A 55,892-nucleotide genomic window follows, 5' to 3' on the forward strand; every position below is an offset into this window, starting at 1 on the left:
AGATGTTCTCAATTTTATTTTTATCTTGATTTCTGTACTTATTATATGTTTTTGTTGTTAGCCGCCCTGAGTCCTTCGGGAGATAGGGCGGGATATAAATCCCATCAATAAATAAATAAATAAATATACATATACATATATATATATATACATATACATATACATATGTATATATATAGGCCCCAAACATGGGACAAATCTTTATTTCCTGTTTCAGCCTAACCGAAGGCCATCGACAGGCAGTAGTCACACCAGTGACAGCTCATATTTGTGTAAATTTTTGGATTGCTAACATACACACACACACACACATATACTGCTCAAAAAAATAAAGGGAACACAAAATAAGACATCCTACTATTAAATACAGTACATTGTGTTGTTTAAGTGTTCCCTTTATTTTTTTGAGCAATATATATATATATATATATATATATATATATATATATATATATATATATATATATATATATATACATATATATATATATATATATATATATATATATATATATATATATTCACACACACACACACACACACACACACACACACACGAGAAAATGCACAGGCAACTAAACAAGAGCAAATGTACACAACAGAAGAGATCAGCAATCTGTCTACAAACATCACGTCTATTCCCAAGGAGGCCAGTTAACCTTTAGGTATCCTCTGGAGTCCAGATTCCCAGAAGTATTTTGGGATAAGCAGTATAGGCGTTCCATGCATTGGCACCTAGCCAATATTTCCTGCCTTTGAATTTCAAAACAGGTTTCTCGATAACTTTGGGACAAAAAGCTTTTGAACAAATCAAAGAGAGCCAGGAAAGCACAAGGGGGGGGGGAGTGAATTCAAAACCAGAGAGTTGGGGTTGCCATAATATTTTCCTCCATCCATAAACTGAAACTCTGCCCATTTGTTTGTTTATTCTGCACCAGCCAAAGAGAGTTCATCAGAAGCAGCCGGCATCTCATTATACAGCAACAAATCCACTTCCTTATGACAGGCTGTTGCGTCTAAACCGCCTAATCAAAATCTATCTCTTTGCAGCCGGTTTCCAGAGTGGATCGCCCTGTCTGAGAAAATCCAATAAAGAAGCTTGGGGAATGCTGTCACATTTTGACCAAAGTCCAAACTGTGACAAGTGTGTGGAGGGCTTTTTCATGCAGCATGCAGTCGAGTGCAAATGAAGCCGTGTTAAATATCTCATCCCTAAAGCTGCATGCACCTATAATGTTGTGCTGAAGAGAAATTCCTCTGCTTATACTTATACCTTATTTATTTGGCCAAGTGTAGTTAAATGCACAAGGAATTGGTCTCAGGAGCACTCGGTGTACTTGCAAAACAACAGAATGTAATCATAATGATTAATAATAATAATAATAAAGTGCACAGCCAATAAAAGGGAGAAGTAAAAATAATAAAAGGGACAGTCACACCCCATGAGCTAACATACATACACATTAGACAAAAAAAACTTAGCAATCATTGTATTGCGACATCTGTGAAAATCAGGCGTTCAGCAGAGTAATGGCATAAGAGAAGAAACCATTTATGTGTTTAGTTGACCAGACATACAGTGCCCTTATAGCACCATCCGGAGAGAAGGAGTTGAAACGGGCTGAATTCAAATACAGTGCCAGTCCGAAAAATACAGTCAAAGAATTAAGACTAGCCAGAAATACTGAAATAGATCAGACGCGTGTTTGTGTGTAGGATAGGCTGGGCTGGGCCTGCAAACTCAAGAAATGAGAATGGAGTTTGTACAAATGAAATAAGGAAACCAGGTGAGTTGGAATCAGGCCAAGTAGAAGACAAAGCCACACGAGAATTTGAGACTTTACTTCTGGGAAGGCAGGACAAGGGGATAAGGGGCAGTGGTGGGATTCAAATAGGCGAACAACCGGTTCTCTGTATATGGATGCCACTTCCGGAAGTCCATCCTGGGCCTGGGCAACAAAAACATTAGCTCCCGGTTCTGCCAAAGTGGTGCAAACCGGCTGTATCCCACCACCGGATAAGTGCCTAGGAAAAAAGAGGAAGAGGAAGATCGGGATCCCAAAATGAGATGTGGTAGAATGCAGCAAAGCTGGGCAACTTGTCAGCTTCTTGATCCCAAACCAGCCTCCTGGACTGACCTCCAGCAGTTTTGGCCTTGCCCATTGAAACACAGAAAGGTATGCCCTGAACGTAATACATGGCCGTACTCAGCGTGTGGTCCTCAATGGAACTGCATCTACATGGAAGGAAGTGTGTAGTGGGGTGCCCCAGGGCTCTGTTCTGGGCCCAGTGCTCTTCAATATCTTCATTAACGATTTGGATGAGGGGATAGATGGGGAACTCATCAAATTTGCAGACGACACCAAGCTGTCAGGAATAGCCAATACTCCAGAAGATAGGCTTAAGATACAGGAGGATCTAGACAGACTCAAACCCTGGGCGCTATCTAACAAAATGAAATTCAATTGTGAAAAAAGTAAGGTTCTACATTTAGGCAGGAAAATCAAATGCATAGGTATAGTATAGGTGGTACCTTGCTCAATAGTAGTAACTGTGAGAGGGATCTCGGAGTCTTAGTAGACAATCACTTCAATATGAGCCAGCCGTGTGCTGCAGCTGCCAAAAAAGCCAACACGGTGCTAGGCTGCATTAACAGAGGGATAGAATCAAGATCAAGTGAAGTACTAATACCACTTTACAATGCTTTGGTAAGGCCACACCTGCAATACTGCATCCAGTTTTGGTCACCACGATGTAAAAAAGATGTCGAGACTCTAGAAAGGGTACAGAGAAGAGCAACAAAGATGATTAGGGGGCTGGAGGCTAAAACATATAAGGAACGGCTGCTGGAATTGGGTATGTCTAGTTTAATGAAGAGAAGGACTAGGGTTGACGTGATAGCAGTGTTCCAATATCTCAGGGGCTGCCCCAAAGAAGAGGGAGCCAAGCTATTCTCCAAAGCACCTGAAAGCAGGACAAGAAGCAACGGATGGAAACTAGTCAAGGAGAGAAGCAACCTAGAACTAAAGAGAAACTTCCTGACAGTTAGTTAGAACATGGGTGTTACTCCTTCTTTGGTGCCTGACTGGAGAAAGCTATGCTGTGGGGGAAACACTGTGAAGCATGCAGAGAGAGACACGTCACAATTCTCCTTTCCAAATATAGCCACGAACTGAGTCTAAAGACAGCTGGGTGCCCTGGAGCCAGCTAAGCACTGGGGGAAATTTGCAATAAGTTTCAAGCCTGCCTGCAACAGTTGGACTAAGTAAATAAAAAAAAAAAAGTAGAGCCACTTTGATTTAGTGGTTAAGGCATCGGGCTACAAAGCAGGAAGCTCTGAATTCCAATCCTGCCTTAGGCATGGAAGCCGGCTGGGTGACAAATGAAGCTGCTGCTTATTAAAAAAAATTCAAAAGAGATTGTAATCGTGGAGGAAAAATGGAAAAGACACCAAACACCGGGGAGGGGGAGGGGAGGGCGGGGGAAGCTCCTATAACTAAAGATTGCATCTCTGAAACTTCTTTTCATTGTTCTTTGCTCTGCTGAGTGCTGCAATAGCTGGCTAGGGAATTCTGACTGTTGAAATCCCAGAGGTCTTAAAGTTGTCAAGTTGAGGAGTAATGATTTAGAGACTTTGGATGGGTTCCTTGTCCCAAATTTGTAATTTTCAAGGTAAATGAAAGGGGGGAACGTTCATCAGGTTCATGGCAGGAATGCAAATTTATCTAACGCTGCACGTTTCATTTAATACCTTCCCAAAAGCTTAAACTTCACCTGAAATGTGCCCTTTCCAAACTTTTGCAATGCAGCTCATACTTCGTATTTCCCCTGCGTTTGGTCTCTTCCATTTGTTCCCCCCTCCGATGCTTACAGTCTCCTTTCTAAGCAGCAACCCTGTTTGATCTGCAAACAGGCATTTTGGGGGTTGGGCCAAGAAAATTCAGCTGGCTCCTGTAGATCAAACAACAGTCCAGTGAGCCATTCTGCTGCCTTTTCAAAATAGCAACCCTATGACTGGGCGGGCAGGATGGGGAGGTCAAAATGAAACCTCTTCATTGGGAGACAAAAGATGGTAGCTTTGCAAAAAAAAAAAGATCCCAGCCAATAAAGGGACTGGAGCATTGCATCTCCTCTCACAATCACACCCACCCTGTGCTGACAGAAAACCAAGATCTCCTGATTATCCAAAAAGCCAAGCTAATGATTAACCAGAAGAAATCTGCCTGCAGATTTCTCCTTTCAATATTGATTTTCCCAACTAATTGCTTTTCATTCTCAAGCGGTATATGAAGAACGGCTGCAAGAATTGGGTATGGATAGTCTGGAGAAAAGAAGGACTAGGGGTGACATGATATAGCAGTGTTCCAATATTTGAGGCCTTCCTGCAGAGACAAAGAGAGTCAACCTATTTTTCAAAGCACCAGAAGGCAAGACAAGAAACAATGGATGGAAACTAATCAAGGAGAGAAGCAACCTGGAATTAAGGAGAAACTTCCTAACAGAACAATTTACCAGTGGAACAGAAGTTGCCTTTGGAAGTTTGGGGTGCTTCATCACTGGAGTATTTTAAGAAAAGACCGGACAACCACTTGTCTGAAATGATATAGGATCTCCTGCTTGAGCATGGGGTTGGACTAGATCCATGGTGGCGAATCTATGGCACGCATGGCACAGGTGGCACGCAGAGCCCTCTCTGTGGGCACGCGTGCCGTCGCCCCAGTCCTAGGCCTTCAGCTGGGTTTTATAAAACCTTTTCGCTTTAGGCCTCTGCCACCGTGTGCAAAAAAAAAAGGTTTAATCAATCGATCAATTTCAACTTCTCACGGGAAAAAAAAGATCTCGCAAAGTTGGAATTGATTGATTGAACTTTTTAGTCCCACCCAGTCTGCCGTTACCACCGCAGCCACGCCCACCCAATGGGCCACACCCACTCAATGGGCCACGCCCACCGAGCACCCGACAATGCACAAGTTGGGTTTTGGGTTGCAGTTTGGGCACTCGGTCTCTAAAAGGTTCACCATCGCTGGACTAGATAGATGATCTCCAAGTCCCTTCCAGCCGTATTCTGATTGATCAGATCTGCAATGGAAGAAAAAGCAATTCCTCTCCAATCAAATTATTTTGATAAAAAGGCATAAGCTAGCATGAATGGCAGCTCACCTTATCAGATGCAAGAGGGATGCGGGATTTAAACCCGGATGAAGCAGAAGGAAAGCTTAGCCTTTGAATAACACGAATTCTTCTGAAAGAAAAAGCGCTCCCAGTTTTTAAACTCTTTCCCCTGCCATGTCTTTTGAGCTTAAGTGCAATTCATTTCCTCAACTGAAGCAGGCAGTTATCTCGAGTGGGCCAGATCTGGCCAGTTTGAAGGGTGAAGGGCAAGCAGCTAAAGAAAAAGGAACACTTTCAAAGAGATAACATGTCAGTTCTGAACAAATGCCACAAATTAGCCACACATTCAGCATGGTGCAAAAACAGTCCTCTGTTGAGCGTCTATTTCTTATACTGTAGGGCAGGGGTCTTCAAACTTGGCCCTTTTATGACTTGTGGACTTCAACTCCCAGAATTCCTCAGCCAGCTTTGCTGGCTGAGGAATTCTGGGAGTTGAAGTCCACAAGTCATAAAAGGGCCAAGTTTGAAGACCCCTGCTGTAGGGTTTCTTTCAGTAGGGTTTTTAAAATTGGCAATTCTGACACAGGGTGCTCTGAGGTGACTTGTTTCTCTGCAGATGTTTCATTAATAAATGAGGTAACACCCTCGGTGCTCATTAATAAATAATGTCAGGTAATGAAAGGTCTGCAAGAAAACAGCATCAGGACTCCACGGTTGAACCCTGAGCTATTGGTATTCCCTTCTGTTTAATACGTGCATATTTTTAAAAGATTCCTTTGAATCAGTGTTTGAGTCCTGGCAGTTGCCTGGATGAATCCCTGCGCTTTTCTTGGCAAATCTTTCGGATATGGTTTTACCATTGCCTTCTTGCTAGGGCTGAAAGAGAAGGGCTGGCCCAACCAGCTTTGTGCTTAGGGTGGGACTAGAGTTTGCAGTCTCCTGCTTTCCGGCCTGATGCCTTAACCCCTACATCATCTGTCTCTTTAATATATCTGTATGTTCAGGAAGTTGCACATTTCCTGTCAAGTGTAAGAAGTCAGGAAACCGAGATAAGAGTTCAAAAACATTACAAGTTTATTTCGTGGACTCTCGTTTAAATATGAGCCAGCAGTGTGCTGCAGCTGCCCAAAAAGCCAACACAGTGCTAGGCTGCATTGAGAGAGGGATAGAATCAAGAACATGTGAAGTGTTAAAACCATTTTATAATGCCTTGGTAAGGCCGCACTTGGAATACTGCATCTAGGTTTGGTTGCCGCAACGTAAAAATGATGTTGAGACTCTAGAAAGAGTACAAAGAAGAGCAACAAAGATGATTAGGGGATTGGAGATTAAAATATATAAAGAACAGTTGCTGGAATTGGGTATGTCTAGTTTAACGAAGAGAAGGGCGAGGGGTGACAGGTGAGCAGCCTTCCAATATCTCAGGGGCTGCCACAAAGAAGAGGGGGTCAAGCTATTCTCCAAAGCACACAAAGGCAGGACAAGAAGCAACGAATGGAAACTCATCAAGGAGAGAAGCAAGCTAGAACTAAGGAGAAATTTCCTGATAGTTAGAACAATTAATCAGTGGAATAACTTGCCTCCGGAAGCTGTGAATGCTCCAACACTGGAAGTTTTTAAAAAGAGATTGGACAACCATTTGTCTGAAATGGCATAGGGTCTCCTGCCTGAGCAGGAGGTTGGACTAGAAGACCTCCAAGGTCCCTTCCAACTCTGTTATTCTGTTACTATTAACTATACACAAGAATCCAAGCTACTAAGAGTCAAGGCTACTTGGCATCAGAGAAGAGTCAACGGACTTCATGGGGGCGGCTGGATTTAGATCTCTTACAGCAGAGCTCCTCAACTTTTTGGGCACCAGGGATCAGTTACTTGGAGAGAGGTTTTTCCGCGGACTGGAGGGTATATGATTTTGTGTGCTGCCTGCATTCTGCAGATGGGGCTTTTCTTGTTTGCGCGGACCAGTTGCTGGCATACCGCAGCCCAGTACTGATCCACGGACCAGGGTTTGGGGACCCCTGTCTTACAGGACCTAAGCAATGATGCAAGTAGGCAAGGCATAATTTGTTCTCCTGTTTTCCAGATGGTGGGCAGAATGAGGTCTGAGGCCCTTCTTTTAAAGCTAGGATAAATTCAGATTAGAGCATATGCTCCACTTTTCATGTCTTTCCTTCCCTCAAAATGGCAGAAACGCCCATTTATGGCAACCACAACTCCTGGAAACCAGTATAACGAAATTCAAGAAAGAAGAGATTGCCACCCTTGGATTTTACAGAAGCCATTCTATAAAGGGACTGGCAAACTTTAACCTCAGCTACTCATCTTAGTGTTCTGTACCAGCCTGCTACCGGCCCTGCAGAAAAGGCAGGGACAACCCCTTTTACAAGAAGGCAAGAGGCTGGAACTAAGCCTGCCAAATTTATGGACACAAAAGCAAACAGAGCAAAAACAAGACACGAACCATGAAACAGGAGCTATTCAAACGGTTGCCTTCAGCAAACCAGCCCTCCCACGCATTCCCCTTTTAAACAGTTCAGGGTGTGGCTTCTCTCTGCCTCCTTCCGAGGTGCCCCATTGCCTTCCTCTGTTTACTCCTGATTGACTGCCTCCTGCGTCGGGCGTCCTTGAACAGGGCCAGCTGTGGGTCATCTTCATCCACACTGTCAGGCTCACACAGCTGGGTCTGCGTTGTAACCAGGTGAGAGGGGCCTGGCTGAGGGCTCTCATCAGCAAGCTCTCCAACCCCCTCAGCAACCTCTCCAACACCCCCCTCCTCCTGCTCTGAATCATCCGACCCAACTGCCGAACCCACAGGCTGACCCTGAATCACAACACTTAGTCCTATGATAAATCTGTGAAATTCCAGCTTCCCCCCCCCCCCCGCACCACACTTTGTCTCTTGGGAAGGGGTGTACCTTTCAAGTGATCTGCTGGAATTCTTCTCTTTCATTTCTGAACTTCCTGGGGACCTGGGACAGGAGTGAGGATGGGCACTTTTGTCACCATCCACCTCTCTTCTTTACAATCGGAAGTGTGAAGGAAAACCGCAAGCTAATGTTGGAGGGACATGCTACGTTTTGAGTAAGGGATCCTCGCGTGCAGATTGGCAAGGTGATCCTTCAGAATCCTCCCTCCCTTCCTTTACATGGCTTTTCCTTCTCAAAGAGAATCTGTAGAACTTCTCATCTGGGCTTGTGTACAGGCAGCTTCTATTGTCAAGCAAAGGGATAAATTCTACTACAAAGAGTCACTCCAGGCAACAGTTTCTATGGCAACCTGGAACTTGTCCTGCATCACCCAAAAGCAGGGGGGAAAGACCAAAGAGGAGGTCTCAAAAGGGACCAGATCTGTCGCTAAATGTATTAACAATACATTGACAGTGGGTCTCAGGAGCACATCACCCCAGAGGCTTAAAGAGTCTGCGATGAAAAAGGCAGAGGCAGAAACCGGATCTGGGCTAGTAGGACTAGGTCAAAGCCCACCAACCATGCTTCTCAAGATGGTCCATGCCTTGCCGTTCTTTTTGGTATCCGTGTGTGTGTTGTGCCTGTTTCAATAACACTTCACTGATCTCCCAAGTTAATTTTGCTGAACATCAGAGCAGCTGCGAATTTCATTTTATTCCACTATGAAACTTTTTAAAAAATCATGATTAACAAACACTCTCCCTCTCCCTCTCCCTCTCCCTCTCCCTCTCTCTCTCTCTCTCTCTCTCTCTCTCTCTCTCTCTCTCTCTCTCTCTCTCTCTCTCTCCCTTAATCCAGCAAGTTGAAGTCTCTGTAAAATATTAAATGGGGGGGGGAGAGGAAGCAGTGTTACCACTTGTATCCTTCTCATTTTTTATTTTATTTTTATATATCGTTTTTATATTTTACCATTGTATTGCACACCATCCAGCGTCCCTCTCTGAGGGAAAACGGACAGTTCAAAAATGTCAAAAAAATAAAAAATAAAACAAGAGTGCTTCAGTGGAGCTACCAGCTTGGCTTACAAAAATCCAGATGGCCACTAGATAGCAGCCAAGCAATACAGAAAACTGGCTGATTTTTTTTTTTTTTTTTTTTTGCTGCCAAGATTTGGTAATCTCTATACTCTCCAGTTGAAATATAACACATCCTGAGGGTCTAATGTTGCTGGCTTCGGATTGCATTTCAATTGGAAACGAGAGTGCAGCGTTTGTGGGATTTTCCCCAAAGTTTATTACTCCTGGAGGGGATTCCAATCGGGTACTTTTGGCAAACCAAACTGTGCTAACTTCCTAGCACTTTCCTTTGGAAGAAAGTCAGCCGCTAAGCCTGACGCAAACCCAGCCTGTAGGCCTAAATAAGGGTTGCAAACAGAAAGAGGCCACCGGTTTTACTAATCATCTTAAGAGCATCTTAAATTTATGGATAGACTTGAGTTCAGCCAAGTTGAATAAAATCTATGTAGGTTCTTGATGCCTGATTGAAGGAAAGGCACCCGGGTCTCTGGCATGAAAACAAGATCCTTTGCAATTCTCACAATCTTTTTGCCAGTGGGTCATAGCGCTCTGGTTTGGAAATTAAAGACAGCTCCTGCCTGCCACCCCTTAATCTCTTAACTTTTAAAAGAGACACTATCAATCTTGGGCAATGCACATTTAAGAGTAGCTAGCGTCTGTTTGCCTTTGCAAAAAAGATGCATTCCAGCTTGTTTTTCCTGTTCCTGAACAAAATGCTGCTGATTTCCCCCATTTTTTTCTGAATAATTCTGAAACAGAGATGCGGAGCTGCCTTTAGCAAGATGCCTTGAGCCAGCCCTGACTAGAACACCAGGAAATTTATTTCCACCTGGATTTTTTTTTAATTTAATATAGATTTCAAAAACTGGGCTAGACAACCTAACCAAAGACTAGCAAGGATTTGGCAGCAGTGATAATGTCTCTTGTCTTAAGCAGCAATCCTCTTCCAGTATTTTTTTTGTTTTTATAGCATCTTTATTGTTTGTTGTAATAATGAATTGAGTGTGCATCTCCTCCTGTTCCCCCAATATCAATGTAAAGGAAGAGAGGTCTCTTCCAGACAGACCTAATCAAGAGTTCTTTTTTTATTATTATTAAAAAGTTTTATAAAAATTACAACATAATCCCCAAAACCAACCCACCCACCCCAAAAAAAAACCCTCTCCCTCCCCCACTTCCCAAAGCTGAATACAGGGTTACAAATATAATAATCATAATCTAACTAACATTAACCAACTATATAAATAACCAAGTTCATAATGCACTTTAACTCCCCTTTAACGTAAATACAAACAAAATAAAAGTGAACATAATAATAATAAAAACATACATTAATATCCAAGTTATTAAACAATACTAAATACTAAAAATAATAACAATACCATATAATTAAAACTAATAAAAATTCCGCTTTAATAAACTATTAATAATAATAACAATCTAAAATTTACTCATAAGCTAAATGGAACTTTTTGGTCCCATATTTATTCTGAATATAATCTATCCATCTTCTCCAGACCGAAATGTATCTTTCTTGTGAATGATCCTTCAGATAAGCAGAAATCTTAGCCATTTCTGCTAAATTTGACACTTTAAACGTCCATTCTTCTATAGTAGGCAAGCTATTCTTCTTCCAGTATTGCCCTGCCAATAACCTTGCAGCTGTTATCAAGTTCAACATCAAGTTAGTTTCTTTAATATCACAATCTATAATACCTAATCAAGAGTTCTTGTTTGGATCACAGTTCCAGCTCGGCCAGCCACATGCTGCCTCCCTTATCACTATAACGACTTACGACTATAATTCTGGGCTCAGTTAGGATTGTAAATTGAGGACTGCCCTGTATCTGGGTTTTGCAACTGAATAAAAAGTGTAAGCAAGACATTCACACAGGGATAATGCACACTTTGCAGAACACAAAGGATGTTTCAATTCCATCCAAGGGAAATTCTCACAGGAAATTCCTATGAGATTTGGGTTTATTATGAATTAATCTAGTTCTTCCACTGGTTATTTGAACCCAGGTAATTTATTCAAATCAGAAGGTCAGGTTATTTATCTTTTCTCTCCTTTTTTTTTTAAAAAAACCAAGGTAAGGATTCATTTCACTGGAAGCCAAGCCTGAATTTCACACTCTTTTCCCCAAGACGCACAGTTATTTCAGAATACTTAGGGAGATGAGCATGCTTTTCTGCCAGCCATGTTCTCTCAGGAATTAATCTAGCCTACGAACAAAATGATTTTTTCAGTAAGGCCCGCTTGTCCTACTGATCACCCAATACTGTTTCCTCAACCCATTTAAAACCGATGACAGATCTGATTGCTGCATCCTCCAGAACTTCAAACTACAATCTTACAATCTGTTAGGAAATGAGACATCTCTCTCTCTCTCTCTCTCTCTCTCTCTCTCTCTCTCTCTCTCTCTCTCTCTCTCTCTCTCTCTCTCTCTCTCTCTCTCTCTCTTTGATTATGCTGAACTGGCACTTTTTCAAAATGACAATTTTACAGGCTTGAATTTACTGAAGGCTTAAGGAAGCGGAGGCAGTATTCAATCCAGATTAGAATGAGGATAGCAGCAAATTAACCAACAGGACTGAGAATTTGGAGGCTGAGAAACTGTGGAAAGCACGCTGTATTTATTTTTCTGTCACCTTTTTAGCCCAGAGAAAATATTTGTATTAGGTTTTAAATCAGACGAGAAGTTCTGGCTTGAAGGTAAACCCGGCCTAGGAATATTATCTTGCAGAGCCTTTCTCAATATGTTGTTCTAAAGCTGTTGAGTAAAGGCTATGGTCATTTGGGATGTAGGCAAAACCAATGTAAAGCTCATTTGGAACATACCAGAAAGATCTTGAAGAAAAACCAAAAATGCAGATATCAAGAGAACATGCTTTCTGTTTCAGGACATACCTGCACCGTGCTTGAAGATGCTCCTATCCTGAGCTCAAGCTTTAGCCTGACTTAAGCCACTTTCTGATACTCTGATACTATTTTATTTTATATTTGACATTTCTAAACCACCCATCTTCCGCAAAGAGGGATTAGTTCCCATGTATGTGGCCCTACAGAGCACATCTATGCAACTGTTAATGCTCTTTCCTTTCCTACCTTCCTCCCCACCTGAACGGTAAATATGGTGTATTGTGGCAGAAGGCACAAGGTATCCCTTCCAACACGTTTGAAGGAACAGAGACCTGTAATAAAAGGCTGCAAATTGCAAAAAAAAAACCCGTAGAATTTAGTCACACTCAACCACACAACAGAAAAGACTAGCCTTGTTTTGCAAGATTTATTTAAACAGAAGCTGTCTGTTTTTCTTCAGGGATAAGAAGGTGAAAAATAAACATCAGAGGTGGCCGGTTTTAGAGCGTGTTTAAAATAAGTTGACCCAAGTAAGTTTTGGTAAAGCATATTCAAAGTCTGCTTAACCTTGCTTTTCCTCCCTCATTCTATTAGGGTGAGGGGTGACATGATAGCAGTGTTCCAATCTCTCAGGGGCTGCCCCAAAGAAGAGGGAGTCAAGCTATTCTCCAAAGCACCCAAAGGCAGGACAAGAAGCAACGGATGGAAAGTAACCAAAGAGAGAAGCAACCTAGAACTAAGGAGAAACTTCCTGACAATTAGAACAATTAACCAGCGGAACAACCTGCCTCCAGAAGCTGTGAATGCTCCAACACTGGAGGTTTTTAAGAAGAGACTGGACAGCCATTTCCATGAAATGGCATAGGGTTTCCTGCCTGAGCAGGGGGTTGGACTAGATGACCTCCAAGGTCCCTTCCAACTTTATATTATATTATATTATTATTATTATTATTATTATTATTATTATTATTATTATTATTATTATTATTATTATTATCTTCAAATTTTAAGTTGCAGTAGAAACTCTGTGAGGTAGGGGGAAAAATGCATATACTGTACCACCATATACTATTAACAGTAATGTCCTTTTGGAGACTGTAAGAAATCATCTCATTTTGAAGACTTCCTATTTTACTTTTTTCTTTAAGAAAGAATCCTCTCCCTGCCTCTTTAAACCTACAAATGAAAATATCTGTGATGACCACTGTTAAATAGTGGGCTCTTAGGTGCAGGAATGAATACACAAGGCTGAGTACAAGATAACTCATACTTTATTCTTGCTAGAACTGTACTGAAGCATGGGCTGCAACCAGCCGCAATATATAGTCTAGCCCCTAGGCGGCAGCCAATAAGTTTGAACCCACTCTTGCTGCCTGGGGCTAGCCAATTGCAGGACAGGAGACAGCTAGTCTGGGTTGCTGGAGAGCCGTTAGCTGCTCCAGCAACCCAAGTATCACCACAAGCCCAGTACATAACAACCACTTCATGTGATTGCTCCATTTTTGAGGTGTTACACTACCTTTATTATCCTTACAGTTGTCACTCAAATGTATATCCCATCTGTTGTGTGCTTCTCTCCCTGTCAGTTATGTTATTTTTATATAGTTGTGTTCTATTTTCACGTGGTTTTTACTTTTTGCAGGGTGTTTTAATTAACTGCATGCCAATTGCATGTTTGCCCAGAAAACCATTATTGGATGGGGTAAAAATGTCATGTGCTGGTGTAAATCACAGCTCCCACATGTTTAGAAGAATATGTTGGTTTGGCTAGAGAGCAGGCAAAATCCTAAAAAAAGTTATATGCTCTATGATTGGATTCAGGAGAATTGTCATTACAAGGTAAAAAGGTAAAGGTAAAGGTTCCCCCGCACATGCGTGCTAGTCGTTACCGACTCTAGGGGCCGGTGCTCATCTCCGTTTCAAAGCCGAAGAGCCAGCGCTTGTCCGAGGACATCTCCGTGGTCATGTGGCCGGCATGACTAGACGCCAAAGGCGCACGGAACGCTATTACCTTCCCACCGTAGTGGTCCCTATTTTTCTACTTGCATTTTTACGTGCTTTCAAACTGCTAGGTTGGCAGAAGCTGGGACGAGTAACAGGCGCTCACTCTGTTACGCGGCACTCGGGATTCGACCCGCCAAACTGCTGACCTTCCGATCGACAAGCTCAGCATCCTAACCCACTGAGCCACCGCGTCCATTCATTACAAGGTAAGGGATGGTATTTTCAGCGCAAAAGTTAAGCTATGTTTGACTTTTTTTAAAAAAAAAAAAGCTTTAATATGTTTGCTATTATTACAATCGACATTGCTAATTGGAGCATTCTTAATTTTGAGAAGGTCTCTGTATATCTTCCCCATCTTGATCTGACCGTGGCATTCTAGTTTGTTTGCACAGACAGAACAACAGTTGCCAAGACGATCAAAGCGAAACCTGGGCTGTTTACGGAGCAATCTGTTCCAATCTGTTCTCTGTCATCCTCACCCGTCCTGTTTTTCAAGTCAAATCAGTTCTCAGCCAGGTCTGAATCCCAGAAGAATCACTATAGAAACCCCCAAATCCCACTCTGGGCCACCTTTAAGTGTGAAAATGGGTTCTGTCACCCTGTGCTTTCCACTAGAATGAGGACGTGCTGTGTAACGCGGAAAGACAAGACTTCAACTGCAAGCTTGCTACAGTAAGCACAAAGATTTTCCAACCATTAAGGGTGAGAAAGCAGGATTCCAGAGTTTCTTTGACCAATGAAATTATCTGTGAAGTGAGTAGAAGCTCAAAGGGTTTGCATAGGACTCTTTTTTAACCCTAACAAGCTCAGGGATAGCTATTTAACATTCTCTCCTCCATGATTTTCCCCATCGTCACAGTCCTCTGAGATAAAGTGGGCTGGAATAGGATGATTGGCCCACACCATGAACTTCCATGGCTGAGGGTAGCCTTGAAGTGAGGTTTTTTCAAAAGGCAACTGGACTTTCTTTTTCCTTGAAGACATTTAACTCCTCATCCAAGAAGCTTCTTCACTTCTGACTTTCAACATTCTCTCTGTGGATTTGACAACAGAGCAGAGTTTCCCAACCTTGGCAACTTGAAGACAGATGGATTTCGGGTGTCAGAATTCAAGAAGCCTCTTGGATGAGAAGTGAAACATCTTCAAGGAAAAACAAAGTCTTTTGAAAAAGCATCTTTGGGACAGCCATGACCTGGATGACTGAGAATCTCCATAAATTCTTAAACTGAAGTCTTTCTGATTCCCATCCACATATCCAGAGTAGCTAAAATAGGGAGGAAAAGTTTATAGAAGGGGTAAGGTTTAGCACTCTCAAAATCACGAAAGTGCTGAGAACATAGTAAGGATACTGTAAAAATGTTTATTTTGATTTACAGATGTACAAGTTAATTAGATTGATAGGGAAGGCATACTGCAGCAAAGACATCTCAATGGTGTTACTTGCAGTGACACCCACTGAACTCATTCTGAGCAGAGCAAAATGAAAACTCTGTTGACTGTAAAGTCAAGGGGGCCAAACAAAACAAAAGGGGAGCTATTTTGGGAATAAATTTGCAGGCAGGGAAAGCGGAAGCCACTATCTCATTTATTCTCCCATTCTAATTGTGTTCTCACCGTTGCTTTCTATAAATGAAGAAAGACTTGTTTGGATTTTGCTAGCAAATCATCTTTAGAATCTGTGACAAATAATTTAATTTCTCATCTGTTCCTGGGAACAGCTCCTAGCATCGTATTGATTGGATGGTTAAAAAAAATGATTTATTTCTACAAATTCATTTCCCATGGCACTAGCAATAGCATTTGGACTTATATACCACTTCACAGTGCTTTATAGCCCCCTCTAAGTGGTTTACAGAATCAGCCTATTGCCCCCCTCCAACAATCTGGATCCTCATTTTACCGACCTCGGAAGGATGGAAGGCTGAGTCAACCTTGAGCAGGTCAGGATCGAACTGCCAGCAGTTGGCAGAATTGGCCTGCAATACTGCATTCTAACCACTGTGCTCCCACGCCACCACCATAATCATTATCCACTTCCCACATCCGTTCATAAGTTTCACCTTGCACAAAGTAATTGCTCCTTTTTGCATTTGAATCTTCCCAGGTGACCAGAGAGAAGCCTTCAATATTCAAGTACCTCTCAGCAGAACGTCAGAGATAGAATCTTTGTGTAGCCCATCAACTTGATGTTTGGCCTTGAATAAAGTTGGATGCTCGTGCTGCCTTATTGCTACATCTCACAGGATTGCTGGGAAGTAGTTAAAAGCTTTCCAAAATCTGGTAGGCCATCATCCAAGTGGTAGACCAGCAATAATGCCTTGTGGGGCCACACCCGAAGAGAAAATCCAGAAGAAGGTGTAATATTGGGTTGGAAAGTCTCCAGAAAAGGAGGAAAAAAAATGAAGGAGTCCAATAAGGGAGCTTTCTTTCACTTCCTTCTAAAAAAAATGCTGGCTGTCCTTTTTCTTTATCGTGGCATTGCTAAAGCACCTGAAAGCAGGACAAGCAGTGGATGGAATTAATCAAGGAGAGAACCAATCTAGAAAGGAAAAATTCATGACAGTGAGAACAATTCATCAGTGGATTGCCTTGCCTTCAGAAGTTGTGGGTGCTCCATTACTGCAGGTTTTTAAGAAGAGATTGGGCAGCCCTTTGTCTGAAATGGTACTGGTCACCTGTTTGAGCAGAGGGTTGGACTAGAAGACCTCCAAGGTCCCTCCCAACTCTGTTATTCTGAAAGCCAACATCGCATCTGCGTTTTATAATGTTACAGTTGTGCAACGTGACTTACCGTACCTTTCGTGACTTATTTATAGCCTTGCAGGAAAAGAGAGTGAACTAAGTCGACAGAAAAAGGTTATTTTGCTCTGCAAAACTATAACTGGATGCACAGCTGAGGGAAGAGTCGAGATCCGGTTCCGTGCAACATTATATCTGCTGGAAAATATTGATTGGCTTCCTTGTAAGGCAACTTAGAACATGACAGGGCTGCCATTAGTGCTGTTTTAATTGATAAATGACGAGACTCGTGGCTGAGGAAAAAGAGATGAATTAGTTGTTCTGTCTTTTGTAATAGAGAAGATAATATCTCCAAATCTGCCTTGGGGGAGCCACCAGCCAGAATACAAAATTGCTAAAAAGAAAATGACGTGATGAAGGAAAGCATATTCCTGGCAAAACCCCAGAATATCATATAGGAAGCCTGCATTAAGTTCATATGTGTTTTGGCAGAAAGCTTCTGACTTTTAAAACCAGGGCTTTTTTTGTCATAGAACGCTCAGAACGGAGTTCCGGCACCTTTTCTGGATGGAACCTTGTAGGGTAGGCAAGGAGGGTTGTATGACATGTGTGAGTTCCGGCACCTTTTTCTTTTACAAAAAAAGCACTGTTTAAAACCATTTTGTTTCATTGAGGAGTTTCATGAGTAACTTCATGATTGGTACAATGGCACTCAAATTAGACACCCAAAAGTGATAAAACAGTCAAATTTAAAATCAAAGTTTATTTATTTATTTATTTATTTGATTTGATTTGTATACCGCCCTTCTCCCTAAGGACTCAGGGCGGTGAACCCGATTGGTACGGGTCCAGATAGTCAGTTTCCTCCAGAACCGAAGGGAGCTGATGCGCCACCACACTCTCAACAACCTTAGCAAGAAAGCGAAGGTTGGAGACCGGACGAAAGTTGTTTAATATAGTTGGGTCCAAGGTAGGTTTCTTGAGGAGGGGTCTCACCACCGCTTCTTTCAAGACGGAGGGGAAACAACCCTCACTCAGGGAGGCGGATATCACCGCCTGGAGCCAGATTCGTGTTCCCTCTCGAGCTGAATAAACCAGCCAAGAAGGGCACATTACCGTTAACTTTGTTCTGGTGACTATACCACGGACGGATCTAAATGGATGCCTACTGTATTCTGTGATCACTGGGCATGTGGAGAAATCTACCAGATCTAAAATCTGAAATCTTGTGAATAATCATTCAATTTTCTACCTCTACCTCTTTCCTCTATGAAGATGAGTTGAAAAGGGAGACAGGCAATGCCTAAGGAAATCTATCAAGAAATGGGAATATCCAGTGAGTAGAATTTCAGTATTTGCTTAGCTTATTGCCAATCCTCATGTTGAGAAAAACAGACTCCTTGTGCAAAACAAGCCAGCAATGAAAATGTGATAAAGGTTTGATAAAGGCTCAGTTTTTCTCAGATCTTTTGAAAAGTATTCAGGGTTGGGTTTTTTTCCTAAGAATATGTCTGCCACCTGCTGTTCAGTTAAGTCTTATATTAACAACTTTCAAATAATAAAAGTTCAATTGCCAGATGAATGCCTTTGTTAGTAAACCAAACCAGTTTGGGCTGAGTAAATTCTGTAAATGATTTATGCAGTGTTGCAACCTTAATTCTAACAGACTCCAGAGTTTTGCTTTCTCCCAAATCAGCAAGTGTTTAGTAAGCCCAGGGCTTTTTTTTCTCATAGAACGCCCAGAATGGAGTTCCAGCACCTTTTTTGGATGAAACCTTATAGGGTAGGCAAGGCAGGTTGTATAACATGTGTGAGTTCTGGCACCTTTTTCTTTTACAAAAAAAGCACTGAGTAAGCCTAACATCCTTTATCTTACTCCCGGATTTTTCTTCTTAAAAGTAAAGTTCTTTTCACTACAGGATAATCAGTTTGTGATCCAAACCCATAAATATCCCCCAAATTCTCTCTTGGAGCTCCTTATGATTATTGCCACCGTACATGGATGGCATGGTTTCCTTCCATTTTGAGGCACAAATGCACAAAATGGGTAGCGTAAACCTTTGGACAGGTTTAAAGTAGCTTTAAAAATTTAGCAACCCTTTTCAAACTCTGGAAACAAAATCCAAAATCCCATTAATGGTTATGGGTGTCATTACCCAGTCTTCAGGCTTCTTTTGTGGTTGAAGAAGTTACTTCCAAAGAGTTGGCCAGCTTACTAGGAAGAAAAAGTTGTCTGACAATGGCAGCGTTTGAACCCGGGACAGTAAAATTGCCCAGTGTTTCGGTCTTCCTGATAGGAAACTGTTTCCAAACTGTTTCCAAGTAGGAAGGAACTCTTAATGTTTATGGATTTCCACCTTAAGGGTTACGCTTCTCACTGCCCTGCTAAAAGAAGAAACATGGAGCAGGACTAACAACCAAAACTTAAAATGTCCAAACTGTAAGGGAGATAAAAATAGGTGAGACGGGATTTTGATGTATAGAAAAAGGAAGAGGATCTTGACAGAGATATGCAGGATCTGTGGCCTATACCAAATTCCCTGATTCAGTAGCGTATAAGAAGGAAGAACAGGGGCGTGGTGGCTCAGTGGTTAAAGAACCTGAGCTTGTCAGCTGGGAAGCTGACAGTCCGGATTCAAAACCAAGCACAGTGTGACAGGATGAGCTCTGATGACTTGCCCCAGCTCCTGCCCACATAGCCAGTTTGAAAGCATGCAAATGCGAGTAGATAAATAGGTACCACTTCTGTGGGAAGATAGCAGGGTTCCATGTGCTGTTATCATGTGCTGTTATTCATGTGTTAGCCACATGACTACAAAAGTGTCTTCGAAGTGGCTCCCACGGCTAAGAAACAGAGATGGGCACACACACACACACACACCCCAGAGTCAGACACAACTAGACAACTTTACCTTTATAAGAAGGAAGAGGCAGTGCAGCACAATTAGATTTGTAAGATTCTGTTATTATAGTCAACTTCCATAAAAATACCTTTAGCCTTCCTGTAGAGTTGATTTCCTAATCTGATCTACCTATTGAGGCTGTCACCTTGGCATTTTGACCCCCGTGCTATAGATGGTCCTGTCCAAATTGCTCATAGAGGAGATCCTTTTTGAATATTTAGGACTCATCACTTCGAGTGTTAATGCTGACACCTTGAGCTAGTTTATAAGCTCACTGACATCTACTCCCATCAATAAGCAGGAAGATTTTGGATGACCATTTATGAGAACCCTTGACCAGATGAAGACCAGTCTTTAAAAAAAATGACTGTGGCCGGTTCATTTTGGTGACCACTTTGGTGGAACTGCCTGCGCTTATTCTAACTCAATAATAAGAATCTATGTGTTTCTAGCACCAGAATGATAATTACCTTTGTAATTATACAGTTGTGGCACATCTCTGAACTTCAGTCACTCAGTATTGACACAAACAGGGCACAGCATGGATTGCAATCAATCCCACCAATTTATTGAGTCAATTTGAAGGAGGCCAAGTTTCTTTCCTCCAATTTTAATGTGTTAGGTTTCGCAGGGCTGGGTGGGAAATGGGCAGCAGACTGGCTGATACAGAGGGAAAGAAGTGGTCAGTTTCTGAGGACTGTAGAGTAGGACCTTACAATTGCAAGTGTTTTGTAACAAAATAAAGAGTCTTGTGGCATACTAAAGACTGCTACATAATATATTAGAATGGAATAGTCAAAGGACTTAGCTGCTGAGAAGAGGAGGAAGGGGAAGAGGAGGAGGAGGAGAAGGAGGAGGAGGGGGGGAGGAGGAGGAGGAAGAAGAAGAAGAAGAAGAAGAAGAAGAAGAAGAAGAAGAAGAAGAAGAAGAAGAAGAAGAAGAAGAAGAAGAAGAAATAGTAGTAGTAGTTTGGAATTTTTTTAGAGCTATTTTCCCCAGACTTAATCACCTCAGTGGGCATCCAACTCTTCTGCAGCTTTCTTGTATGGCCCACTGAGCTGTCATGGACGAGTGCCAGCCTTTGGCCAGAAATATCAGTGTGTGGATGCCATGACAAGCTCCCACAGCCTCTTCCACAGCCTTCCCTGCGTCTTGTTTAGCAGATGTCACCTTGCCAACGCTGTGAAAAAGCGGGACATTAGGACCCAGAGGCAGCTGAGCCGAAGAGGCATCTCCCTCTCTGCTTTGTGTCATCCTCTGGGTTTCTGCAGCCTTCCGCTCCCCGTCTCCTTCCATGGTGACTGACCATCCCTTGCCTAGCCGAGGGATCACAGCCCGGGGGAAGCCGCAGCATCCTGATCCGAATGGCCTCCCCCCGAACTGTCACCATCGTGGCCCTCTCGGTGGCCCTGGGCCTCTTCTTCGTCTTTATGGGGACCATCAAACTGACCCCCAGGCTCAGCAAGGATGCCCACAATGAGATGGTGAGTAAATACAGTTGTGGTGGGGGAGACATCTTCCCAGCTGGCAGCAATGTTACGGTAGGAGCTTTTGACGACGGGTTGGAGAGGTGCAAAAAAGGGGACCGAATACCACCCAGCCCTTCTCGCGCTGTTCTCTTCCTTTGCTCAGGAATCTCTCCCACCTTCCGTTTGCAAGATTCCTCTGGCATTCCCTTCTTCCTAAGGCAGTTCCCCCCCCCCCCCGCCATCCAATGAGGAGGGAGACAAAACTGGTAGGCTGTAGAAGAGGCAACCATGCAGGAGCATAGAAAGACATTCTAGAGCAGAAAGGACCATCTCCTTATTTCCAGGAGGAAGCGAGGGAGAGAGTATATCTTAAAGGTTTGGGTGTCGGAAAGGAATGAGATAGCACGAGGCTACTGAGGGTTCATCTTTGACAGGTACAGAAGAGAACGTCTTCCACACCCAAGGGTTTGCTTATTAGGGCGAGGGGAAGGTGGCCCCCAGAAATCTAGAAGAAACCCAGCGTTGTTGTGACAGAGACACACAAATAGTCCCATTATTTGGCTTCCGTGTCGTGATAACCTGTTACAGGCACCCACATGGCTCAGCTCTGCCTGCAGCCCAACGAACAACAACGTAATGTCCTCCTTCAAAGAAGCTTCTAGAAGATGACAAATCAGGGTCTTCCATCAGCCTGGACTATGGAGCTGAAAGGAGAGAGGCAATCCTTTTCTCTCAAAAAGCAAGTCTATTTCCAGCTGTTTCTATTTTCTGTTGTCCTTAAGGAACCTGGTGGTGAGATCCAGCTGTGTGGCAATGCAGACAGCCAAACCATGAAGGGGTTTCTTTTTTGTCTCTTCCAGGAGGTCACTCATAACGCAGTAATGCTCACTCGTATATTCCATTATCGAAATGACCAGACTTGTAATTTCTGGAGATAAACAGTAGTGGAACTTTCTAGTATGTCTCTTCTCTTCTCTTCTCTTCTCTTCTCTTCTCTTCTCTTCTCTTCTCTTCTCTTCTCTTCTCTTCTCTTCTCTTCTCTTCTCTTCTCCTCTCCTCTCCTCTCCTCTCCTCTCCTCTCTTCTCTTCTCCTCTCTCCTCTTCTCTCCTCTCCTCTTCTCTCTTCCCTTCCCTTCCCTTCCCTTCCCTTCCCTTCCCATCCTTGTCTTGCTACTATCCTAAATATCACATGAATGACTCTGTGTCGAGGCATTTGAAGGGCTTTGAGAAGCAAAAAAGTAAAATGAAATCTTAGAGATATAGGATATAATGTCAAGCTGCTTATAAACTTCAGGTGTTCCTTGGGGTTTTGTTTTGTTTTTTCTTCCTTATCCCGATAAGTGTTCTCTTTATTTGTATTTCCAAGAGGCTTGATACCACTGGCCAACTGAACTGCTTTTCCTTTTTCATTAGTTACATTTGCACTGGCGTTGTAACAAATATTCATTTCGCTAACTGACATGCTCATCCGGTTCCCACATTGTGTTAATATAGTGTGGTTTGGTTTTGAGTTATGGGACACAATCTCTCTGTGATCTGCAAAATACGACTGAGGGCGTAGTATGATGTAAGGATTCAGCTGTGGCTAGCTCACAAACGATGGGCTTAACACAAGGTATAAATCCAGTCATTGGGGCCGACAGAACAATGGAACACACTTCTCACGATGAATGAATGCCTCTTGTTTGTGATTTAGTATATTGTCTGAACTCAGCGACTGTGGTTTGAAAGGCACAGATTACGCTTTGACTTACTGCATGAACCGGTTGTGTGTTACAGTACTCATTGAACCATAGTTAAGCATATCATAGCTTAACATGTTGTATATGAAGAAGAGCAGTATGGCACACTGTTTTTCAGTGCATTGCTATGAAATGATGTCCAGCATTGCAGGTTTTCAGATGAGATTTATTTGCTCTGCTTTCTTACTTTCCACTTCCTTATCTAAAAAAAAAAGAGTTTTACAGCTTTAGGAAATCTGGATTGCTTTCCCGTATTTGTAGCTGTGCATCATTTTTTTAACGGTTACCAGAGTTCCTCTAATGCAGTTACTTTATCCACACATGCATTCAAATACATTCTGTTGATTTGCCCACCCAATCCAATTTATTTTCCCAGGAGTCATTTGATGAGTTGTGTCTGTTTTTATACAATTCCATTCTTTAAACTGCACATTGTTTGGTCAGGGATTGTAACAGCAGGGGGTCTGTTCTCAACTTTATGTTATGTTGTATTCCACACTGGTAACCTCTCAGAATATATGACATTATTGCTGTAGTGGCTTCATCAGGTGGCACCCACTAGCTTTGTCTGATTTTGGAAGCCATGCTGGATGGGAAACTCCCAGGGAAGTTTGGGTAAAAAGCTGGAGTGGGAAGTCAGCAGAAAAAAAACAAAATCCTGAGTAAAGGCAAAGATGAATCATCTTCATGCAGTTCTCAGGAAAACTGCCTGTCAATGAAGTCAAGAGCTCAGCTAGATTGAAAAGAGATTTTTCTTTCAAATAAGTTATATTGATAGTAGCACAATTCTCCAACCTTTTGGGTTGCCTGGGCTGCATTGAGTGAAGAGGAATCATTTGGGCTGCATGTAAAATATAGTTAACAAACTTAATTTTATTTTTTTTGTATTTTTGTTATCATGTGGGGCCACATTACTAGTGGTCCAAGGCCACATGCAGCCATGGGCTGTGGGTTGGACACACCCAATCTTTATGCTCCCCATAAATATTCAAAGTCGTTTTCAATAGCTCACGTATTTGACAAGGATTGCTCATGAGCCATCTCTAGGAGCTGAAGAAATTATTTTATGGTTAACTCATCCTTCCTTCAGTCCATCCTTCCTTCAGTCCATCCATCCATCCATCCATCCCAAGATTGTCTACTGACTACACCAATGCAAGAGTTCAGTAGGAAGTTCTCCGTCTGGAGAAGTTAGAATCTAAGACCTTCTCCATCTAAATTAGGTATTCTACCACTGAGCTCTGGTCCTCTTTTCCAACCTCATCATACAAAATACCCACCAAAGAAGATCACTTTGTCCATTACGGTCCATTTCCTCCCTTTGTGGGATAAGATTGATGTTTCCTGTTTGACTGGATCTCAGCTGATCCAAACTGTGCTCCATTGGCTTCCCAAGGGTGAAATAAACAAATAACTTGGGTCCAGACCAGTCACGAATGCTCTGCTCGTGTCCTTTTGCTTACAGAAGCGTGCCTACAAGACCTATGTGAGGGCGCTGCCCATGCTGAAGAGGATGGGGGTCAGCTCCATCATCCTCCGCAAGAGCATTGGAGCCCTGGAGGTGGCCTGCGGGATCGTCATGACCCTAGTCCCAGGCCGCCCCAAAGATGTGGCCAACTTTGTGCTGCTGCTGCTTGTGTTGGCCGTGCTTTTCTTTCATCAACTCGTGGGTGACCCACTCAAGCGCTATGCCCACGCCTTGGTCTTTGGGATCCTGCTCACCTGCCGCCTGCTGATTGCACGCCAGCCTGAGGACCAGCCTCCGGAGAAGAGGACCCTGACAGTGAATGGGGAAGAGCAGCAGTTGCTGGCAGATGCAACCCCAGAGAAGGGCAAAATCAAAGTATCCTAGTGGGCGCCTCTGTACGGGACCTATGGACCCTCTTTGCAGCTCTCTGTGCAGAATGCCTACAACAGAGCAACCTGTTTCTTTTTGTCCTTGATTGATTGGTTGGTTTTGGGAAGGGTTCCATGGTGGCACATGGGGAAATCCTTTCAAGTAGCCGGTTAAATTTCAAGCTGGCTTATGCACTCGGAACCTCTTAAGAGCTGCCCTCTGCTATAGCCCTCCACCTCCTGCACACCAGTGTGTCATCCTCATATATTGGATCTAAGCAAGAAATAAGTGTCTCTTTGTATCGAGTGTGTAAGTGTCCATGTATATCTGTGTATCTGTGTGTGTGCGGAAAGGGGTGGACAGCTGAATTGCTTTGCCTGAATTGCCTCTGTACCAAAATGCAGTCCTTCAGGGGCAAAAAGCCTGGGAAGAAAAAAAAAATTCCCCACGCCGTCTTTACTCAGTCACTCTCCTGGTTCACCTGCGCCAAACAATGCATGCATCCACCCTTTCTCAGCAGATCATAAAGGATCTTGCAGAGACAGTAATAAATCCATCAGGCCTCTTCTCTCCCAAGTCTGTCTGTGTGGTTGCTGACACAGGATCAGGGACTGTTCATTGTCTGTCCCTGTGTAAATCTACTTCTTTGGCCATTGCAAGAATCACAGTGTAAGGCAACGTTTCTCAAACACGGCGGCTTTAAGATGGGTGGACTTCAACTCCCCAGCAGGACCAGCTGGGGGATTCTGGGAATTGAAGTCTTCATATCTTAAAGCCTCCAAGATTAAGCAACATTGCTCTCAGGTGATGCTAAGAGTGCAATCAATTTTCTATTCTGCATAGGTCTCTCTCTTAAGATCTCTGTTATTGAGAGGTTTTTTTTTATTGTTCAGCTTGGGATGAACACGAAAGGCAAAGCTCGACTATCAAAAGAAATACATTTTTTAAAAGCTATATATAAATAAATAAATAAATATATGTATGTATATATATATATATGTTGCTTTATTCATATTGTCTGGTTCGCATTCCCCAGCCCTTACCCAATTTATAAAAATAAACTTTTTGAAATTTGGAGGAAACTTGCTTTTTAAATCATGGGACGTTGGAATTCTTTACGTATATGTTTCCGCCACTTCACGTATGGCTACAATGGCTTTTTTCCTGACATGCCTTGGTTTTTGGAATGACAAGATGCTGACTCAAGAGCCCCAATAGGTAGTTGTTCTGAATTGTACTTGAACATATTCAAATGTGTTGAAATGAGATCTGAGAAGTGGTCACAATAAACCCTAAAGGCAATGTTTCAAAATGAAAAACAGCAGAGGCCAGGGATAGGCAACCTTGGCTCTTTTATGACTCGTGGACTTCAACTCCCAAAATTCCTGAGCCAGCCATGCTGAGGAGAAAGGGAGAGGTTTCCAAGCTGAGCCATGCTGGCTCAGGAATTCTGGGAGTTGAAGTCCACGAGTCATGAAGGGGCCATAGTTCCCCCATTATGGCTCAGGAATTCTGGGAGTTGAAGTCTACGAGTCATGAAGGGGCCATAGTTCCCCCATGCTGGCTCAGGAATTCTGGGAGTTGCAGTCCACGAGTCATAAAAGAGCCAAGGTTGCCTACCCCTGGCATAGTCAAAGGTGTCTGGGAGAACATGACGTATCCATCAAGATAGGGATGATGTACGGCACAACATTTGCAACGTGCTCATGACATCATGAAGCACATGGATGCCTGTGACCATAGAGACATGTAAAAATATGAGACTAGATTGCCTGTTATCCCCATCAATGAGTCCTGGCAAATATTCCTTCCAAGAAATCACCGTTAAAATGACTACATGATTGGTCAAGTTGTCATGCATCAGAGGTGTAAGATTCTATACAAGCAGCAGGCATTTTTCTACATTGACTGAAATATATTCTGCGGATGATCGGTGAAACAGGGCCACCACCTCTTTCCATGATTGCATAGAGAAAATACTGATGTACGTTCACATGAAGATTAAGAGGGAAAAGGTAGGTCTGAATTTTTCCATGCCATCTTACCCCATAGAACATTGGCCAATATCTCAAGAGATTCTAACTCTATCTGCAGATGCCAAGGATTAAATAAAATCAAGTACTGTCTTTCTGGGTCATTTGAAACTTCGGTTAGAATCTCAGAGGTTCTCAATCATGACGATTATAATCAGTTTTCTGTGGTGAGTTCAGCTGATCTGGGATATCAAAGGTTTGGCAATACCACAGCCTTTCTGAAATACAGCGAAAAGTATTTGGCAAAAAGTTGCAATGGCTTTTACATGCTGTATGCAATTCACAAAGTTTTTGAGCAATGCTGAACAAGACTGCTGTCCAATGTACTGAAAAGTTTGCACTTGTGTGCAAATATGCCATTCGCTATACTTTGAATCTAAAAGCAATTGAAATGCATATTTTCACTATTAACTCAAATTCAGCCTAAAGTACTGGGTATAAAATATAGAACAGAATTTCATTCGCTGAGTACTACCCACTTTTTACCAAATATTTGGCTATTTGAAAAACAAAGTAATACAATTTTAAACATTCAGTGTATAAAATATTTTCTGCAAATTGAAAAAAAGGACATCTTAATGTACTTTTGTAGAAAGAACTCATGCATTGAAATCCTGTCTACATTTTCTGATACATAAACCTCACTGGATCTAATAGGGTTTGTTTCTACACTTATGCTTTACTCCTTCAGTGTCCAAAAACTTGCTTTTTGAGCATAACCAAAGATTTGCAGTTTAGATCAAATTTGAACTTGGGATTAGAAAATTAAATTAAATCAAATTGGTCTTTAGGAAATTCTCTGTGGATTTTTGTAAGAAAGCTTGGTAATCATGCTTATATATTATGAAATCTGAATATAGGTAGGTTTTCTGTTACTAATGAAGGAGAATATACGTGTCCTAGACCTAGGATAATGTTGCAGGATTCAATCTGGTTCAGTCACTGGAACCAGATGTTTTCTCTTCCAACTTTTTGGACTCGTACTGGAGCCCACCTTCAGGGAATTGCTCTCTAGCAGATCTATAGACAGGTTTTCTGTCTCTGATCGGAGAGATAAGACTGCTTAGAAAACAGTTTTATTTGGCCTCAGGCTGTCCAGCTATTTTGAACCAAAAGTCTCTTACTCCCCCAATAACCTGGTTGTGTTGGCTGAACAGTAGGAGGAGCTCCATCATATTGGAGAGTATCAAGTGTTTGTTGGTGATGAAGATCTGTTGATTGCAATGCCCCTAATCTCAATCCGTATGCCAGACATTAATACATATCTGTGGAGCATCTGTTTGGGAAAAGCTGCTTATAAAAAGTGTTCCTTCCAACCTGATTTTTCACCTTTTATTCCCCTTTTGCCCCAGAGCTTCTAAAATCTAGCTTTTTTTGAAGGAGAAAAGAAAGAATGAAAAAGCAGGTGTTCTGCATTGCCATCGCAATACGTCCACAGATAATGCCAGTCCAGTACAAACAGTCGGAAAAGTTGAAAAGGTTTCAAACTTTCTCTCTTACTGTAACAAACATAATGGTGACTCTTAGTCATGAAATAAAAAATATATCTATGGGGGGGGGGAAATGACAGGTCTAGATGAAATAAGAACAAGGCATCACACTGACAATAAAGGTGAATATTGGCGTATCGTGATTTTCCAACTTGTAACGTGGCTGGGAAATCTGCAGATTGTCCGAGAGGCTAAACAAAGGGAAAACTATGCTTTTTGAAAGGTGATTCTGCAGAAAATTGGTGAGAATAACTTAACAGTACCAAATGCTATTTTAAATTTTTTTTAGAACAGATGAATAACACCAGGCTGCTCACTGAAGCACTAATAATATTTAATTTCATTGAGTTACACAATCACAATAAAGATATTCTATTCTATTCTAATAAGACCTTGAAACAGGTAGTCCTCAATTTACAACAACTGAGCCCCAAATTTCCATTGCTAAGCAAGATAGTTGTTAAGTGAGTTTTGCCCCATTTTACAACCTTCCTTGCCACGGCTCTTAAGTGAATCACTGCTTCCCCATTGACTTTGCTTGTCAGAAGGTCGCAAAGGGGACCACATGAACCCAGGACAATGCAACCGTCATAAATATGAGTCAGTTGCCAAGCGGCTGAATTTTGATCATGTGACCCTAGGGATGCTGCAGTGGTTGTAAGTATGAAAAAACTAACAAAAATCTCTTTTTTCAGTGAATTGGTAACCTCGAACGGTCATTAAAGAAATGATTTCAAGTCGAGATGTACCTATTCTTGAGAAAAATCAAAAATAAGGTTACTTAGAAGCCACCACTGCCGAAACTCGCAGAAGAATGCAAAGCGGCAGTTACTGCTGACCCACAACCGTAGCAAAAGGACGCCCATCAGGTCATTGAGAGCCAAAAGCGACAACAAAAACCAATTTGCAATTGTTATCCGGCTTAGCAAACACTCCAATGGCGCGCGTGCGCACTTTCTTTTCAGGTTCCGCCCGGCTTTGCGCTCCGAAGACTCGGATGACGTCATCCTCCTAAGCCAGCGTCTGGAATTTAGTCAAGGCGAGCGAAAGCGCGCCTGCGCCTGCTCACGGCGAATCGGCGACGCTCGGGGCGACTGTGGCAGCCGTCTCTAACCAATGGGAAACGGCCTTTGGCAGGCGGCCCCGCCTTTTCTGGCGCCCGGAGGACGAGGTGCGCCTGCGCGTGGGGCGGGGAAAAAAGAAAATTTGAACGGGCGGCGGTTAAAGAGAAAATTGGTCGCGGCGGTTTGTTTTGACAGCGAAGCGGCCCAGGTAGGCCCTGAGGCGGCTCGCGCCGGGGGCGGATGTCGGAGGGCGGTCGGAGCTGGTCGAGGGAGGGCCCGAGGCCCTGTGGGCAGAAGGAGGAAGCGGGGGGGGGGGGGGGGAAAGGCGATCTTCAAACGGCGGGACGACTGGCTGGAAGGGCCGGAGGAAGAGGCGCCCTGAGGGCTGCTTCTGCACCCGGCACCCCGCCACACGCTCCGCCCGGGCTTGTCTGAAGCGACGTGTCTTCTGCCAGGTGGGTTCCCTGCCTTCCGACGACACCCGGGGCCTCACGTACCCTCCTGCGCCCGGGTAACGCTAGCCCAGGGGTCTTCAAACTTGGCCCTTTCATGGCTTGTGGACTTCAACTCCCAGAGTTCCTCAGCCAGCGTGCACTGAGAGGAATGAAGCTCTGAGGGGAATGAAGTAGGTTTGTCGTGTGTGTGTGTGTGTGTGTTTGTGTAGATCAGGGGTCTTCAAACTTGGCCCTTTGATGACTTGTGGACTTCAACTCCCAGAGTTCCTCAGCCAGGCACACTGGCTGAGGAATTCTGGGAGTTGAAGTCCACAAGTCATAAAAAGGGCCAAGTTTGAAGACCCCTGCGCTAGCCCGACACCCTGCCCTGGGGCAGCTACAAGGCCTTTGGGGCTGGGCTCGACACCAGAGTCGACAATGGGCTCGACTGGTTGCGGCGGGGGGGGGGGGGTTGTCCTTTAAACTCGGCCACCCCGGCGTCTTAAATGAAAACTAATATGAGGAAGGTGCCTGGAGGGCAGCCCAGCCGCCCTTTCTCTCTTCCCGGCCCCTTCTCACCTGCCTCACCTTTGCCAAGGTAAAAGGGCCTCTCCCAACCCGGTGCCTTCTAGGCCTAGGCCGCTTTATAACTCGTGGACTTCAACTGAGCCAGCCACGCTGAGGAGAAAGGGAGAGGTTTCCCAGCCTAGCCAGGCTGGCTCAAGGAATTCTGGGAGTTGAAGTCCACGAGTCATCAAAGAGCCAAGGTGGCCTACCCCTGGCCTAGGCCTAGGCCGCTTTATAACTCGTGGACTTCAACTCCCAGAATTCCTGAGCCAGCCATGCTGAGGGGAAAGGGAGAGGTTTCCAAGCTGAGCCAGGCTGGCTCAAGGAATTCTGGGAGTTGAAGTCCACCAGTCATCAAAGAGCCCAGGTTGCCTACCCCTGCTCTAGGCAGTGTGTGTAGGACAACTCCCATCATCCAATCCCCGCCTGGCATGTTAAGCTCCCCGATTAGCATTTTAAACGAGGCGATCAATAGCCTGGCATCCAGGTCTTGTCCTGTCCCATGAGGTTCAGAAAGGCTTGTTTTTGCCGTTCATCAAAGCCTGCCCCCCCCTTCCCGGTTTCTTCTTTGGATTGCCTTTTCAGCCGCTTAAACAATGAGCTGCCTCTGTTCTGGAAATCCTTGAATGCCTGTGCAAGGATGTGGAACAACCTGCCTCCAGAAACTGTGAATGCTCCCAACACTGGAAGTTTTTTAAGAAGAGGTCGGACAACCGTTTGTCTAACGTGGTATAGGGTTTTCTGCCTGAGCAGGGGGTTGGACTAGATCAGGGCTTTTCAACCTTTTCACCCATTGTACCACTTTTAGGATATGGCAACATCTGAGTACCACCAGTCGCCTAGCTCCAGCCATCTCTCGCTTAGGCTTGTGTGGTGCTGCCACCAGTTCAGCTCATTCCCCTCCCCCACTACCACTTTTCTGGGATGGTCGGGTACCACCTGCCAGGTGCCAATGTACCACAGGTGGTACCCGTACCACTGGTTGAAAAGCCCTGGACTAGATGACCTCCAAGGTCTCTTCCGACTCTGTCCTGTTGTTCTTAAAAATGCAAACCCGTCTGGGAAAGGGAGAGATGTATTGCCGCTGACGTGGTGGAGAGTATTGAATTAAAATAAAACAAAAAAAATGTGTGGGCCCAGAATTGACCTTCATTAGTTGCTGGGTAGAAAAGTAGATACATTGCAGATTTTGTTTATATTCCTTTCCCTTTGAAGATCAGTCAGAGGCAAGCAGGGAAAAGCAGTAACCTTCCTGTAAAGATGAAAGGAGCTGGGACTCAGCATTAGCAGGAGGAAATTAAAAAGTCCCTGGTGGGATCATTTTTATTTATTTATTTTTATTTATATTATATTTCCCTACCAATAATAGTGCCCATCTTCTAGCTAATAAAATCTGCCTTTGGGTATATTCAGCTGTGTTTGTCAATGCACTTGTAGTTGTTAATGCTGTCATATTTAATATATAGATCATTTGTGTCTGTACCTATAAAAATAATTGATCCTCTTTAATAAGTGCTTCTTGCTCTGCCTCTATGACTTTGGTGATTTGTAATTGCAGATAGGCAAAAAAGCCACTTTTCCAGTACAAAGTTACTTCTCTTCCAAAATTAGGGAATAGTTTTTGAGCTCTATACAAACTCAGGCACCCTAGTTTCTAGGCAATCTGCAGTGCTAACCAGGAGGAAGGGAAAGAATTTTGTACCCCAACACACAGAAGAGACTGGACTAGGGGAATTTTATGTATATAGTATGTTCTCATTACAGCAGTCTTCTCCAGTTTGGTGGTTTAGTTGCATTTGTATTAAGTGATCATTGGTTTTAATCTTTTTTGTAATACTCTAAACTGCTCAGAGACTCTGAAAAATGGAGTTGTATATAAATTGTATGAAGAGAAGATATATTGTAACTAGAGTTACCATAATACCCCTCCTGGGAATAAGGGTAATTGTAGGAAGCTGCACTACTAAGACTGATATTAAAATAGAATTGTTTATAAATATGGACCGTTTATTTTATAACAGTAGTACCAGTATTAATATATAAACATAGCTTCAGACTGTCTACAAAGAAAAAAACATTTATCTCCAGTTTTGTTTGTTTTTAGTTTGCTTAGGAATGCATTCCCATAGTTTAGTTTTATCATACCATTTTTGTGAGTTTATAGTCTACTTAAGATGGCTTTCTGTCTTTTCCAGGTAGTTCTTTCAGTGTGGATGCCCCAGTTTAACATGGTTGGACACAGCGTTATTTCTGGCAAATGAAAATAATCGTTCCTATGTGCATTTCTATGTTTGGAATTGAAAAGGATGAAGAGAGGAGTAGTTGCTAAAAAGCAAAAGGAGAATTTACCAGTTACTTCTAGTAAACAAACTGATATATCCACATGGATAGCAAATGCCAACCAAAGTACCCAGGAACATAAAGACCATAAAATATCTTCTAATGAAGAGACAGACCCCACCCATGATCCTCTTGAAGAAGCACTGATCTTCTTGAGAAAAAGTAAGAATAAAAGCAGGGCTTGGTGTTTAATGCCCTAAAACAAAGAAAACGTCTAAACCAGATCTGCCAGGTGTCTCTGGATCAAACAAGGCTACTATTAATTTGATAGTGTACCTGAGTTTCATTTCTGCCTTTCGGCAGTGCATTATTTTCATCAGAACACAATTCTACTGTACATCTTAACAGTTGATCAATTTTAATTAATTTTAAATTGGATGCTTTATTCAAATACTGTAAAATGATATATCTATCTTGGATTAGCACTATGATGTTTGTGTCTAGATTGTGGCTGTCTTCAAATACTTGGTTTAGCAGCACATAAGAATGTAAATACACCTTACTTTATAATATATGTATTTATACTCTATTAGAATAGATGGGTAGCGTAAGTTTTAATGTTCATTCAATAAAGGCCTCCTTCAATAGTTGAAATCACTGTGAGATGTTCTTTATTTATCATATTGGTCATAGTATATATATTAACACTTTTCCAGGTAAACAACAAATATCTTTTCACAAGTGATAAATTTTCTAATGAAGGTTCATTTTGTAGGAAATATTTAGGTGTTTTTTTTAATTGGTATTGAGTTAAACTTCCAGTCAATTGTGACCTTTTCTATATGTGTTATTTTTCTCTTCTAAATTGCCCAGAGTCAGTAAAGACTTGGGTGGGCTTAAATGAATAAATATTTTTGGAGGGTGAAACTTGATGGTGAAATAAGCAAGTGAGCAGATTCTCCTGTGAGATGCTTGCTACTCATGAGAATTACACTTACTTTCATGTTTTGATATATTTTTTCCTAGTTAAAGATCGTACTACCCTGAAGAATGAAGCTTTGCAGAAACACTTATTAAGAGTGGAAAAGATTGCCCAAGAAAGAGGCTTGACTCCAGAAGAAATTGATGCCTTGCTGAATATAGCACTCAGTGGCAAGTTTGGTAAATACACGCACACACATCTTTCTCCTTGTGTTTCTTGGGCGTTTCAGTACTTAACCCTTATAAAAAAATTAATCTCTTCCAGCTGAAGTGATAAACATTCGACTGTTGAAGAGCCTGATTCCCATTTCAGTAATAACAGAAGATTCAATTGTTTCAGCTGTTTCATTACTTTGTGTTGGCAAATGTTCTCGCAATACTCAGGTAACTTGGGAAGCATGTACTGATATCTTGGATCTTAATAATATTTTGATTAGTGTATTCTGTTGATGTCTACAGTTCTTTTCTATCTTTCTGCTTTGAACCCTTAATTACTTATACTATGAACCATATTTGTATAAACTGACCAATACCTGTTTTCTTCCCATTAGGTTCTTTTCTTAAAATGGTTAATTGCAATGTATGATTTCATTGATCATAAAGAAAAGGTTAATGCCCTCTATGGGTTCTTCTTCAACTTCTTACAGGATGAAAAAATGGTAAGACAGAAATTAATATGTGTGGGATGGTTTTATTTATTTTTTTTCCAAAAAAAAAAGATTTCCTGGATATTGTGTAATAGGGATGAGCAGCGTTTCAGATTCAAAAATGCTTCAAAGGAAGAATGCCACACAATCTGCAGCTCTTTAAAAGATACTGTAGCTTTAAGGAGTTTTAGATTGTTGTTGTGCCTCTTTTAAATATGCATTCATACATTGCAGAAGTCTTGCAGGCATTTTTTTTTCATGCATAGGAATTTACATAGGAAAAATCCTGTTTCCGTTCATCGGTCTTACATGAAGTGGACTTTAAACAAAAAAGAACTGTATATTTCTCACTTACAGAGTCAGTTTGCTACCAAATACCACAGAAATATGGCACAAAGTAGGGGATCTGAATTTCAAGGAAAAAGGACCATTTCTTTTCCTAGAGCAGTTGTTTTTCTTAAGTACCACTGCACAGCTATATATACTGTACAGTGCTAGTAGCCCAGTCATGGGGTTTAGCGCTTGCTGCAATGCTGAAGCTGATGTTTTTAAGGTACCGAAAGTCAAATTGTCCAATATAATGCCACTAATGTACCCTAAGTTTTGAAAGAAATGCTAACTAGCCTTATGTTGTTTTGGAGAAGTGTAAAGCATAGATTGTGCCCAATTATGCATTTCTTTGATATTTTGTTTCTGTAGTGCCCCTTCGTCTGCCATGTGCTGTATTTGCTGACCAGAAGAGAAAATGGTGAGATGATCATTGGAATCAGAATATGTAATGTGCTTTCAAAAGAAAGTATTTTTTCTTATTTTCTTCTTTAAAGGCTTTCAGATAATATAGATATTTTTTTATTTTTCATTGCTAGTCTATTCTGTTGACTTGAATTACCTGCAGAAGGGTTTTTCGTTGTTTTTAGAAGAAACGGTGTTCAAATCTTTTGTGCTCTAAATTGCACAGAGAATAAAGAAGGTAGTAAATTTTGCTTGTATATGCTATTCTAGCCCGTCTAGTATGTTCATCTCTTAGAATAAAAGTTCCTTTTCCTTTTTACATCTAGCTTCATGAAGGCAAGATTATAAATTCTTAAAACATCAAATAATTAGACAATGTTTATCTTTCTAGTAAAACCTTTCCGCGTCCGACGACTCTTGGATCTAAGAACCAAGATGGTGAGTTATTTGAAGTTAATGTCATGTGAAGTACAATTTCTAAAATTTAAATCTCACATTTGTGACAGGATAGCTTTTGTACATTGTAAAAGCTAATCAATATCCAGTATTTATTTATTTATTTCCACTTTTTATCCCAGTTCTCATTTTTTAAAGTTGATTTTCAAATATATATACCAATACCAAACATACACATATATATTTAAAAATCTATTTCAAACTATTGATATGTTAAAGTCACTGACATCCATTGTCTATCATTACATGACTAGCAAGTTACATTTTAAGAAATGTAATATAACAATAGAGGGACGCGGTGGCTCAGTGGGTTAGGACGCTGAGCTTGTCGATCAGAAGATCGACAGTTTGGCGGGTCGAATCCCAAGTGCCGCGTAGCAGAGTGAGCGCCTGTTACTCGTCCCAGCTTCTGCCAACCTAGCAGTTCAAAAGCACGTAAAAAATGCAAGTAGAAAAATAGGGACCACTACGGTGGGAAGGTAACAGCGTTCCGTGCGCCATTGTTGTCTAGTCATGCCGGCCACATGACCACGGAGACGTCCTCGGACAAGTGCTGGCTCTTCGGCTTTGAAACGGAGATGAGCACCGGCCCCTAGAGTTGGAAATGACTAGCATGCATGTGCGGGCGAACCTTTAGCTTTACTAATATAACAATATAAACGGATCTAATGTTCTAATTGCTGATTAAGAGCTTGCTTGAGAAGTAATGCGATCTTTGTTCTGCAAGCAACAATGTCCTGTATGTTTAATCCATAAAGGAGAGGGTGCACACCAGGGTTTATATCAGTAGAGACTACTTTATTAGATTCTACTTCTCTTCACCACTACTCTTACAGATCAGGTTTTAGAATAATCCTCAACTTCCTACATTTGTAGGTTATAATAAGAGGGCTTTAGTTTCATTCTTTCCCAGCACTTAACTTTGGACTTTGTTTTTGTTCCTGTTTTTACTCAGGGATCAGAAGCTCCATTGCAGGCTCTTCTCGTAACGTATAAAAGCTTTGCTCCAAGCATGGTGTCTTCAGATTTGCTCCAAAGCAAAAAGGTGAGGAAAATGATGACTGAATTGGAGGCTATTCTTTGCTTTCTCTGTGAGAGGACCACCCCGTGTTCCTAAGTTCTTTATAATTGCAAGAAGGAACATTTGGTGCATGTGTGTGTGTAGTTGTAACCTGTAGGCCAGAGAACAGGAGTGAGCAAACTTTGAAAGAGAAGATGAAGATTATTCCTGTACGATCCTTTCTGAAATAATCTCATGTCTTTATACAAGGGGTCTTCAAACTTGGCCCTTTTATGTCTTGTGAACTTCAACTTCCAGAATTCTTCAGCCAAGCACGCTGGCTGAGGAATTCTGGGAGTTGAAGTCCACAAGACATAAAAGGGCCAAGTTTGAAGAGCCCTGCTTTATACCAAAGTGTTGGTAAATTGAGTACCATTAAAATTGTGTGTGTGTGTGTGTGTGTGTGTAAATGACTTCAATGAAAATAGTAATCATTGAATGGTGTTGAATGGTCTTTTGCCGAGCAAACTCTTTGTTTTACCAATCTAAACATTTTGAAAAGGAAAGCTTGTGTGTGTTTTTAATTCCATGTGTGAATACACACGCATAGACATATACATAGATACATGCTGTTTAACATGCTCTTTAATATTGGATAAAGGTGACTTTCACTTTTCACCTCTTCCCAGGTGCGATTTAAGAATACAGAAAACCTGTGGAAAAATGCAATTAGTAACATAAAGCAACGGATCTGTGGGCTTTCGCCAACATCTCAGCCAGTTTTAACATTTCAGCCCCCAAAGAAAGTAAGTTACTTTAGATTGTTTAAATGCAGTTCCTAGTTTGTGATTGCATGTCCATTTTTCATTGACGTTTTTGGTTGTATTGACAATGTCATCTAGGCTATTCCTTAGATTGTTTATAATTCACGATCAATTTATTGTTTGCCAACAACGTTCCATTACAATAGTAACTGATTTCTTAATCTTTTTTTCTCATTCTCCTTTTAACCTCTACATAGATATGGGAGGGTGTGTGTGTGTTCATATTGTTTAATTGTCCTGATTTCTTCTAATTTGACTAATTCAATTGAGTATGCAAAGGGTCTGAACGTTTCTCTCCTTTGATTTGGTTCTACCTTGAATTTCCATGTTGAATATACCTGTGTGTGTGTGTATAAGGATGGAGCCGATCCATTAAAGAAATCATATTTAGGAAAGAGTAATTCTATAACATCACAATAGAATTATATCTATGAATTGCTAGGGTTGGATTTTTGCTTTTTGTAGAAATGGAATTCAAAATTGATGATACCTGCGTGTAACCAAAACTCTACTTCCTCGGCTCAGAGTTCAAAAGCCAAACATACCGATTTCAATAGTCATCCTAAATCCTTCCCAGTGCAGCATCTGCAGAGCTTCTCCCAGCTTTTGGAGAACATCCATTGTTTAGAAGTAAGTGGCTGATATCAAAGTGAGCAAGAACTACAAGGGACGGGAGGGAGCTTGTTAATAGGCTGCAATAATCAATGCCTGGCTAATCTAATGCCCATCAAATAAGTCTCAAATGGGTCACAGTTTTTGAAAGACATAAAAGTACACAATAGTTACAATGTATTGTAAAAACATGAACTTGGATTAAGGATTATGGTACATTCCTGAACATTTTGATGTGTATTCTGGGCAGTTTTCTTTTTTACTGAAGCCAGAGGGGAAATGTTTTCTAAACAAAACTGAAGAAGTCAATACCATTAAGTTAGTGTAACAATTAAAGCAGCTTCTGAGTTTGTTTAAAAATTGATTAAGAAACAAAGTAGCATTAGCTCAAGACTACGGTACATGTTAGTTGACAATGTCTTCTGATTGCTTTCATAGCTTCCTTCCCAAGTAGGCTCGGTGTTAGGAAATCGGCTGTTACTCCACTACATTAACTGTGTCACGGATGATGTCGTTTACCAGAGGATGTACTATTGGCTGGGCCAAATATTCAGAGAAGGTAGGGGGACTAATCCTTGTGATTTGTGCCATCTAAGTGAAGATCAATTACAAATAGTCATCCAATACACAGCAGTGACAGCAGTCAAACGGACGGGAGAGAACACAGCAGCAAAAGCCTTCCCTTTTATACTCAAGCTTTTAAAAGGATACACACACCTGCTGAGTCATTCCTATTATTGCATCATCCACCTTACATTGCATTACATCATTACACAAGCTGTTTAGCTATTAAATTATTAAACCTGACATACAGCCATTCGTGTAGTGACTGAAGTTACAACAGCAATGAGAAAAGTGACGTGTGAACTTTTTTCACGCTTATGACCATTGCAGCATACACGTGATCAAAATTCAGACGGTTGGCAACTGACTCATATTTATGACCTTTGCAGTGTCCCTGGGTCACGTGATTATCTTGGGCAACCTTCGGACAAGCAAAGTCAAGGGGGAAAGCAGATTCAATTAACCAAGTTACTAACTTAAAAATTGTAGTGATTCACTTAACTGTGGCAAGAAAGGTCGTAACGGGCAAAACTCACTTAACAAGTGTTTCGCTGAGCAATGGAAAGGTTGGGCTTGATTGTGGTTGTAAGTCAAGGACTACCCGTATGCTAAAACACATACTGTTGCTTGCACACATAAGGGCTTATTATTTCTCGGAGAGGCAAGGAAGAAGAAAGGATTCTATTCAGACATTTTCCCCCTGTTTCTTATTTATAATGCAGAATGCCCTTGGATTAAAATTGAAAACCAGGAATGTGAACTGGAATTCAAAGAATTCTTGGGCACAGTTTTGGAAGCGGAACGCTTCTTGCAGGTTAGTTTTATACCTTTATGCCTATTTATCTTTCCCAAAAGAATATTTTTGTCCTTGAGTCACCAGGGTGTTTTATTGGAATGTCAGGATTCCCTGTTCACGGAACCAGAGGGCATAGAATGGGGCATGCAGAGATTTCAGCACGGTTGGGGGCATTGGGGAAGATTATGATGGATGTGGGAACGTATGGTGGGAGACTGGGGGCGAGCCACTTGTAGTGAAGGCGGACCAGGTGTCTCATACTAGTTCTGCATTCCAGCCCCCAAGTCTCAGCCCTATACCCTGATCCGGCAGTCCTTATGTCCTTAATAAAGGCTCCTTTATCTGTGATCTAATCACAGATGAAAGGGCTGACCTGGCTGGGTTCAAAGGGAGGGTTCTTCTATTGGAAATATGCCCAGCTAGGTTTTGGGTGTGGCATCAGCTGAGACTCCACAGTACCAGACAGTGTTAGTTGGGCATGAGAGGTCCCACCCTCTATCCCTATTATGTGGGGTTCTGCAGGATTGGTACTCTCTCCACTCCTATTTAAAATCCACAGGAAGCCTCTGGGTGAGATTATTCATCACCATAAGGTTGAGGTATCACCAGGGATACCAGAGATGAATAATCTCCATGTTGGGTATCTCCTTCCTTGCATGTCGTTGATGCCTTGTCCCAGTACAGACAATTGAGAATCTGCTGCCCAGGTTAGAATAGGAGAACTTATTTGGAAGAAAATCTAGGTTTTCCCTGATCGGGTTTGTGCTTTTTAGGAGGGCTTCTCATCTTGTGAAGAATTTTTGTACCGAAGCCTGCCCTTCTGGGATGGTCGCTTCTGTAGGTCACAAGTCCTGCAGATGATCAGTTGGATCCCCCTCAGCACCTTCTCAGGTATGTGATGCAAACCCACCCAATCTTTCCCTGTTCCTCAGTCAAGAGTGGCTGGCTTCAAAACCACTTTGTTTTTTCACTTTCAGAAATGAAAGCTTATCTTTGCAAGCCGTTGATGCAGCTGTTTTTCACCTCGTCTCTTTATTTTAAGGTAAACGAAGGGGCCTCTGAATAGATGATTTGACACCACAAACTTCATTTATGCTGTACTAAGGAATGTGCCGTCTGCTGACTATCATTTTTCCAAAATGTTAACAATTTTTATCCAAGCCTGCAGAAAGCAACATTTGGGTTCACTGAATAACTTATGGCTACTTATGCCAAAAGAAGCATGCAGTTTTCTCTTGCATACGTTTGTGCAATGAGGTAGAATCAAGGTTTAGGGGGGGAAAGAGAAATGGGAACACATTGCCCATAAAAACAGCAAAAATACAAATCCAATATCATTTAACTGAAAAATTCCTTTAAAAAAATCTATCTGTAGTCATGCTTTTTATCATTTTACTGTCTTTGCAAAAATTTCTTGCTCGACTACTGTCTTCTGATTGCTGTCTTTTTTTCTTTTTCTTTTTTTTGCTGCAGTCTGTCTACCTATCATCTATCTATAAAATTAGCATAGCACAGCATCGTTCCTTAAGACTGAATCGCGGCTATTCAGTATGTGTTTTTTGTGTCCTTGTTCCTCCATAGTGTACTGTTCTTGAAAGCCTGAGGGAACTGCTACTAAACTGGCTGAATTGGCATTTCTTGCAATCAGACACGTCATCCGAGTTAAATGTAGATGCCCTGTAAGTATCATCTTTTTAAAAAGTGGCCCCATCTGTTTTGCACTGTGATTTACATCTGGAAGTACTTATATGTAGAAGTTATTTCCACTGTGAATGTTCACGCTTGTGTCTTGTTCTGCTGCAGGAATACTTCTGTTTCAAGCCTGGTGAATTCAATAGCAGAATTCATCCACTTTGTTGGCCGGCTTTCAACCATTGCCCTGCACTTGGAGAACAACTCTGCTTTTTTAATGCACTTCATTCTGGATTTCTATGAAATAGTATGTAAGCTAGTCTCACTATAACTTTGTTCCAAGCATATAGATAATGCACTTTGACAGTATTGGTGAAGAGATTCCAATAGATGTGTTGGATATGTTCACCGCCTTGAGTTATTTGTAGAAATAATAAAGGCAGGAGATAGATAGATAGATAGATAGATAGTAGGGATGCGGTGGCTCAGTGGTTAGGACGCTGAGCTTGTCGATCAGAAGGTCGGCAGTTTGGCGGTTCGAATGCTGAGTGCCGCGTAGCAAAGTGAGCGACTGTTCCTCATCCCAGCTTCTGCCAACCTAACAGTTCGAAACCACGTAAAAATGCAAGTAGAAAAATAGGGACCACTACGGTAGGAAGGCAACAGCGTTCCGTGCGCCTTTGGCGTCTAGTCATGCCGGCCACATGACCATGGAGACGTCCTCGGACAAGCGCTGGCTCTTCGGCTTTGAAACGGAGATGAGCACCGGCCCCTAGAGTTGGAAATGACTAGCACGCACGTGCGGGGGAACCTTTTCCTTTACCTTTTATAGATTTATAGATAGAGAAGGAAGGAAGGAATTTAAAGGATTCAAACCCTTTTGTTCATACAGAACCCATTATTTTTTTCTTAGAACAATGTTTCTCCAGGTTCAGAAAGATTGCAACCAAGGCAGCCCAAACGAAAAAATGAATCTGCTTAGGATAGCAGTAAATGCAACTAAACAACATCAAGACATAACACTCAAACTATTACAAACAATAACGATTTGAAGACTTTACTAAATTCCAAGCAAATAAAGTATCTCAAACCCTAACACATTTGGTATCTAGCCTTTTAAAAGATTTGCACTATTGAGTAGCACCAATTGGAATGGTCGTCTCCAATAAAAAAAAAGATTCCAAAAGTTTCTGTACAGGAGAAGGTACAATAGTAGCAGCCAATCTCATTACCCTATGTTTTTTTTTATCTATACTAAATCTGCATTACGTTTTGCCTATTGATCAGAGCCCAGTGTGAATATGTGGGTGACAAGGATATGATATTCTCTCAGTTTTTATATGTCGATACTGTACTGAAAGCAGAACACTGAACGCCGAAATCCCTTCCCTATTCTAGGTATGTGATATGTTTCAGAAGTACAAGGTCCCTTTGCTTATAATCCCTCCTGCAGGAGTTTTCTATCCAGCACTGCTTAGCTTGGATTCTGTCACAGTGGATCAGCTGTGCCACATCATGTTCAGGTATTTTATTTTATTTTTATTTTTATTTTTATTCCATTTATATCCCGCCCTTCTCCGAAGACTCAGGGCGGCTTACAAGCTTAGCAGTAGCCTTCATTCTATGTATATGCCTGCTTATTAGGGCTTTCACACACACCCCAAGCGGCATTATTACAAAGTCAGCTTAATTGCCCCCAACAATCTGGGTCCTCATTTTACCGACCTCGGAAGGATGGAAGGCTGAGTCAACCTTGAGCCTGGTGGGACTCGAACCTGCACTAATTGTAGGCAGCTGGTGTTACTTAAGGAGGCATTAGCCCACTGCTCCACCAAGGCTCTATTGACGAGGCCTTTGTTTTTCTTCCCTATGCTAGGAATAATTCCCATACTATTATCTTTCAAACCATTTGGGAGACCATGATCTCTTTGGTTCTGGATAAGCCAGTACAGGGTAGTCCTCAACTTACGACCACAATTGAGCCCAAAATTTAGGTTGCTAAGCGAGAAAATTTGTTAAGTGATTTTTGTCCCGTTTTATGACTTGCCACATTTGTTAAGTGAATCACGGCAGTTGTTAAGTGAGTAACCCACTTGTTAAGTGAATCTGATTCCACGCTGACTTTGCTTGTCAGAAGGCTGCAAAAGGGGATCACGTGACCCTGGGACACTGCAACCGTCATAAATACAAGCCAGTTGCCAAGCGTTCGAATTTTGATCACATGACCTTAGGGATGCTGCTGCAGCCATCAATGTAAAAAAAACGGTCATGTCACTTTTTTCAGCGCCGTTGTAACTTTGAATTGTCACTAAGCAAACTTTTTAAGTTGAGGACAAACCTGAGGTTGGGCTGAGGTTGAGTGAGTTCTGTTCTGATAAAAGTCCACTTAGTTGTGCAAAGAGGATGCCGTACATTAATACGTATCGTTTATCCTAATTTTAACAAAATGCATGAACACGTGTGCTATGAATTGCGGATTTTCTTCAGCAAAGGAAGGATATGTGTGATATTTATGGTTGGTTTGTGAGACTATTCAAGACACCTGGCCTTGGTGTACAAGTAGTCCTCGACTTACATCTGTTCGGTGTCCATTACAATCCCACGGGCCAAGAGGTCCAGGTAAGGTGGGACATTGAGAGAGACCAGGCTTCCCAGGTGTGGTGGGGCAGGGAGTTGGTCTGGACCTCCTGGCCTGTGACAATTTTCCACGCAATGGTGGGCCCTGTAGCCACTGATGCCTCTCGGCCCCTGGCAGATTTCCACATGGTTCCCCCATTCCTGAGGGATTTCTGCACAATAATGTAACAATCCCCACATTGCTTAAGAACTGCAACTGGAAGAGCAGGGATTACAGTTGATGAATAAAGTGGTAACGTGGGCATCTCACTAAATGATCACTTCACTTAACAGCAGAGACTTCAGTCCCGTTTGTGACCTTAAGTTGAGAGCTACCTGCAAGTAAGAATTCGGCCTTTTATGAAAAAGCATTTCAGAGCCAGAGGTCAAATGCCAATGTGCACGGCTTGCATGTTAAATATTGGATTTTTAAAGAATCTGTTGACTTAGCTTGAGAATTGTTCTCTGAGACCCATACACTTGTTATTTTATGTCAAATTACAAAGAGATGTCTTTTAATCGCCTCATCGTTTCCTTCCCTAAAATGCTAGGATTGTGCCAAGATCAGCTTTCTTTGGTCAAGAAGCCAGGGTTTAAATTTGACAAACAAGATAGTTATAGAAATGAATTCCCAGTTGATGACTTATTTCTCTTAAACCTACTGTTGTCTTGGTTACTCGCTTTCATGTTTTTTCCCCACGAAGAGTGACTGAAAGGGACAGAATAGTCTCAGACAGTGGTTTCATGTGGGCTTGTAAGTGATCTCTGTGAAATTAGAGTATTTTTTTTTTCCATTTTAAATAGTGCTCCACAAACATCGTATCCATCAAATCTGACATGATTTTATGGACAGATAAGTCTCAAAATTCCAAGAACAGTTTCGGTGAAGCTTGTAATTGTGTTGAATATAGTGATGTTAATTGGGGACACGAAGCCTACTTGCTAGTGGACAGCCAGGAACTGAGTTATTGAGGTCAACTGTGAATTTGGATTTGTTTTTATACAAGGCTCGTGGCTTAACAATGTTGTTTTTCAGCAGTTTTGCTTCTAGTACTTGCATCTGAGAACTCGCCAGCTGCTGAATACCATGTTAGGATTCTTTAGGTTAGTTTCCTCTTCTCAAAAGCTGCAAATGGTCTACCTGGAAAGGAGCATTCTGGGAGTTATACTGAAAATTACATTCATTATATGGAGGAGTATTTGGGGCTTATTACTGAGGGATTTCCAGTTTCTATAGTGACTGGGTCGGACACGACTTCGCAACTAACAACAACAACATAGTGACTGAACGACATACTGTTGTTCCTCCAGATGAAGTTGTGTCCTGCCTTCCGTATTAGATGCGTAGCCTGTTGGGTTTCATGGTCTTCTTATACAGCATAGGTAGTGACCGTTCAAAGTTACAGCAGCATTGAAAAAAAGTGACTTACAACCATTTTTCACACTTAACGGCCATTGCAGCAGCACCTCCCGGGGTCACATGATCAAGATTCAGATGCTTGGCAACTGGTTCATATTTATGACTGGCTGCAGTGTCCCGGGCTTAGCTGATCACTTTTTTGTGACTTTCTGAAAAGCAGTCACTAGGCAAGCCAGATTCTCTTAACAACTGCAGTGATTCACTTAACAAGTGTGGTAAGCAAGGTCTAAAACGGGATAAAACTCGGTTAACGTGCTCTCACTCGGCAACAAAAAATTTGGGCTCAGGTTTGTAAGTTGAGGACTTCCTTTACATAGATCCTGCGGTGAAAAACGATAGGTGTGTGCCTTCTGGCGTTTGTCTTATCAGAGTCGGAATGGCTTCAGAACTTTAAAAAGGGCTCTCAAATTCCATTTTGCATTCTGTACCAAATCCAGCTGGTTGGAAAGAAGAACTATCTTGAGTGGCTCCTATATTTTTATCTTCTGGTTTCTGTTCTGAAATAATGGGAAAACACAAGTGATTTCCATAAAACCGGACAGGAAAGGTTTCTTGATGCCTGACATGTTGGGAATGGGACCAGCAATGCAAGTAGTCAAGAAATCAGCCATCTGTTTGGAGTTAAAAAAATACTCAAATCCTCTTCTTTGTTTCTATTTCAGGTATCGAACCAATTTGGTAGCTGCTAAACAATATCTACAAGCTAAACAGGTACAATAAAATAAGGCACAATGCCTGCTGTTTCATTGCCACAATATAGTAATTAACTTTTGTCTTGCCTTGCCTTTCAAATTTGTTTTCCCAAAGTTACTGTACTTGTTCAAAGATGCCATTCTTTTTCTGTCTTTTCCCCTTTTGCCTTTTCATACGATCTGAGTCTGGTATTCTGTAAGTAATGCAAACTGTTGCTTTTAGCCAGAGCTGTCGCAAACCTTGTCTTCCTTGATCCTCTCAGCCATCACTGGGAATCAAATTTAGCAACCAGATTTGCCAAGAATACAACCAATATATAACCAGCATGGTCGGATGCCTGTGGACCTCAAACGTCTTCCAGAAAGACTACCACCCTCAGGGGATTTATATGGAGCCCAAAGTGCTGGAGAAGACCTTGGTGCAGGAATACAGGAAGGCCTTGAACATCGTGTACCATCCTGCCTTGACAGGTTATGCGATGCTCTTTGTGCAGCAGGTAAATGGAGGTTTTATCTTTCAGTACCATCTTCCCTATTCTGTCAGGTTTTGTTTACTGAATTACACCCACACCTTTGCTGGGTTCTTCACTCGTCTTCATTGTGTCATATTTTATTCATTGGCATAGTGTGGTCAAGCTGCAACTATGCTTTAAAACTTCAAGCTTGCATTTGCTTCTCAAGAATGAGTTTGAGACTCTTATCTATCTATCTAATCTATTTATCTATATCTTATCTATCTATCCATCCCTACAGCTGTATATCTATATATTTCTATCACATTTCTAAACTACCCATCTCCTACAAAGAGTTAGATTCAACTCTAAGCTGTAGAAGCTCGCTGGCAGACATTGGCCAGTTAAGACACAATAGCTTTCATGATTCCTTTTGTCCAGTACCCTATTAATTTTACTTTCTTTCTTTGGGACTTAAGACTTAAAAGGGGGTTTTCTTGCTGGTTTTATCGCAGTCAAATATTCTGCTTACAGCGAGGGACTAAACCCAATATGATACATACTCTGAATAATCTAACTTTATTCATTAAAAAAAAAGACTTCTAGTTCTTAAGCTTAACTTTTATGGCAATGCTTAAAGAAATTTAAAAGCTGTGAAGATTTCCCCGTGGAAGTCCCCTGGTTCCCTCCGAGATCTGTATTTCTTTTTTCCTAACTAATAAGAAACAGAATCAAGGGTTAATATTTCTAGAAACATGCATTATTTTTAGGCAAGGCAGCAACATCGCCATCTTGATTTCTTACGTAGACATGTAGACAGATTAATTATGCTAATTTGTGCATGCTGACATGAATTGTCATCTCTCATCAGTCTAGCTGCTCTTAATATGTAGGGCCAGCCTTTATTTAGGGAGAATCGAGGGTAGTAAAAATTTTACAAATGTTGGTTTACCTCCACTGAGGGAGTCTCTCATCCCCAGAAAACCAACTACAGGAACTCCCTTCGAAGAGTTCGACATACTTGAGGAAGAACAGACCTCAGCATAATTTTTTTTGTTTTGCTGAAGAACATTATTTTTATTCCTGATGAGATGTCTGTGAAAGGATGTGTTTCCAGCTCCCTATGGTATCTATAATACACCAGAGCTATGCAGTGAGATCCCATCTCTTAGGAGCACTATAGAAAACTAACATTTTGATCCTTCTTTCTCAATGCTTTGGTGAAAGCAGATTTGTCATGAATGAGCGTTCCTCTTCAATTGCTAAAGACAAAGCAGCCTTTTGGGGATTTGGCAAAATGCTAGCTACGGTGCCTGGTAGGCACGTTCAGTTTTCTGACAGAGACAGAAATTGCCTTGAGCTGAAAATGACCAATAGGATTGGTTATTTAATAAATCACTATAATATGAAAGAGAGATCCTTGAAAGGAGATGGAAGAATAAGCTGAGGAACACTACTGAAAACAGAAATAGTGAGAAGCTCATTGCAGAGAATTAAATTTCCCCAGCAATTAAGTTAATTGCGATTCAGTTTATAGTGGAATAGCCATTGCTTAGCGGCAGTAAGAGTTATCTGTTCTGTAAGTGGCCTAGATTTATTTTATTTTATTTTGTTTTGATTCACTGAACCTTCCTCATGTTGAACTCAAGGAGACTCAGGTGTTTTTCTAAAATCAGCCTCATACAAACCAACTTGGATAGGGCCATTTTAAAATGCCAGGTTTGCATTCACATATCCTAATTTCATGGCATGGCTTAGAGATATCGGTATACCTGATTTTATTTTTTTAGAACCCAGAAAGCATCATTATGATACCTTTTGTCCTTCAGCAGTATCATGTTGTTCTCCGAAAGGGCAAGTTTTTGATGTAGTTTCTAGGCCGTGTTAACCAATAACTTTCTTAAATATCTTCTCAAGGCTCACAAAACAATTTTTTTTAATTGTCCTTTTTTTTCCAGGCACAATCAGAACACAAAATCCCAGATATCAGGCTAATTCAGGTAAAAAGTCATACATTTTGGAAAGGACTAAATTTCTTGGGAAGTTTGCTATAGTATAACCAATTTGGCAGTGTTTCTGAGAGCAAGACCGTACAGTGAAACGATTCCACACTGCTAGGTTTCAGTTACAAAATATTAGTGCTTCTAGACTCTTGCTTTAGTAAACTGATCTGTGAATTAAGAGGCTGCACAGAAAATGAGTGAATATTGAATGGCAAAGAAGAGTGGCGGGGGGGGGGCTAGAGGTGGTACTCTCAGCTCACAATCAGGAAGCTGTGAATTTGATCCAGATGTTTCTCTTTCTGGGTGCAATGAGTTATTGTCTGCTGCTACCTCCATGTAGGTGTCAGGAAGGGCATCCAGCCCAGTAAATGCTTGAGCTCCATTCAGTTGTCCCAACTCCACCCGGATGCAAGGAATTACAGGGTCATTTAAAAAAAAAAGTATGGCAAAGGAGAATTTCTTTACCTGGAGATGTATACTACTCTAATGCTTTCTCTGCAGGGGAGGAGATGGGACTGGTACTTGGAATATCTATACACCCAAGAGTTACAAGGCTTGAAAGTCTTCATTGAAAGCAGCATCAAGCGTGTGGCTCGACCTCAAACAAAACCAGACAACTAACTGGGTATTGAAACATTGACTCTTGTGAATGGATTTCTTCTCACCTTCTCCTGTCAAAGCTAAACTTGGATTCTAATGGACTCCTATTTCTGAAGAGAAGGATCCTTTCAGTGCCTCAGTACTGATGGCCGTACAGGTAGCTCTTGGTAACAATAGTAGCACCCATAAAGCTATTTGCCCAGCTGGTCTTTGTGACATGAAATCTTTCATCTTTGGGTAAAGGGCTCTTCGGCCTGGAGGCTCTTCGGCCTGGAGACTCTCATGAAAGAAATACAGCGTGCCTAATTCCTGTTGCTAACTTTTTGCTTCGTTTTGGAATTAAGCAGCCCAATTATTATTGCAAACATTCAGGTGAATTATAGCAGGATTTTCCAGCGTTTGATCATTTTTGGACAGTAATTGTGACCATTCTTTGGACAGCTAAATTATCAGCTTTCCTTGATAATCCCAAAGCCCCCACAATGAATTGAACCAACAGCCTTAGACTTGTAGATAACTGTAAATAATTGTATAGCACTTATTTATGCATAAAATGCTCTGTCGTGTAAATTAAACATTGTTTGGCCTTGGTTTGTACAGTGAAACCTCAATTTTATGAATTTTGGTTTTCTGAATATTGCCCATGGTGGATGAAATTCTGTTGTAATTTGTGGAACGACATCATTTGTATGAAGACATTCTGAAAAAAAATACAGAACTGGGCCGCAGAAGTGGTAGGCAAGGATGTGTGCACGCATCCCCATTTGTGCAAGCAGCAGGCCAGCACACTCCAGTTGCGCGAGAAGTGTGTGTGTGTGCCTGATGCTTATGCAAATGGAGTAGCGCATATGCGTGCCTGTTACTCACATTGACCCATCCATTCCTTTCTCTTCTCCCCCCCCCATCCACAAAGCCAGAAAGGTTGGAAAACTGTTCTACGGTATTGATTTAATCCTTTGAATAAAATTCTCCCCAAAATCCATGTCTTCCAAAACTGTAAACATAAAAGACCAAATTCTCAAAAGCTTTCTCTGCATTCAGAAAAAGTCAATGCCACTTGCTTCTCATTATGTTGTTGTAGATACTCTATTACAGTAGTGGGCAAAATTGTGGAAACCTTTTGGGAAAAGTGTACAGTAGAAATGCCATCTTTGGTTAAGTTTCCACCAATTTTTTCTTCTAATTTCTTTATAACTCTAGCCTTAATAATACTAATTTACATCGCTTTCTGGGCAACCAGTCAACTCTTTGCACCATTACTTTAATTTTATTACATTTTACAAGCTCACTAAATGAAAGAACACAAAAAAAAACCCTCAACTAACTTGATAGTGATCACATAACACGCAGTCGGCGTTGGCAGGGGGGCAGAGGTCGACCTTGAGGTCTCTCATTTGTGGAGTTCCCCAGGGATCGGTCCTCTCGCCTCTCCTGTTCAACATCTATATGAAGCCTCTGGGTGAGATCATTCGTGGTTTGGGAGTTGGGTATCATCAGTATGCTGATGATACCCAGCTTTTCATTTCAACCCCAAACCACCCCAGTGATGCCCTCGACGTGATGTCCCGTTGCCTGGAGGCGGTCCGGGTCTGGATGGGGAGGAACAGGCTTCGGCTCAACCCTGACAAGACTGAGTGGCTGTTCGTGCCGGCATCCCGGGAAATTCAGATTATTCTATCTCTTGCTATGGGGGGTGAGCTATTGCCCCCCGTAGATAGGGCGCGCAACTTGGGGGTCCTCCTACAGCTCTCTTTAGAAGATCATATAGCAGCTGTGACTAGGGGGGCCTTTGCCCAGGTTTGCCTGGTGCACCAGTTGCGGCCCTATCTGAACCGGGATGCCTTGCATACAGTCACTCATGCGCTCGTGACCTCTCGTTTGGACTACTGTAATGCTCTCTACATGGGGCTGCCCTTGAAGACCACTCGGAGGCTCCAACTGGTGCAGAATGCAGCTGCACGAGTTGTGTTGGGAGTCTCCCGATACTCCCATGTTACACCTTTGCTCCGCAAGCTGCATTGGCTGCCGGTTGCCCTCCGGGTGAGATTCAAGGTGCTGAGAGGGCCTCCTCAGGGTGCCTCCGATCAGAGAATGTCGACTGGTGGCCCCCAGGGGGAGGGCATTCTCTGTGGGCGCGCCAGACCTGTGGAACCGCTTGCCGGTTGAGCTCCGGATGGCCCCCGACCTTCGCTCCTTCCAGCGGGATCTAAAAACCTATTTATTTGAGCAGTCTGGCCTGGTCTGACGAGTTTGGGGTTGGGTTTTTTAATATGGTTTTAACTATTGTATATATGCGTGCCTGTTACTGTTATATATATATTTGTTTTTTAACTTTTGTACTTTCTTTTTTAATATTTATTGCCCTGTACACCGCCCTGAGTCCTTCGGGAGAAGGGCGGTATAAAAATTTAATAAATAATAATAATAATAACACACTGACAAATGTCCTCTCTGCTTCAATACATGACATCGAAAACTGAATCCTACTGTGATCTGACTGGCTCATTGCCAAAGCAAGATGGCTCTCTAAACGCTCATGCTCATTGGCTACAATCAGATGAAGGAAAGCTACCTGATATCAACCTAAGCAAGTTGTGCGTCTTTTTTCTGGTTATTGGGTTATAACTTTTCATAGAATACAGTACAGATAAAAGTGGTGTTATTAGCCATCAAACCTCAAAAATACACTTTTCCCAAAAGGTTTCCACAATTTTTGCCCACTACTGTATATCCATTGCAGTTCTCACATTATCTCTTAATTGTCTTTTCTGTAAGAACCCACACTGACCATCAGAAATAAGATCCTGTAAAAATTTTCTTTAATCTATCAGCCAATATTAATGTAAATATTTTAGTCAAGTTAAATTTGGCAAAAGGCAATATTAGCCTCTTTCCAAGATTCTGGCCCAGCAGATCCCTGCAGAATAAAATTCATCGTGCTTTTAAGTGGATGCAAAAGTTGGCCGCCTCAACATTTGTAGTATGAGCTTGTCATTTTGTCAGGCCCTTGTACTTTCTCTATTTTGATCTTTTTAATGAATTCCAATATTTCAAACGTAGAGCTATTCATATATTTTTCTGAGATTGTGAAAGCTGTAAAGTCTTGTTTTTTCAAATATTCCATTTTTTTCCAGAGATACCTAACTTTTGTAGAAATTTGCATAAAAACTGTGAAATGATTTCTGAATGCTCCCATCATCTGTTAATACAAGTATCAAGTTACTGAATCTTTAATATTATTTTCTTTCCTTTCTCCTGATAGACCAACTATTGCTTCTCTCCTTTTCTCTTGGAATGGTAAAACGGCTTGCTGAGTATTCCAGCTGTGCTCATTCTGGCCTACTTGTGCTTGTGCTCTGCATCCCTAATGCTATGAATAAATCAGGAATCCCTGATTTAAGAAGGGTGCAGCTGGATCCATTTGGAGAACTGAGCAGTTTAAAGCAAAGCTTGACAAGAGGCTGGTCTCCTGAGGCCTTTTTAATTTTTCACATCCGGTGTACCAAGAAAATGGCCTAAAGTTATTGGCTTCTTCCTCTCACCTTTCGGTCCAACTGGCCCCAGATCAGACTTTGATAACAAGCCTAGTCTGACTTACAGTATGGTTTCTTTTTATATCGTGTGATTCACTTTCATCTTTAGGCAATTTGAGCTGCCTGCTCCAACCGTAATTCTTGCAACTGCCTGGCTTTCACACCGCTTGGTGTTCAAAGCCAAAGGTGGATAGTTCTCACAAATAGCAGATAAGGTAGTCAGCTTAGCTCCGGGACGTGCCTCTTCCTTTGAAGTTCCTCCAGGCACAAGTTATCCTGCATATATAACATGTCAAGTTAATGTGCAGCCATCCAAATGTTGGAACTCCAATTACGAGAGGTCCCCCTCTCTTGGCCAATAGGATCAGCTGCTGCTATCCAGTAACAGCTGGCAGGCTTGAGGTTGCCAACTCGGGGACCAGAAGCCAGCCTCTCCAAGAAATTTAATTTTCTACGTGCATGGAGAAGTCATAATTCTGTGTGGCGTAGAAGGCTTGAGTTGGCATTTCTAAGTTAAGAAAAAATTCCAATAGTGGGGTACAAATAAATACGTTTTAGTTGCCAAGCCTCAGTGGCTCTACTACACACTTTCCCACAAGTCGTCTTTTCTGAATGAAAGGAGCCTTTGCCGAGATCTGCTGAGAGCAAGACCGCAGTTCCAGCCCTCTGCCGTATTGGTTTAAACATAATTGTGCTTCTCTGTGATTGCTGTGGTTCCTCTTGTTCATTACTGCAGGGCGGGAGAGGCGAAAAAGAGGTTTGCGGGAGACAATTGAAGCTCAGAAAGTTGGATAGGCATTTCTAAACAGGTTTTTAAGTTGAATGGATGACGTTGGGCAGCGGGGTGCCCAAAGGGCCATGGAAAAGCTTTGAATAAAGAGGATGGGAGAGATTCAGTTGCTGCTCTGAGCAAAATGCACGGACATGTCCAATTTCATTTCCTGTCTTGTTCAAGAGCTAGAGAGTGCTTTCAAACAGGATATAATTGAAAATTTTAAATGATCTACCTCCATCCCAATGAGACATTTTGCAGAGCTGATAGCAAAGAAAGAGCAAACTCTTGATTTACATTGGAATCTTAACCAGAGATGAACAAACCTTACAAAATATTGGAGCTGAAGACATCTCACCTATTATTTTTTTTAGTACTCCATACTTCTACAGGATTTTTTTTTTTAATCTGCTCCATTTCTTCTTGATTTCCTGACAACTTTGCGAGAAAGTCAGATAGAGTTTCTCCCTCAAGGAACAAAGGACCAAGCTCAAATTATCCGACTTCAGAAACATATCTCTGGAGAATGCCCTAATGTTGGGTAAGGTGGACGGAAAGAGGAGGAGAGGACAACCAACAACAAGCAACAATGGGTGCTCCCTTAGAAGTTCTCAAGATGTTCTGTTAGATGCAGAATATCACAGACAAAATCTATTGGGTTGCAAAAAAGTTGAGACTGACTTGGCACATAATCAATTGAGAGACTCCAAGGATGTCAAGTTACATGTTTCAACTGCTGTTTGAGCTCTGCATCTAATCCGCAAAAATCTTTAAATATTCTTTTATCATAAATGGGTTATAGGTTGAATTAACCTTTAATAACAAGAGGATTCTCCTAACAGTATTGATAACACAACCCTTTCTAGCTGCTGGTTCTCCTCCAGCCTATTAATGGGGCACTGTTGTAACCAATTGGGTCTATTCCCATAAATTTCCACCAGTCAAGCACTTAAGATTTAAATTTGGGGTGCTTTGGGTTCTAGTTTTTAAAGCCTGCAATTTGCATCTGCCAGTAGTTTTTTTTTCTTTCATAAAAGTTTATTTTTTTAAATAAAAAATGTGCTGCTCAGTGTCCATATAATTTTCCAGCCAAGTTATGCGTTCAATAACACGATCTTTGCTCTCATCCTGGAATAAAAAGCAGGAGCCAGAAGCAAAAGCAGCTTTTGGTGTTCATTCCTTTTATATTACTTTTCAGAGCCTTGGTGGAGCAGTGGGCTAAGGCCTCCTTAAGTAACACCAGCTGCCTGCCATTAGTGCAGGTTCGAGTCCCACCAGGCTCAAGGTTGACTCAGCCTTCCATCCTTCTGAGGTAGGTAAAATGAGGACCCAGATTGTTGGGGGCAATTAAGCTGACTTTGTAATAATGCCGCTTGGGTGTGTGTGTTTGAAAGCCCTAACAAGCAGGCATATACATAGAATGAAGGCTACTGCTAAGCTTGTAAGCCACCCTGAGTCTTCGGAGAAGGGCGGGATATAAATGGAATTAAAATAAAATAAATAAAATATATCCCTAGTGCCGTCTCCTAACTTACCAGCTGGTTATCAAATTCCCGGCGGTGTCCCCCCAGTTAATTCCTCTGCTATCAACCTCCATTTTATTTATCTGCCCACATTTACAAACTGCCATTTTCGGGGAGCGATAAAAACGGGCCCCCTAAATCATGCCCCGAGCCGGGGGAAAAAAAAGAAATATCGCCCAACCAATTTGGCTTGGCTAGAAGATGCAAAAGGACCGTCAATAACCTGGGGGGGGGAGGGGAGGCCCTTCCAAATTGGTGTGGGGGGTCCCCACGGAGATGCCCAACCGCCTCCCCCGCAGCCCACCAGTGGGGAGGGGATCCACCACCCCCATCCCCAGGAACTGCCTGGAAGGGGGAGGAAGAGATTTTCCTCCAGCAACGCCTTGGGGGGGGGGTCCCCCAAAGTTACCAGCTCCCATCTCTCTCTCTCTCCCTCCTTCCCCCCCAGCCCAAACCAACCAAGCTCCCGACCCCTTTGATTCCCCCCTTCCCTTGCTCCAAGCAGGACCCCGCCGCAGGACAGAGATTTTTTTTTGCGGGGGGTGGGTGGGAGGGTGCTCTGCCTTCCCCTCGCCCCCTCGACGCCGCCCTCCTTAAAGCCAGCCCGGGCAGGGCGGCGCGTGGTCTGGCCCGGGGGAGGCGCGCGTGGAAACGGCACGCCCCGATTTTGCCCACTCGGCGCCCCCCCCCCCGTTAAAGAGCAGCCGGGGGGGGAAAGAGGCGCCGGCAGGTCACGCAGCGGCAGGGCGGGGTGGGGTGGGGGCGAATCCCCCCCCTGCTGGCTGTCTGCCTCGGCAGAAGGGCCGTTTCCCCCTCCTCCTCCTCCTCTTCCTCCTCCTCCTCCTCCTCCCCTCCTCCTCCTCTTCCTCCTCCTCCTCCTCCCCCCCTCCTCCTCCTCCTTCCCCTCCTCCTCCTCCTCTTCCTCCTCCTCCTCCTCCTCCCCCTCCTCCTCCTCCCCCCCTCCTCCTCCTCCCGCCCTCCTCCTCCTCCTCTTCCTCCTCCTCCTCCTCTTCCTCCCCCTCCTCCTCCTCCTCTTCCTCCCCCTCCTCCTCCTCTTCCTCCTCTTCCTCCTCCTCCTCCTCCTCCCGCCGCTTCCTCGCCGACCGGCTCCGGGTGCAGCCCGTTGGCTCTCGCGGCAGCCATCGCCGCCAGGGGCCAGGCGAAAAAGTCGAGCGATCCGCTGGGGACCTCCGCTTCGTCCTTCCCCGGGCCGACGCGATCGCCTGGCCAGGCTCCGGAGGCTGCTGGGGGGGCCCGGAGGGAGCGCCGATCCGGACAGGCTCAGCGGCGGCAGCAGCAGCCGGGAAACCCCCCCAGCCCAGGTAGGCCGGCTGGGGATGGAGAAGGCGAGCATCCTTTCCCTCAACCCCTCCTCCCCCCCCCAAAACCATCCTCATCCTCCTCCATCCTCCGTCCTCCTCTTCATCGGAGGGGAGCCATCCTCTGTGTTTCCCCCTCCATCCTCCTCCTCCTCCTCCTCCTCCCTCCGGGCGTCCTTGCCAGTTGCGGGAAGCAGGG

General features: G+C 42.5%; 2 protein-coding genes across 2 annotated transcripts; both read left to right on the plus strand.

Moving 5' to 3' along the window:
• Window positions 1-20,967: 20,967 nt before the first annotated feature.
• Window positions 20,968-25,584, plus strand: TMEM35A (transmembrane protein 35A; the record flags this gene model as incomplete). Its single annotated transcript, XM_083371910.1, has 2 exons — window positions 20,968-21,087; window positions 24,280-25,584. The coding sequence occupies 2 exons, from the start codon at window positions 20,968-20,970 to the stop codon at window positions 24,664-24,666; spliced, it is 507 nt and encodes a 168-aa protein (XP_083228036.1). The 3' UTR covers window positions 24,667-25,584.
• Window positions 25,585-29,365: 3,781 nt separating this feature from the next.
• CENPI (centromere protein I) lies at window positions 29,366-49,126 on the plus strand. The gene is made up of 21 exons (XM_083372208.1): window positions 29,366-29,446; window positions 32,435-32,741; window positions 33,546-33,680; window positions 33,766-33,884; window positions 34,052-34,159; window positions 34,847-34,895; window positions 35,271-35,317; window positions 36,291-36,380; window positions 37,025-37,141; window positions 37,625-37,789; window positions 38,210-38,330; window positions 39,058-39,149; window positions 39,905-40,022; window positions 40,109-40,173; window positions 40,713-40,810; window positions 40,935-41,070; window positions 42,162-42,286; window positions 45,462-45,510; window positions 45,755-45,988; window positions 47,902-47,943; window positions 48,448-49,126. Exons 2-21 carry the CDS (start codon window positions 32,546-32,548, stop codon window positions 48,565-48,567), a joined length of 2,226 nt encoding a protein of 741 aa, XP_083228334.1. The 5' UTR covers window positions 29,366-29,446; window positions 32,435-32,545; the 3' UTR covers window positions 48,568-49,126.
• Window positions 49,127-55,892: the final 6,766 nt, after the last annotated feature.

The sequence above is a fragment of the Vipera ursinii genome (genome assembly GCF_947247035.1).
Source record: "Vipera ursinii genome assembly, chromosome: 12".
Taxonomy (NCBI): Eukaryota; Metazoa; Chordata; class Lepidosauria; order Squamata; family Viperidae; genus Vipera; species Vipera ursinii.

Coding starts and splice junctions, on each gene's coding strand:
- CENPI (XM_083372208.1), top strand. CDS start 32,546: ATGAAGAGAGGAGTAGTTGCTAAAAAGCAAAAGGAGAATTTACCAGTT. Junction 37,790..38,209: donor AGAACATCCATTGTTTAGAA/GTAAGTGGCTGA, acceptor TTGCTTTCATAG/CTTCCTTCCCAAGTAGGCTC. Junction 40,811..40,934: donor GAGTTAAATGTAGATGCCCT/GTAAGTATCATC, acceptor GTTCTGCTGCAG/GAATACTTCTGTTTCAAGCC.